General features: G+C 36.0%; 1 protein-coding gene across 1 annotated transcript; it reads right to left on the bottom strand.

The window, feature by feature from the left end:
* Nucleotides 1–35,765: 35,765 nt before the first annotated feature.
* LOC142338157 (uncharacterized) lies at nucleotides 35,766–39,446 on the bottom strand. Its single transcript, XM_075387794.1, has 3 exons — nucleotides 37,953–39,446; nucleotides 37,087–37,379; nucleotides 35,766–36,645 (listed from the first exon to the last, which is right to left on the bottom strand). Exons 1-3 carry the CDS (start codon nucleotides 39,444–39,446, stop codon nucleotides 35,766–35,768), a joined length of 2,667 nt encoding a protein of 888 aa, XP_075243909.1.
* Between the last annotated feature and the right edge of the window lie 16,554 nt (nucleotides 39,447–56,000).

Genomic DNA, 56,000 nt, shown 5'->3' with positions numbered 1-56,000 from the left:
GGAAATTACGGTCAAGAAAAGTTTCTAAAGCTTTAAACGAACCAGAACGTGCGTAAAGGTATTTTTAGTTTTTCACTACTAATATCAGCCGTAACATAAACAGATTCAAGCTTTTTGTCTGAAATATGTTGGCCTCAAAATCCAGTTTAGCTGTTTTTCCAAGGATACCATTAGATTCTGCTCATTCGCCCGAAAAACAGCTGCTGGGTAGTACAAATGACTTTATGCCAGTGCATAAATGATGAGTCTGAAATGTTTTTATGGAATGGATTTTCTAATAGTGTAAATTATTTTAACTCTTTAAACCGTTTTTCGTAGTAATTGTTTAACGTCCTCTTGAATTGTTAAACTTCTGTCTATAGGACCCCTAAGTATGTTACTTCAGTTTTCTCGTCTATTGGAATTGAATTTATGATTGTCTGTCCAATAAAGTCTTTTCGTTTGCTCGCACCGAGTATCATGACTTCAGTTTTTGTGGTATTTTCTTTGAATTGATGTTCTTAAAATTTTGAATAAGCTTGTTGGCATTTTGTTCTCATTCGGCCTTGCTTGTGTCAATAGAGGTATCAAAATTGAAAATGACAGTATTGCCATCTTGATGTATATTTTCTATTTCATTGTCATTTCTTGTTGCCATATCATTAATATACAGATTTAATAAGAGCCGGCCGATTACTGCTCCTTGTGTTACACCTCCATGAAGTTTTTATGTAGGATTTATTTTTGATGAATTCCGTGCAAAGCGATTGGGAATCGATTGCTGAGTATTTTTTTAAAAAACAAAATTGTGTTTTGCTTCGACTTCCAATTTTCCCGTCATTTTCTGCTGCTTCAAAAAGATTTCTGAAAAATTTGATGAAAATGACGTCATTAGAAATACTGATTGGTTTTTTTAATATCTATGAACCTTTCATAGTCTTTATAATTCAAGAATCTATCTTAATCGACGACCATCATTTGTCTTGGATTCAACTAACCATTTGTCAGTTAAAAACGTTTGTCAATTCTGAGAGAAAACATTTTAGGTGAAGCATTTTGTGATAGCGCTGCCGTAAAGTTTGATGTGAAAACCTGTAGCAGGAAGTCCAAGCTGCTCTGAATGTACATTTTGGCCAAATTATTGTTCTAGGCAGTGTTTAAGATCAGCTAGAGTATAGTTTTTTGTCCTAAATTTTTTTTGGATTGCATTTTTTTAGCTTCTACACAAAGCCCTCACATTACTTAAAGTAGAAAGAGGATCACTTTTTACAAAGCTATCACAAATTAGAGTGTCGTTTTCAAGTGAGCAGTCAGTGATGATGTAATTAATAAGGATTTCGGTTTTGTTCGTCCGGATTAAACGAGTAGGAAAGTTTTGTTCTTGACATGCAAGTCATACGGAATTATTACTGTTTCGAGTTTAGATCTTTCGATATTATCTAAATAGTTAATTCTAAAATCACCCAGAAATAGTATCTTTCCGTTTTATAATTGCATTACCTATGTTATTTGCTAGTTGGTCTAAAATTGCCTTGCTAAAGTGTTTATTGGTATTATTAAAAACATGTCAATATACAGAAGCACAAGTTGGTAATTTGAATGAGACCTCATAAACTCACAAATTTATCCGTAAAAATATTTAAATCCTTGCAAATATTTAGAGAAGAAATCTTTAGCACAAGTATATTAAATTAACCACCTGTTTTAGTGTTTATTCCGACCGAGCAATTACGTTCAGTTTAAAAACAACAGTATCGTTCTTTGTCAGGATTGGAGTTTTTTAATCGTCATTTTTACTGAGCCAGGTTTCTGTAAAAACGAAATTGCAGTTTGAGTCAAGATCGTTGATATATTGGATATACCATTAGAATTGTTCAATACAATGATGACACTCCTGTTTTCATTTCGCCACAGAAATTGATTGTGAGGAATTGCAAAAATTAACACAAATTTGATTGAACTATTTTTGAGTTTCAAATCCACAGACTCAATTGGTATGCAAATAAAACAGTGTATTTTGTGTTTCCGTAAAACAAACATAGAATAAAAATTGCAATATTATTTAGCAGCGTTAGCGCTAGTACACCTAAAAACAAAGGTTTTTTTTCCAATTAAGTAATACTAAGTCACATTCTCAAATCTTTTCTAGTTTTTTGTAGAATTGTCGTTAATCTGACTGCCGCTCTAGTAAAACAGTTAAACTGGACTATATGAAACTCGCTTATACTGTATAAAAAAACAAACTTAATTCCTCGTCTGACTTGAACCGAAAGCACATGATATCTCCCACTATAACCCCTAATTGATTTAAAATTGTGTTTGCGCAAAATTGAAACATTTATGCCTCCAATTTTGAAAACTTGAAAACTTTGAATAGTGGTATCAAATTTCAAAGAAGAACAGAGAAGTTTTTTATATCGCGAAGTCCCCAATAGCTCCATTTTAGGAACATTTTTTCTTGCAAAAGTCCTTTTTTCTGTACTGCCCTTACTGCGCATTTGAAATCAATTAATAAAAGCTTTTGAAACATTAAGTAAATATAAAAGAAATTTTGAAAGATCCACGCCAAACTCTTAAGGCAAAAAAGCATGATCTGAAATTTTTGTCTTTGACTTCAGTTGTGTTTTTAATTTTTACTGATTACATCATTTGCTGTTCTTTGAAAATATTTCTGGTTTTTGAGATTCTTGGTTAAACTATCTTTCTATCTTACATTTTTTATTGCAGAGGAAATCCAGTTTTCTTTCTTAAATTTACCATAAGGTACTAAGCCGAAGAGGAGAGCTTTAAATACATAGAAATGCTTTTTTAAACCACTTATTTGTTAATTTGATCAAAAATATCACCTACTACAGGTACCAAAACTTTGCCCGTTTTTGAACTATTATAAGTGTGAAATTCAATTAAAAAAGAACAGCAGCAAAGTCATTTTACTTTTACAATTTGTCTATTTTTGAGTTTTTGGTGGCTGGTATTGGAAAAACCATTGATCCTACGTTGAAACTCCAAAAACAGAAGTCATATACGAACAATCGATTTGAAAAACTGGTTCTCGACATCCAAAATTCTACTCAAACACTTTTTTTTCATCTGACTTAAAATCAAAGAGAGAAATTTCATGTTTTACATTTACTCGTTTCTTGCTCATTATAATCTTGAGGTGTGACTGCTTTTAGGGCTTCGAATTCTCTGCTCATTGTTCCGACCCCACTTGTGGAGGGAGGAACTATATACTGAAATGGTTTTTTTGTTCAGACAATTTGGGCCCATCGATAAATTCATCGCAGAGTTATGTCAGTGATATCATTAAAAAGCTCGTCAAGCGTAGAGTTCGGAATTGAAAGGATTTCTTTGAATTTCTTTATTTTGGATGAGTTATCGAGGTTTAAACTTTTGTGTGAACACGTAATGTTTGGAATTTTGTTGACTTTCCGCGTAATTTTTGTTCAAATTAAGCCTTTTTCTATTAAATTATTAATTCAAAATTACATTTTATAATACAAATGAAACGATGTGTATAATACCAAACATTTCAAACAAAAAACATGAAGTTGAGATAATAGCGGCTTAAGTGCGTCAAAACTTTGTGTTTTTGGCAAACTGTTTGTAAAATTTTCAGTTTTTCTCCATTTTAGTCTGTTTCTGTGGCTTAGTCTAACCAAAGACAGTTCTTAATGGTTGATTATTGACTTTTTAAATAAAAGTATGAAGAATTGTTTTTGAATTTCTTCATTTTGATGAGTTATCGAGGTTCAAAGTTTTGTGTGAACACGTGATGTTTGGCATGTTTTCGTTGTTTCTTAGCGTAATTTTTTCTCAAATTAAGATTTTTTTCTATAAAAATGTTATTTTAAAATTACCTTTTATAATAGAAATGAAACAATTTGGTGTTTCTAAAAGACGGAAGGCCCTAAAAAGGCTATTGTTTGTCTCTTAGGGAAGTTTACTATCAAAAAAATCGTTTTCTTTTTCAGAGCTCTTATTTTAAAAACTAATTCATGTTTGTTTTCAAGTCACTTGAAGACTGGCCATCTTTTAAATAAGGTTTCTATTGATGTCAAAACTTACTAAAACTCAAATGATGCCCATTGAACAAATAATTTGTTTTTAAGGCATCCCTCATGTTTTATTATTGCTCCGATTATGAGTTTTCGTAATTTTTAATCAAAATATGATTTTCTTCTTTAGATTTTAGTTAAATTTTGCGACCATATCGCATGCATTCGTTGACTGAAAATGCAATAGACTTCTGTAAATTAAGTGGGCAGCTAATCGTTGTTATAACTTTCAAAATAATTTTCGAAGTTTTTTCCAATATTAACAGATGTTAAACTTCTTTAAGTGAACTGTAAGTCAGTGTCTTTATTGACGGGGCCCACTTTCCTTCTATAGCAATCTAATTTAACTTCTTAGCGTTTTTTTCTGCTACCTATTGTCTTTATGACATCGATGTTACGACTTTTCATAATTTTTAATAATTTTTTGGTTATTTTTTTACATAATTTTGGTTCCCATTGGAATCTTATCACAATATTCTGTTTTGGAAAGTTCTCATTGACTTACGGAAGACGTTCAAGTATTCATCAGTTTTTCATTCACCAATAAGTTTTAATAAACGTTCAATCATCGACATTTTTTTGAGAGAAAAACGTAAGGTTTTAATGCATTCGACGCTTTATTCTTGCACTTTACTGCTGATTTTTTTTTGTTTTTTTTTGCCTGTAGTTTTTGTCGTTCTCACAGTCATACAACATATTATGATGACTTTTTGATGATTTAAGAGGGACACAATTTACCGCCTTCAATCAAGGCATGATTTATTGTAATTTCTTATTTATTGATTTCCGTTGAAATGTATTGAATTTCATTGCTTTGATGTTAAGGCTTTTCTTAAAAGTTGCGTGGTTTTAAAATAGTTATTCATTGTTTTTTTATTCTTTATGTAATCGCAAAATTCTGAGAGGTCTCATAAGCTTCTAACTGAGGGTTGAAAGAATATAGTTACTCAATACAGTAAGTTTATATCAAATAGCCATAAAACTTACGATATTAATTCTTTTCGGACATTTTATTAAAGTTTTTAGTTTTTTTTGTCAAATTTGTTAACTTGCATCTATTTCTCATCATCGAGATGCTATTGACATTACGTCGTATTGGATAAAGTATTCTTTGGACAATATGCGTTTTAATAAAGTTTTGTTACTGGTCAATATTTGTGTTCCTTTTCTCTTCTTTAGACACATTCGCGTAATAACGGATCCCAATGATTTTGAATTGAAGCTCAAGTGGACATATTTAGTCTCTCAGTATATTTGAAACATGTTTGCCTCCAATTTCGAAAACTCGAAAACTTTGAAGAGTGGTATCAAATTTCAAAGAAGAACAGAGAAGTTTTTAATATCGCGAAGTCCTCAATAGCTCCATTTGAGGATCAATTTTTCTTGCAAAAGTCCTTTTTCTGTACTGCCCTTACTGCGCTTTTGAAATCAATTATTAAAAGCTTTTGAAACATTAAGTGAATATAAAAGAATTTTAGAAAGATCCACGCCAAACTCCTAAGGCAAAAAAGCATGATCTGAAATTAAATACTATCAAAAATTTTTGTCCTTGACTTCAGTTGTGTTTTTAATTTTTACTGATTACATCATTTGATGTTCTTTGAAATTATTTCTGGTTTTTGAGATTCTTGGTTAAACTATCTCTCTATCTTACATTTTTTATTGCAGAGGAAATCCAGTTTTTTTTCTTAAATTTACCATAACGTACTAAGACGAAGAGGAGAGCTTTAAATACATAGAAATGCTTTTTTAAAACACTTTTTTGTTGATTTCATCAACAACATCAGCTACTACAGGTACCAAAACTTTGCCCGTTTTTGAACTATTATAAATGTGGAATTCAATTAAAAAAGAACAGCAGCAAAATCAATTTACTTTTACAATTTGTCTGTTTTTGAGTTTTTGGTAGCTGGTATTGGAAAAACCATTGATCCTACGTTGAAACTCCAAAAACAGAAGTCATATACGAACAATCGATTTGAGAAACTGGTTCTCGACATCCAAAATTTTACTCATACATTTTTTTTCATCTGACTTCAAATCAAAGAGAGAAATTTCATGATTTACATTTACTCGTTTCTTGCTCATTATAATCTTGAGGTGTGACTGCTTTTAGAACTTCTAATTCTCTTCTCATTGTTCCGACCCCACTTGTGGAGTTAGGAACTATATACTGAAAGGGGTTTTCTTTGTTCAGACAATTTGGACCCATCGATAAACTCATCGTAGAGCTATGTGAGTGATATCACTAAAAAGTCATCAAGCGTAGAGTTCGGAATTGAAAGGATTTCTTTGATTTTTTTTATTTTGGATGAGTTATCGAGGTTTAAACTTTTGTGTGAACACGTGATATTTGGAATTTTGTTGACTTTCAGCGTAATTCTTGTTCAAATTAAGACTTTTTCTATTAAATTATTAATTCAAAATTACATTTTGTAATACAAATGAAACAATTTGTATAATACCAAACATTTCAAACAAAAAACATGAAGTTGAGATAACAGCGGCTTAAATGCGTCAATAATTTGTGTTTTAGCAATTTCTTTGAAAACTTTTCAGCTTTTCTCCATCTTTAGTCCGTTTCTGTGGCTTAGTCTAAATTAAAATTATTATTGCGCCAAATTGAAACATGTTTGCCTCCAATTTCGAAAACTCGAAAACTTTGAAGAGTGGTATCAAATTTCAAAGAAGAACAGAGAAGTTTTTAATATCGCGAAGTCCTCAATAGCTCCAATTGAGGAACAATTTTTCTTGCAAAAGTCCTTTTTCTGTACTGCCCTTACTGCGCTTTTGAAATCAATTATTAAAAGCTTTTGAAACATTAAGTGAATATAAAAGAAATTTAGAAAGATCCACGCCAAACTCCTAAGGCAAAAAAGCATGATCTCAAAATTAAATACTATCAAAAATTTTTGTCCTTGACTTCAGTTGTGTTTTTAATTTTTACTGATTACATCATTTGCTCTTCTTTGAAATTATTTCTGGTTTTTGAGATTCTTGGTTAAACTATCTTTCTATCTTACAGTTTTTATTGCAGAGGAAATCCAGTTTTCTTTCTTAAATTTACCATAACGTACTAAGCCGAGGAGGAGAGCTTTAAATACATAGAAATGCTTTTTTAAACCACTTATTTGTTGATTTGATCAACAACATCAGCTACTACAGGTACCAAAACTTTGCCCAATTTTGAACTATTATAAATGTGAAATTCAATTAAAAAAGAACAGCAGCAAAGTCATTTTACTTTTACAATTTGTCTGTTTTTGAGTTTTTGGTAGCTGGTATTGGAAAAACCATTGATCCTACGTTGAAACTCCAAAAACAGAAGTCATATACGAACAATCGATTTGAGAAACTGGTTCTCGACATCCAAAATTTTACTCATACATTTTTTTCATCTGACTTCAAATCAAAGAGAGAAATTTCATGATTTACATTTACTCGTTTCTTGCTCATTATAATCTTGAGGTGTGACTGCTTTTAGAACTTCTAATTCTCGTCATTGTTCCGACCCCACTTGTGGAGTTAGGAACTATATACTGAAAGGGGTTTTCTTTGTTCAGACAATTTGGACCCATCGATAAACTCATCGTAGAGCTATGTGAGTGATATCACTGAAAAGTCATCAAGCGTAGAGTTCGGAATTGAAAGGATTTCTTTGATTTTTTTTTATTTTGGATGAGTTATCGAGGTTTAAACTTTTGTGTGAACACGTGATATTTGGAATTTTGTTGACTTTCAGCGTAATTTTTGTTCAAATTAAGAGTTTTTCTATTAAATTATCAATTCAAAATTACATTTTGTAATACAAATGAAACAATTTGTATAATACCAAACATTTCAAACAAAAAACATGAATTTGAGATAACAGCGGCTTAAGTGCGTCAAAACTTTGTGTTTTTGGCAAATTGTTTGTAAACTTTTCAGTTTTTCTCCATCTTTAGTCTGTTTCTGTGGCTTAATCTAACCAAAGACAGTTTTTAATGGTTGGTTATTGACTTTTTAATAAAAGTACGAAGAATTTTTTTTGAATTTCTTCATTTTGATTGGTTATCGAGGTTCAAAGTTTTGTGTGAACATGTGATGTTTGGCATGGTTTCGTTGTTTTTTTTGGCGTAATTTTTTCTCAAATTAAGACTTTTTTCTAGAAAAATGTTATTTTAAAATTACATTTTATAATAGAAATGAAACAATTTGGTGTTCCTAACAGACGAAAGGCCCTAAAAAGGCTAGTGTTTGTCTCTTAGGGAAGTTTACTATCAAAAAAATTGTTTTCTTTTTCACAGCTCTTATTTTAAAAACTATTTGATGTTTTTTTTTCAAGTCACCTAATGACTGGCCATCTTTTAAATCAAGTTTCTATCGATGTCAAAATTTATTCAAACTCAAATGATGCCCATTGAACAAATAATTTGTTTTTAAGGCATCGCTCAAGTTTTATTATTGCTCCGACTATGAGTTTCCGTAATTTTTAATCGAATTATGATTTTCTTTTAGAGATTTTAGTAAAATTTTGCAGTCATATGGCATGCATTCGTTGACTGAAAATGCAATAGATTTTTGTAAATCAAGTGGGCAGCTAATCGTTGTTAAAACTTTCAAAATAATTTTTGAAATTTTTTTCCAACATTAACAGATGTTAAACTTGTTTAAGTGAACTGTAAGTCAGTGTCTTTGTTGACGGGGCCCACTTCCCTTCTATAGCAACCTAATTTAACTTTTTAGCCTATTTTTCTACTACCTATTGTATTTATGACATCGATGTTACGACTTTTCATAACTTTTTAAAATTTTTTGGTTATTTTTTTTTACATATTTTTGGTTCCCATTGAAATCTTATCACATTATCATGTTTTGGAAAGTTCTTATAGACTTACGGAAGACGTTCAAGTATTCATCAGGTTTTCATTCATCAATAAGTTTTGAAAAACGTTCACGTATTTTAAATGTGAAATTCAATTAAAAAAGAACAGCAGCAAAGTCATTTTACTTTTACAATTTGCCTATTTTTGAGTTTTTGGTAGCTGGTATTAGAAAAACCATTGATACTACGTCTGAAACTCCAAAACAGAAGTCATATATGAACAATCAATTTGAAAAACTGGTTCTCGACATCCAAAATTTTAATCAAACACTTTTTTTTCATCTGACTTATAATCAAAGAGAGAAATTTCATGTTTTACATTTACTCGTTTCTTGCTCATTATAATCTTGAGGTGTGACTGCTTTTAGAACTTCTAATTCTCTTCTCATTGTTCCGACCCCACTTGTGGAGGGAGGAACTATATACTGAAATGGGTTTTTTTGTTCAGACAATTTGGGCCCATCGATAAATTCATCGCAGAGATATGTGAGTGATATCATTAAAAAGTCATCAAGCGTAGAGTTCGGAATTGAAAGGATTTCTTTGATTTTTTTTATTTTGGATGAGTTATCGAAGTTTAAACTTTTGTGTGAACACGTGATTTTTGGAATTTTGTTGACTTTCAACGTAATTTTTGTTCAAATTAAGACTTTTTCTATTAAATTATTAATTCAAAATTACATTTTATGATACAAATGAAACAATTTTTATAATACCAAACATTTCAAACAAAAAACATGAAGTTGAGATAACAGCGGCTTAAGTGCGTCAAAACTTTGTGTTTTTGGCAAATTGTTTGTAAACTTTTCACTTTTTCTCCATCTTTAGTCTGTTTCTGTGGCTTAATCTAACCAAAGACAGATTTTAATGGTTGGTTATTGACTTTTTAATAAAAGTATGAAGAATTTTTTTTGAATTTCTTCATTTTGATTGGTTATCGAGGTTCAAAGTTATCGAGGTTTGGCATGGTTTCGTTGCTTTTTAGCGTAATTTTTTCTCAAATTAAGACTTTTTTCTAGAAAAATGTTATTTTAAAATTACATTTTATAATAGAAATGAAACAATTTGGTGTTTCTAACAGACGAAAGGCCCTAAAAAGGCTAGTGTTTGTCTCTTAGGGAAGTTTACTATCAAAAAAATTGTTTTCTTTTTCACAGCTCTTATTTTAAAAACTATTTCGTGTTTTTTTTTTCAAGTCACCTAATGACTGGCCATCTTTTAAATCAAGTTTCTATCGATGTCAAAATTTATTCAAACTCAACTGATGCCCATTGAACAAATAATTTGTTTTTAAGGCATCGCTCAAGTTTTATTATTGCTCCGACTATGAGTTTTCGTAATTTTTAATCGAAACATGATTTTCTTTTAGAGATTTTAGTAAAATTTTGCAGTCATATGGCATGCATTCGTTGACTGAAAATGCAACAGATTTTTGTAAATCAAGTGGGCAGCTAATCGTTGTTAAAACTTTCAAAATATATTTTGAAATTTTTTTCCAACATTAACAGATGTTAAACTTGTTTAAGTGAACTGTAAGTCAGTGTCTTTGTTGACGGGGCCCACTTTCCTTCTATAGCAACCTAATTTAACTTTTTAGCGTATTTTTCTTCTACCTATTGTCTTTATGACATCGATGTTACGACTTTTCATAACTTTTAAAAATTTTTTGGTTATTTTTTCACATAATTTTGGTTCCCATTGGAATCTTATCACATTATCATGTTTTGGAAAGTTCTTATTGACTTACGGAAGACATTCAAGTATTCATCAGGTTTTCATTCATCAATGAGTTTTAAAAAACGTTCACGTATTATAAATGTGAAATTCAATTAAAAAAAGAACAGCAGCGAAGTCGTTTTACTTTTACAATTTGCCTATTTTTGAGCTTTTTGTTAGCTGGTATTGGAAAAACCATTGATAATACGTTGAAACTCCAAAAACAGAAGTCATATACGAACAATCGATTTGAGAAACTGGTTCTCGACATCCAAAATTTTACTCATACATTTTTTTTCATCTGACTTATAATCAAAGAGAGAAATTTCATGTTTTACATTTACTCGTTTCTTGCTCTTTATAATCTTGAGGTGTGACTGCTTTTAGAATTTCTAATTCTCTTCTCATTGTTCCGACCCCACTTGTGCAGGGAGGAAATATATACTGAAACGTGTTATTTTTTGTTCAGACAATTTGGGTCCATCGATAAATTCATCGCAGAGATTTGTGAGTGATATCACTAAAAAGCTCGTCAAGCGTAGAGTTCGGAATTGAAAGGATTTCTTTGAATTTCTTTATTTTGGATGAGTTATCGAGGTTTTAACTTTTGTGTGAACACGTAATGTTTGGAATTTTGTTGACTTTCCGCGTAATTTTTGTTCAAATTAAGATTTTTTCTATGAAATTATTAATTCAAAATTGCATTTTTTAATACATATGAAACGATTTGTATAATACCAAACATTTCAAACAAAAAACATAAAATTGAGATAACAGCGGCTTTATTTTGTGTCAGTATTTTGTGTTTTAGCAATTTCTTTGTAAACTTTTCAGTTTTTCTCCATCTTTAGTCCGTTTCTGTGGCTTAGTCTAACCAAAGACAGTCTTTATTGGTTGGTTATTTAATTTTTATTAAAAGTATTGTGAAATTTTTTGTTTAAATCTAAGTGTTTCAAAGACGTTTGAAAATGTTTGGTTTAAAACATTTTGGTTGATTTTTGTAATTTCGTCTCATTCTTTGTTCTTTTTGCCGAATTGTTGCCTAGTCTCATTGACAAGGCTAAGTTTTCATCTGCTTTGTAGTAACAAGAAAGCAAATTATTGTAGTTAGGTTTTTATTTGATTGTATTTCGACGTTGTTACTGGGTGCTTTTAAGTTTAGATGTTGAATTTTTGCCATAAAAAATGTTTTTGTTTTTGCTCATTCTGTTTTTTGTTTTTTCTCCTCCCTTAGTCTTATTAATAGTCGATATTGTGAACGCTGTAATGAGAAGTGGCATTATTTAATTCATTTGGTAGTTTGTGCAACGATTTTTTAAATTCAAAGATCCATTTTTGATTTTCTCTTCATTTGGCTGACAGTTGAGTGAAAAATTTAGATGAGCGCGGGTCAGAACATCATGTGCGAACGGACATTAACAAGCCTTATGTTGACAGAAAAATTCAAGAAGTGCAAAGAAAACTTAGAAAAGAAGTCGCTTGGATTTTAGAGCACACATTGGACATAGCAGAACCTAAAGGTGATGTAAATGAAAATCTTTTTTACATTTATATTGGTAAAAAGCAGCAAAATTATTTTTTTAATAGAAAACGATTTTATTATATACATAATATTGATCAACGCTTCACAGAGAAGGTTTTAGGAACCACATGAAGGTCTGACAGTGATCCATTGCAAAGTTGTTGTCTGTCAGCTGATCAACAGAGCTTATGTTGAAACAAACAGAAAAAATAACCAATTAACTATTCTACAAACATCTTGGCTATTTACTTCTCCCACTGTTCAATCAAACACTTTGAAATCTAAAACTTAGGATAGTATGAAATGTTAAGAGGAGTGATAAACAATTCAACGGGTACCAAAGGGATACCCGTTGAAAAGGTAAAAAAAAGTATCAAAGGTAGTACAAAAAAGGGACGACCAGTTCAAGAACTTTTTAAGTTAAGTTGCAACTTGAAAATTTGTTTCCATTTCCAAGCTAATGAAAAATTTTCCCTGCAATTTTACGTACATAATTATATTTTCTGCTTAAATTTACAATTAAAATCTAAGTATACCCGTCAGACCAAAAAACAAACGATAGAAATTTTGTTTGAGAAGCTTTTGAGCAGTAAAACCTATAACATACATTGAAAAGTTTTATATTACCAGAAAGAGATGCAGTAGTCAACAAAAACAGAAAGAAAACAATTATAAATTTATTCTCAAGTAAGTTTTCCACAATATGAAAGAGCTTTATAGCGCAAAAATCAAATAAACAATGTGAAGGATCAAAGCAATTCAACAAACAAACAAAGCAGGGAAGCGGCTAGTTGAAAAATTTGGTAATAAAGTTTAAAGTGAGTTCATTTGAAATATATTGCAAGATGCTAAATAACGTCCACAATTTTATAGGCCCATTAAAATTTGTCTGCGCTAGAATTTATTCATGCCTTTGATTTCAAAAAATATCGATTTCACACTTAAAGGCAGAGTGCATTTGTGCTGCTAGTTATACTTTGAGACATGTTTAACGCTGTAGAAATAATTGAGTCCTCCCGCGCCAATAATTTTTCCAGTCAAAACTGATATGAATCTACAAACAATATTTGTTCAACAAAATTTTTTTCCGGTCTCATTGAAGAAGATATATTTGAAATCATTCAATATATAACTCAACCCCGAACATTCTGTATCAAATTTTGCTCACTCATAAAACCTCACTCATTGACAAAAAAAGACACGAATAGACACATTTTTTTTAGTTCAATATTTGATACACAGGGAATTGATTTGCTGGGCAATCGTCCAATGGCGAAGACCTGCTAGTTGGTGGCAGAGCAAATCAGCGCTGAATCAGTCTAGAGACATTCTGTTTGTTATCTTGGCCAGTGTTCTGTTCATATCACAATTTACACTGTCCAGCCTTGATTTTTCAGTAAAATTTTTGGCGTGAATAATCATGTTCAACTTAACTCCCGCCATCAAGGTTTGTATTATATGCGATTCGAACTCCCGCGTAAGTACTTGTAACAGTTAATTTGCGTAGCAAGTCATAACCTCTAAGATAAGTGGGCTTTGTGGTAACTGCCTACAAACTAGCTTAAATATAAAAAGTGTGTATAGAATTATAGTCATTAGCAGATATAAGCTAAAAAAGTATGACATTATTCTGCTCAGACTTAATTGCGGGGTATGAGTAATTTTCAGACTATGAACGATAAATTTAGCCTGGACAAATTCTATGACCTCAATATAATCACAATGAAGAAAAACTGCTCATACAGAAACCTAAATTATTCTGGTGATGCAATGTTTCCGAACTGAATTTTGTTTTTACTATTGAAATATACTGGTTCAGCACTGGAATGCTCTGAGACGCAAGTCCGGGGATCAACTTAGTTCATTTCGTAGAGAAAGTACATATTTTTTAACAAGCATAGGAAATTAGAAATTTTTCAATATCGATATGTTCAATAAGAAGGGACATAAAGTTCTAATCGTTTATTAATTTCAATTTACTATGAATTGACAGAAATTAACTTGACAGAAATTGACAGAAGTCAACAGAATTCAATACAGACGTTAAATTTGAGACAAAACGGAAAAAGCATCAATTTTTGCTAGCTATAATACCAAATACTGAAGTAAGCACATGGCAATCTTTTTATGAATAACAATCTATTTCCTGATGCTGTTTCTCAGTGACAAAGTTAAAAAGTTGTTTCCTGGAGTTTTGAGAGATAAAAATTTAAAAAGAAAGAAGGTTGGAGAAAATGGATTTCAGCAGCAGCGAAAAAATTATTTGGCTCCACCGAATATGATTGTGAAATGTTGTTGTTTTTTGTTTCAAAAGCTGCACAAGTGTTTCACGCATTATGACTTAAAATTTTTTGTTAAGAAAGTATTTGGATGATTCGAGTGAGTAGTTTTTCTGTAAAAATGGCCTTTCAATCTATTGTTCTAATTCGAAAAATTTCCCCAGCTTTCCATCTGAGGGTCAACACCATTCTTCTCTATCTAGTGAGACTATTTACAGTTTGCTTCATAAGCCGGTGTAAGAAACAAAAAACTTTAAATTTTATTCTACTGAGATTCTGCAAAACTACTGAACTGATATTCCTCAAAACTATGAGCAAAGATGGTGCCTAAACTTTTTGACAAAGAACATAAAGTTATTGCATATCGGTTTGAATTTATAACAAAAAACTAATTCGTTGAGAAAAAATCTTTCGACAGTAGCAAATGAGCAGTCAACACAAAGGACCTGATGAAAGCAAAAAATTGCCAGATTCATTGAAATTTTTGACAGGTTCCCGACGTTTTTTCTTGTAAGGAAATTCACCTATCTCCATAATTAACAATTTTTTTAGGCAACTAAAATCTTCGAGCGTGTCTTAACGAAGGCTTTTAGATGCACGCTAAAACCTTTTGTGTTCTCACTTGAGTCATCAATTACGCCGCGATTTTCGTTTTGATATTCCAATTCCTTTTTTTAAAAAATCATTTATTGTTTTATAATTTACACGTTGTCAGGATTTTTAAACAGAAAATTCCTTCTAATGAGAAAATAGTTCAACGAGATTTAGTACTCAATAGATGTCTAATCATTTTTTTAAATTTTTTTTTACTTTTCCATACGGTTGATTTTTTTAACACTTTAGGGAAAACTTAGATTTAAGTTAATTGCAAATTCCTTGACTGGCTTCGTGTGCAAAAAAACAGCATAAAAACGCGACACCGATGATGCGTTTTTGCTTTAGACAAACCGTTTGTGTGGTTAACTCTTAAAAAAGGTTATTATGTAAGAATGTGTGCAAAGGCAGTGAATGGTTGTAAGAGATGCAATTCATAGCGGAAATTCCAGTGAAAGCGAGAAAAATAAACTCTAAAATCTGCAAATATATGACAAAAAGAAGCACATCAAATGTTCTCTCAGTAAATTTTTGTAAGGTTTGTGTTTTCTTACCTCTTTTTTGAGATAAGGTGAATTATATTTTTTGTCACAGCTGAGGCTGATATTAAAAAAGTTGTCTAACAAAAAAAATCTAGTATTGTAAAGTCTTTATTTGCACAATGGAAGCAGATGTGTCTGATAGCCACATGAAAGCGGTACTGTACGAGCTTCAATCGAACCCTGTTAACAACCGGGATTTTTTACGCGCTTCAGCCAATGCGGTGGAGATAAAAAGTTCATCGCTAAAAACTTTACAGAATTTTTTCCTCTAAAGATTACAGATCTTACAAGAAATACCGCTTTCAACTCATTAACCGTTACAAGATATGGACGCTTCGCTATGAAAATTTTTTTACTCTCACCGCTATTCATAGCAGTTTTTACATTTTTCTCTGTAAACATCGACCATTCTATGTTTTTGCTTTTAGCGATTGGTTTTGCCCGGTTGCGGAAAAAACCCCCACGGAAAAAACCCCCCACTTCATTTTATTCATTTTAGATAGGAAATAAACCCCCACGGAAATAAACCCCCACGGAATTAAACCCCCACGGAAATAAACCCCCACTTTACTATTAAAGAACTGCACATTTAGCGCCTTTGGCCATGCCTTGCGGGCCATGGCTATGCCTCAGCGGCCCGTGGGACTTGATATGAAACTATCACAACCGAACAAACTATCAGAACCGAAATTCAATTTTAAAATGGGGGTTTATTTCCGTGGGGGTTTATTCCCGAGGGGGTTATTTTCCGTGGGGGTTTATTTCCTATCTAAAGTTAAGTGGGGGTTTATTTCCGTGGGGGTTATTTTCCGTGGGGGTTTATTTCCTATCTAAAGTTAAGTGGGGGTTTATTTCTGTGGGGGTTTATTCCCTAGACCCGGTTTTGCCATTTAGAATCCTGATGCGTCTATATGTTGAAAAAAAAGCATCAAGTAATTTAATACAGAAAAATTAACTGTAAGACAGTGCACACAAAGCATCGCATAGCGTAGTATAGCCAGATTAAAAATTGTGTACACCAAAAGTTTACTGACGCGGGGAGTTTAAGTTTAGTTTTTTGATGTTGGCTTATGAATATTTTTATTGCTTAACGATGAAAACATTGAAGAAGTTGCGTATATCACAAAAATAATTTCACCCAATTCAAATATCAGTTTTATAGAAAAGGCTCAATCTTGCAACGTCTGACTCACTTGTTTTTGTTGAAAGTATAATGTTAATTGTTTAAAGTATGGAAAGATATACGTACCTCATCCACGTGCTGATTTACATCTTGGTTATTTATGAAATGAGTGAATGCAACAAGGAGCTAACACGTGCTATTTATACTAGATTTGTCCCCAACTTTTCATATTGTTATGTGTGATATGATGACCCTTGATCTTTTAGAGAAGTAAATTATCAGAGTAAATAGCTAGTTAAGATCGGATGTCATAAGAAGTCAAGGAAGTTATAAATTAAAGGTGATCACCATGAATGTAAAAGTGCGGTAATTTGGGGTAATAAATATGGACTGAATTTCGTGTTAATCGCCACAGTTGTCAACCATTATTTCTAATTTAACTATTCGATTACAAGATTTGTCTCTGCGTTCCCATTAACCGACAGGTTATGGGCCCAGAGCTTTTCTAAGTTAAGTAATCAACCCCCATCGTAAATAGAAAAACGTTGTTGCTGCGCCTCTTTGCTACATAAGAGGATCGCTGAAATCACTGGGGGAGGAAGACAAGGAGAGACAAGCCTTGTAGTCAAGAAGTGGCCAAGTGAGACCAGAAGAAGCAAGAGTAAGAAGCTTGTGTAACTGGTTGGGGGACTTCAGTTGTGGAGTTAAAAGCTTGTGTGACTGGTTGGGGGACTTCAATTGTGGAGTTGGAAGCTTTTGTAAGTGGTTGGGGGACTTCACTTGTGAAGTGAGCAGTTTGTGAAGCTGGTTGGGGGACTTCATCTGTTGAGTCGAGAGCTTGTGTACCTGGTCGGGGGACTTCAATCGTGGAGTGCTAAGTGTGTGTAGCTAAGCAGTGGATTCTGCTTGTGAAGAAGAGTGAGTGGAGCTGTTGTGGGGAATCAAAAAGGAGCGCGGAGGTTCAATTGTATAACAGAGCTGTCGGGGAACCAGGATTGCTTAGTATAGCTGAGAACAGCTCAGCTTAAACAACTGTTTCATTTTCAATTGTGTGTGCTGTGCTTCTGTAAGATACAAGTTTGGTCGAAAGACACAAAAGTTGGTGGTAAAAGATTTCTTAATTAGGACTAGGATTAGGGTTCGAGTACATTATCCTCGGAGGGTGTTGGTATCCTCATCGTGCTTAATCGCGGCAGAAAAACCCTGGCTCAATGTCAATGTCCTGCTTTCGATTTTGTCAAGGATACTACAGAACTCGAACAGAACACCAACTTCTAGATTAATTTAGTCGACCAAACTCTTTTTGCTTAGTGTTTTTTTTTCTAACAAGTGCTACCATATTACAACAAGTGCTAGCCTGGTGCTAAAAAGCATTTTTTGGATACACAAACGTAACGACTCACCGCTTCGTCGCCCTACAACACAGCCAACAACAGGCAACAGATTCAAACACGCGTAGAAAGGAAAGGAGTTTTGATCTAAGTCCGAACAAGATTTTTTTCACAGTCTGATCCTTTTTACAAAAGAATATTTACCTAGAGCAGTACTAGCTTAGAAAAACAAAGGGCATAGTTGGGGCATCATAAGTCTTTGGTTCAGTAGGGAACAATTAAAGCTAAAGAGTTAATTTGAGACGAACGGAAATTAAACGAAAGTAAGACAGGCCTAACAATGAGCTCAAAATTAGAAAGATTGATATTCAGCGGGCGTGAAGATGATTTCTTGTATTTTGCTGAACAGTTTGAGGCTCGTATGCACTCTTTAAAACCTGGTAAAGTTCTTAGTGGAGAAGCCACCTATCTAGATTATGTGCAAGCTGTTAGAAATAATTCTTCGGAGGAGCAACGTAGGCAAGCTATAGAAAAGGGGAGGGAAGAATTAGAAGAGAAAAAGAAGACATTGTGGTACGAGTTGGTTCAGGCTTTAGACAAAACATCAGTTCTTTTTCTTAGACCACATAAGGGTGATGGCACCAGAGCTTGGGATGTACTGTGTAAACGCTTCAAAAGTTTTGAGAGACCCCAGCTACACAAATTGATAGCGCAATTAACTAGCCTTAGGAAGACTTCAAGTGAGAGTATAGTAGATTATCTCACCAGAGCAGATGATATGCAATACAACTTAACACTAGTGAATGAAGGAATTAGTGAAAAAATGTTTGTCTCAATAATTCTAAAAGGGCTCCCGAAGGAATATGAAAATTTCGCAACACTCGTGAAATACAGCAAAGACGAGAAAACTCTGGAGGAAATAAAACGAGACCTGATAAACTTCGATAATGAAAATGTAAAAACTAAAACAGAGAGCGTATTCTTTAATAAGGAAAGGAAGTGTTTCAACTGCCAGAAAATGGGACATATCGCAAAAGAATGTAGGTTTGAGAAAACGATTCCTGAACAAACCAAAGCTTCTCAAATGAAATGTTTTAAGTGTGGTGAGCACGGACATATAGCTAAATTTTGTAGAAAACAACAGAAATATGAGAAAAAGTTTGTAAGTCAAAGCAGGAGAACCAACCAGAGGGGCACGCAAAATTTAGTTGAGGAGCAGAATTTAGAAGAAGAAGAAGAAGAGATCTTTTCCTTCTTTCAAACGTCGGAAAACAACCTTGCAAATGAGCTAGTTTTAGACTCAGGTGCTACCAGTCATATGATTAGAGATGAAAGTTTATTCATAGATATAGACAAGGAGTATTCTGGTACCATCGCTAATGCAAACAGCAGTAAAAGTTCAATTAGTGGGAAAGGAACAGTTGAAATTAGGGTTTTGGATTCCAATGGTTTAGCGCGAAAAATAAGATTAAATAATGCGTTGCTTGTTCCCAACAACACAAGGAACCTGATATCAGTGTCAAAACTTAGAGCAACAGGCAATGAGGTCGTCTTTGGTGTGACTTTAGAAATACGAACTACGAACGGAACAGTTTTCCCTTTCGAGGAAAGAGATAGTTTATTTATCTGGCACAACATTGATTACGGCGAGCAGTGCAACTTGGCAAATGGAGATCCCCTTAGTTTGTGGCATAAGCGTTTGGGTCATAACAATGTTGAGGACATATACAAATTAAAAGATCACGCAGTGGGGCTAAAAGTAAACGAGCATGATTTAGCAAACTGTGAAATATGTCAGCTAAATAAATCAAAGAAACTTCCAGTACCAAGAGACTCAGGAACAAGAGCAAGTGAAGTCTTAGAAATTGTTCATACCGACATATTAGGGCCCATCACACCGGAAGCGGTTGATGGCCATAGGTATGCAATAGGGTTCGTGGATAGTTTTAGCAGATATCAGAAACTATATTTTTTGAGGACAAGGGACGAGGCCTTTGAAAAAGTTGAACAATTCTTTGCAGACATAGGACAACCAGGAACCTTAGTTTGTGACGGCGCAGGGGAATATGTGTCAAATGACATAAAACAATTATGTAGACGAAAAGGCGTTAGGCTTGAGTTCTCGGCACCGTATACACCACAAGAAAACGGAAAAGTTGAGAGGAATTGGGGGACAATCACCCCAATGGCTAGATGTCTTTTAGAGCAGTCAGGTTTAGAAAAAGAGTATTGGCCATATGCACTTAACATGGCAAGTGAGATTAAAAATTTTTGTTTCCATTCAGGTATTCAGAAGACACCTTTTGAGGCAATGTACAAGAAGAAACCTAACTTAGAATCTATCAAGGTGTTTGGTTGTTCAGCTTTCGTTCATGTTGAAAAAAATTTTCGTGTTAAGATTGATAGAACTTCTCAAAAAGGAATATTCTTAGGGTCTTCAGACAATAGTAAGACTTATCTGATAGGTATTCCAAATGACAAAGGGGTCTTTAAGGTTAGAAAATCTCGCAATGTAACTTTCAACGAAAACGAAATGTTTATTGAAGTCAAAGAAAAGAAGGAGGAGATAGTCAACAAGCATCATTCAGATGGTGAGAGAGATTTAAACCCGGTAGCTTTCCTTGGTGAAATTGTTAACAACGAATTGCTACCTAAGTCTATTGATGAAGCAATTAGGGATAAAAACTGGTACGAGGCAATGAAGTTAGAATACAACTCATTAGTGGAAAATAAAGTTTGGGAACTGGTAGAGAACAAAGGAAATAAACCCATTGGTAGCCGCTGGCACTTTGCTCTTAAGTTTGGTCCTAGTGGGGAGATAACAAGGTATAAGGCAAGATTCGTAGCAAAAGGATTTAGCCAAGTTCCAGGTCGGGATTACAACGAAACCTACTCACCAACAACACGCCTCTCAACAATTCGAGTACTGATAAGCTACGCAGTATATAAAAACACCGAGTTAAAACAAATGGATATTAAAACAGCATATTTAAACGCTGAAATCGAAGAAGAAATCTTTATGCAACAGCCCGAAGGGTTTGAAAAGTTTGACAAGCAAGGAAATCCATTAATTTGTAAGCTGAGGAAAAGTTTATATGGATTGAAACAGTCCGGTAGAAATTGGTACTTAACAATCAAAACTTTTCTCAACCAATTAGGTTTCACGCCGGCTATTCAAGATGAGTGTCTTTTCATAAAGAAAGGAGAAAATGGTATAGAAGGATTAGTGTGTCTTTGGGTAGATGATATGGTGATATTAGGATTGCAGGAAGACTTTTGTGAAAACTTTAAAAATAAAGTTAGTGAGCAATTTCAAATTAGCAGTTATGGAGATCTTAGCTGGTTCTTAAATATAAAAATTGAGCGAACACAAAACGAAATTATGCTAAGCCAAGAAGCATATGTAGAAAAATTAATAGAGAAGTTTAACATGAGCGAATCAAAGACACTAGAAACACCTTTAGATGTTAGCCTGAAACTATCAAAATTAGATTCACCAGAAATAGGCAGCAATGAGCATAAAGAAATGCAATCATGTGATTATAGGGGTATAGTGGGATGTTTGAACTATTTGGCATTAACAAGTAGACCAGATAATGCGCACGCAGCCAATTTATTGAGTTCGTTTGTTGAAAATCCTGGAAGGCGACATTGGAATGCGGCAAAAGGGTGTTTACGTTACCTAAAAGGTACAAAATCAGAGAAGATGGTTTTTAGAAAAAGTGAGAAACTGGAGTTAACAGGATTTTCAGACTCAGATTGGGCAGGCAACATAGACAATAGAAAAAGTACAAGTGGTTTTTGTTTTAAACTTAATAATAGTTCAGGTGCAATCAGTTGGGCTAGCAAGTTACAAAAGTGTGTATCTACTTCAACAGCTGAGGCTGAGCTTAACGCCGTAGTAGAGGCCAGTAAAGAAGCAGTACATTTAGTTAACCTATTACGAGAATTAGATTTAGAAATCCAGCAGCCAGTAAACGTCTTTGTAGACAACCAAGCTTGTATTGCTCTAAGTAAAAATTCGATGAATCACGGAAAGACAAAGCACTTTTCATTAAAAGTGCACTTCGTTCGGAATTTAGTCGAAAGTCGACTATTAGAGCTAAACTACTTACCTACCGATCGCATGCCGGCAGACACACTTACAAAAGCATTGGGGAGGACCAAAGTATCACTTTTTCGTGATGTCCTTCTCGGGACAAACACTTAACATGATAGGAGGAGTGTTGAAAGTATAATGTTAATTGTTTAAAGTATGGAAAGATATACGTACCTCATCCACGTGCTGATTTACATCTTGGTTATTTATGAAATGAGTGAATGCAACAAGGAGCTAACACGTGCTATTTATACTAGATTTGTCCCCAACTTTTCATATTGTTATGTGTGATATGATGACCCTTGATCTTTTAGAGAAGTAAATTATCAGAGTAAATAGCTAGTTAAGATCGGATGTCATAAGAAGTCAAGGAAGTTATAAATTAAAGGTGATCACCATGAATGTAAAAGTGCGGTAATTTGGGGTAATAAATATGGACTGAATTTCGTGTTAATCGCCACAGTTGTCAACCATTATTTCTAATTTAACTATTCGATTACAAGATTTGTCTCTGCGTTCCCATTAACCGACAGTTTTGTTCAAAATGGAAGCCAATTTGAATAACTAATTTTCCCAGACAAGCAAGCTATCATCGGTATGTTTCTAATTTTGTTCATCAATCCAAAATTTCCAAAACGTCAATAGTTTGTTGATATCCATCTTTTGATGTCATGCAAAATTCATTCCCAAAAATTGCAGCATGTACCGGTGGCTTGTAAGATTTTAGGTTACCTTACACAATTCTTGTACACAAAAATACAATTATCACCCACAAATATTCTAGACATTGGAAGAGAATGTTACAGGAATAAGTATTTTTTTGCTCAAGATTCTTTTCCGCAAAACCTCAAATTCTTCAGTTTATATAATTAAATTCTGCTGTTATTGGGTGAGTTTTTTAGTTATTTTTTCAACTCCCCTCTCATTGGCTCATTTGTTAACAATTTGCCGAAGAAGAGATCTTCTCTCTTTTTCGACGTGTGACAAATATCGAGAACGCTCTATATTTCTATTATAAAATATGATTTCATGTCTGTAATAACGCTAACTAATCTATAGCATCTGCTTTAGGCGATTCATTAATGAATTCGGTTAATCAAGTAGTCCCACTGGTGAGACGACAGATGAGCATCAGAGTAATTGATCTCAAATTCAGCTTTGCAGTTACTTCAGAGAATTAACTAATACAATTTCCCTCAAATCGGTTTTCTGCATGTAAAATAACGAGACAACCCAGTTCGAAACTGCTCTTGCGGTTTATTCAATTTAGATGACAGTCGCTCAGCTATAACCTGACAAAGGTTTTGACTCTCTTTTGTCATGATGCCAATTACGCCACAAATTTGCTCTAAATGCCGAGATCTTTCTCTATGCTCTCAAATTACCGCATCTTTCTGCGCATACCGCATACGACTACGCATAACTTACTAAAGTCCCCCCCCCCCCCTAAAAACGCCTGGCTTTAATGTGTTTTTGAGTTATAAGTCCATTTTTTCACAGACAAGTGCATGCTGAATGTCAAATTTTTTGCCGCACCCGTCACACTTTGTTAGAAAATTCAGGAACGTTAAACAGGAATTCTTGCTAAGAGAGACAGGAGTGATTCGTCTCAAACTTTAGCTATTAACTAGCGAGAATTTTAGTCCCCAGTGAGGCCTCTAAGCAGCGATTTCCTTCAAAAATCACAGTTCCACTTTTACGAGAAAATTTGAGCTTTATCGGCGTACTTTTAATTGACAATCAGATAAATTTTAAACTTAATAACCATTTTCTGTTCAAGTTCAGTGATGTCTTGTCCATCTTTTGAACTCAAACTTGGCACAATCTGCTGCATGATGAGCATAAAAATTTTTCTTAACTTTTCCCTCTTAATCCATTTTGCACGTCTTTTTAATAAAAATGAAGCAGAGTGACAACATAAAATAGCATGGAAATTGGATCACCTTGCTTTGTACCTTCTTCGCTTTATTAAAAAACCATTGCTTTTACTTACAGTCAGTTTCGGTGTTTGCCGAAAGCTGCCAGACGCACAGCAACCTTTTTATTGAGTTCAAAGCGTCTGTAGCGTTTGATTTGTTCGAAATGAATCGACAGTTTGTAATTAAGGAGAAATCCTACCTTCAGATTTTTAAAAATTCAATGATAAAATTTATTTATGATTAAATTAATTGACTTAGTCATCTGTGACATAGTAACCAGTTCAACCATCTAAAGATCACTGTTTTACAACCAACTGCTTCTTGCAATAGATTAACATCTCCTTGGACTTTGATCATTGGAGAACACAATTATGATACATGGATGATTGATTGAAACCTTTTGAAAATCCATCTGAGCAATCTTGCTTGTTTTGGTAAACTAATACGTTAAACTCTCTAACAACCTTCTAACGGCTGCTCTCCTATCAAAGTCATGGAAAACTTTACACCGCCCAGTTCATTTCAGCGGTTTAAAATATGTCCGGATATTTTGTTTTTGCAGTTAACTTATGTGACCTGTATTATCTGCTATACTGTAGATTACCGTTGCATTACTTGTTGCTCAATTACTACTGAAACAACTAATTTTTCAACTTTGCTGTGTAATAAACTTGTTTCTCCCTGAAAAAAAACAAAATAAGATACACTCAAATTTTGCTAGAGTTTTTGTTAACTACTCAAGTTATAAATCGAAATTTGAAATTCTAATTCCAAAAAGCTGTAGCCCTATAACTTGTCTATAGTTAGGCAAAGATTTATTTTCCTTGCAAGTCCCGTTCATAAAAGGGAAATCAGAGTACAACTCAATTTTGAACAATCCGATAATTCAGTAATCAGTTAAGTTATTTAATAATTCAGTAATTCAATAAATCAATAATTCAGTAATCAAATTAAATTAAAACTGTACAGTTGTTGAATTAGTAGGCTCAACCACCACATCACTGACCCTGTTTTCCATCGCCTAAACATTAACCCTAAACTAAACATCGCCCAAACTAAACATCGCCTTTTCGAGGTAGCACTGGGGCGAGCTTCACTACTGAACTCTTGTACACTCCGTTGTTCGTTCGAACTATTGCGGATCGAATCACACAGTCAGACCCAACGATGGTCTCCGCAACTCGGCCTGCATTATAATATCCACACTTATCGCTGTCTCCGATCAGCCAAATGAGATCGCCTACTTTAAGGCTTTCGTTCGTCTTAGATCGCCATTTTTGCCGATTATTCAGAGTTGGCAGATATTCTTTACGAAATTTGTCCCAAATGAGATTTGCATGGGCTTGTGTTTGTCGGAAGAGTTTTTGATGATCGACAAAATCTTCTGCGCATGGGAGATATGGTAAGCAAACGTTCTTGTTGTCAAGCAAGAAGTTATTGGAGGCCGGTGCTTCTAGATCATTATCGTCTGAACTGACTAGAGTTCTTATTATAAGTCAAAGGTCTTGCGTTCAATGTCTGCTCAACAACACATCGTTGTTGCAAGAAGATCTTCTGTGACTGATTGGTTCTCCAACACTTCTCGCATTGCTTTCTTGCAGCTTCTCACCAACCGTTCCCATACTCCTCCAAAGTGAGGTGCTGTGGGTGGGTTGCTTCTTCGTTGGATCAGATGTTCTTGGATCCTTTCTTTGTTCCTTGCAGCAATTTACTCTGCAAACTCTCTTTCAGCTCCAACAAAGTTTGTCCCGTTGTCACTGATGATTTTACACGGTTTGCCTTTTCGTGCAAAAATTCTCATAGTTAAAATGAGACAACTATCTGCGTCCACCTTGGGGACCACTTTTATATGTACCGCTCTCATAGTTTCAAATGTGAAGAGAAAGCACCATCGCTTCTCGTTCTCTTGCCCAATCTTCACAATAAAAATGCCAAAGTAGTCAACTCAACATATGTAAAGGCTGTTGAAGCATCTAACCGCCCTTCGGGTAGATCGGCAATTACTGGTGCTATCGTTTGTGCCCTTCCTTTTCTGCTGGTAACGCACTTGTTCTTGATTGATCTCAAGGAGTTTCATATACCTAGAATCCATATCTTCCGCTGAATAATGTTTATTACATGCTCATTGGCTTCGAGTTGATCGTCCTTGTGCTCGTTTTGCAAGAATAATTCAACCGCATGACGTTTCCAATGCAGCAAAATTGGATGTTTTGCATTGAAATTCAATTGAATTTTGCCTATTCTGCCTTTGGCGCGAGTAGGTCCTTCTTCATCCAGGAAGGGTGAGAATTGTAGAATTCTTTTGCTTTTTGGAAACTTCATCTCTTCACTAACCTGTTCTTGCTGTAGTAAATTGAAGATGATTGTTTATGATTTTTCTCTTTCTTCAATGCTGATTACAAGTGTGGCTGGTTTGTATTTGCTCAATGCTTGCTGTACGTATACCACTGTAATCACTAGTATGTTAAAAATACTGAATCGTTCCCACTGAATAACAGCTTTCTTCTTTTCAGCCTGTATCATGAAGACTGATGAGTGTATATTCTCTTCATCGGAGGCAAATAATTGGTTCACTATCTCTGGCCATTCGCTTTCTGGTCGCTTCGACCAGGCAGACCCAGTGGGCCACTCACTTCTCCTAAGATCCTCAGTGTTGATTGCTCTGGTGCCAATGTCCGCTGGGTTGTTGATACCGCTCACATGTTTCCTCTGTGAAACATCAGTTGTATCCAATTTTTCAGCTACCCGATTGGCCACAGATACTTGTTATTTACGATAGGAACTGTATATTCACTGCAATACTGTAGTTGAATCTGCGCAAAAACTAAAACTATTTACCCCTACCACGTGTTCCTTGACTATATGTTCCGTCAACCTCACTGCCATGACTGCCGCTCGCAATTCCAACTGTGGTATTGAAAAATGCCTCATCGGTGCAACTCTGCACTTTGCAATAACAAATGCTAAGTCAGCTGAGTATTCTTTTAGTTGTGAACGCAGATAGGCTACTGCCCGTATCGTGTCTTCAGATGTTGCAAACACATGAAGTTCGGTTTTATCCCTCTCTCCGTTGAAGTATCTTCTATCAATGCTTGTCTCAGCTACAAATGGAAATTGTTGTTTCCATCTCAGGAATTCTTCTTTTTCACCAGGCTTCACTTCGCTGTCCCAAAGTTGTCCTTTTTTAGTCTGAATGCTTTTATGAAGTCGTCTCATGTGAACAATGAACGGAGCAAATAATTCGATCTGGTCGAATACTGAAGATAAAAGTGACAGAATCTTCCTCTGGGTTATTGGTGCTTCAACCTCTTTGTTCATACCTCTGCACACTTGAAGACTATCATCAGTAACAGCCTTGTAGTCCTAGCACTGAAGATTATTCCTAGCCTTCATTATTGGGTTCCACTTCGACTTGCTTAGTGTTGCTGATTGACTTGAAGTCTTCTGGGATTGCTTTGATCACTGCATCGTTGTCGCTTATCCACTTCTTCAATTCATGTCCATGTTGGGAGAAAAGACGTTGTGGTTGCTTGAAGACTTCAATAGCTTCTTCACTGGTTTCTACAGGTTTGATGAAATCGTCCATCTAGAAGTTGTTGTGTATTACTTTTGCTGCAATTGGATACTCTTCTTCATTGTCTAGTCCCACTTGCTTGAGGGAATAGATTGCACATGTTAGAGAACTGTTAGCTCCAAATATATGGCGATGATATATTCGTACATCTCAACAAATTCGTTAGTTCTTGGACGCCATAAGAAGCTCAAGCAACTTTTATCTTGTTCGGGAACTTACACCTGCAGAAATATCGGTTGGATGTTAGCTGTCAGGGCTATTGGTCCTTCGCGGAATCTGAAAATTGTTACAATTAATCCGTGTATCAGATCAGGGCCTGCTAGTAGTTGGTAATTTTAGGCATACTTCCTTGTACTTGACGCAGCATTGCAAACATGTCTTACTTTGCCATGCTTGTTCGGGTTTAGCACTGGATGGTGTGGCAAATACCATTTTTTCCCGAAGGTGCTTTCCAGTTTGGACTCGTCCAACATCTTTACGAGTCCCTTTTCTACATCTGTATCTATTGTCTGTTGATCCAAACTCTTATGGTTTGGGTCCCTTTGGAATCTTTGCTCCAGTGAGTAAAGCTGATCAAAGGCTGAGCTTTAGTTGTTCAGTAGGTTTGGCTCTAGTTCACTCCCAGCATTCCAACTTCGTAACGCTCGCCTGTGAATTTCATCGTACTCTCCAGCATATTTTTGCCTGAAGTTCTTTCTTTGTCTGACTGACAACGCTGGTTTTGGAAGCATGGTTTCCCACTGACCACCCATCCTAGTTCTGTTAGAACGGCAAAAGGTTCGCTTCGTGCTCCTGTCTTATAGTCCAATGGGCTTTGCAGCTCATAAGCAGCTTGACCAAGGATGATGTCAACTTCCATCAACTTGAAGATTTTGTTGGGTAAAACACTCAACTGATTGAAAATTTGCTTCAGCTTATTGTAGTTGTAGTTTGTGTTTCCCAAGGAGATTGATGGGTGTGCACACGCTTCGATTGAATGTAGCTTTGAATGTAGTCCCTTATTCTGAGAGGAACTTTTTTGTCTTCGGATCCTTTGTTCCGGGTATGCCAGCCATGCTGAGCGTCACATCGGTGCCTGGCACACTTATCTTGCACACTTTGATCGATGAATGAAACCGTTGATCCACTATCGAGAAAAGCATATGTATTCAGCCTGTTGCCACCGCTCAGCATTGAGACGGGAACTAGTCGAAGATCGTAACTGTAGAAGCTGTAGAAAGCCCGTAACGTCGTTACTCTGGTTGATTGTTGCTGCACCTACGTTGACTGCGTGATTGCCCTTGTCCTTTTGATTTTTTGAGTTAGGCAATTGGTTGTGCATCTTGATGCATCCATTTATACCGCACGCATTGACTTTACAATTTTTGATTGCATGCCCTTTGCCTAGTCATCCTTAACAAAACCGTTGCCTCCTCACTGCTGCGTATCGACCATTCACACTCATGTTCCTAAATAGTGGAGAGTCCCAAATTGTTTGAGTGCCATCAGCTAGCGGACGGTGATCACTTTGCATTTGCTTCATATCTTTCAAGTTCGAACTAGCTCAGAATTTTTATGTTTCTGGGATCCGTTTGTCTTTATTTCGGCTTATTTGGTCTTCTTCTTTTCGGTCTCCCTTGAAAGCTGAAAATTCCTTGTGTACGAATGCTATACCAGATAGCCATTTATCCAAACTTAATCAGAATAGGCCAATCTTTATCTTTATTATCTACATAGAACCACCACCTCTCTTTGAGAACTTGAGGTAGTTTATCTACTGCCATATACAGTGTCAAGTTTGATTGCAGATCACCTATCTGCTTGTACTCTTTGACCATATTCACAAAGTTCGAAACAATAACTGAGAAACTGATCACATTGGTTGGGTAGTGAGGTTTCACCTTACTTGCTTCGAACAGACTCTCCAGCTGTGCATCAATGATCACCTGAGGCCTTTCAAACCTGCTCTCCAGAATGCTCCATGCAACACCATAGAACTCTCCAGAATAGAACTTTCCAGAGATTGCTGACCTTGCATTGCCCACCAGTAGAGTCTTCAGATGGCTCATCTTCTCTGAGTCTGGTATTGGTCGTTGATCCACTGTAGCATTGAACATACTAGACCACTCCGGTCACTTGAGAGGGTTTCCGGCGGTGTTGTTCATTTTCAGCTTTTGTAGATTACTGCTACCTGAATAAAACCTGTTGTATCGTGGACCACCTCTGGTGGAAATGTCTCTGTCTTCAATACTTGAGGAACGGTCTCGTGAACTGCGGTATCGTGGGAAGTAACTATCCCTGTTCACTTCAGGGGTTTCTTCGATCTGGTGTTAGAAGGCGGTCATTTTTACTGGCCCAGTCTGAGACATCTCTCTTCATTGGGGTCCAGTTGAAGGGTGATTTGTCTCGAGCACTAGTTGATTGGGAACGGACATCATCATTCTCTAATGCTGGTCTCTTCTCTTTGCGCTCTAGCTCACGCCCTTCCTTCAGTAGTTGATGATTGGTTTCCAGTTCCGTCATTTGCATTTCCAGCTCTAGCTTCCTCCGCTAGAATTGTGCCTGTTTTGGTCGCATCTTGGTTTCGAATTCCATATCAAATTTCTTCATCTGTTCTTCCCGCTTTTGCCTGGCTGAAGATGTTTCTCAGACATTCTACGTCTCTTGCCCGCTTGCTGTTGCTCCACTCTGCACTGTTTGAGCAACTGCATTGTCTGTTGGGTAGTTTTTGTTACTCTCGTTATCGTTCATTGCTTCAGTTGTATTGCTTTGCTCTGCATTCATTGTTCACTGCACTCATGGTCGGTTGCATGCCTTTGCTTATATATGCAAGCCATTTATAGTTCAAATTTGCTTTGCACTTCCTTGTTTCTTTCAGATGTTCCTCAACGAAATTTGTTGGGTAGGGTGCACGCTTGTTTCAAAGCAGCAGTTGCTTGGGTATTTCTTCCTCTAGAAGGCGAACAGTCTGTTGGTAGAGGACCTTTAGTTTGTTGCGTCGATCTGAATTTTAGATTTTTTGTAGCCAAGCCATCTTTTAGTGTTAACTTCTTCCACTTAAGCTTGGAACTCTTTGTTTTACGTTTGAGCTGTCGATTGATGCTGTTCTCTGCTTATTGTACCTGAATTTTCTGGTTGCTGTTTGCTTTTGCTTTGCTGATATCCTTTGAGCAGGGTTCGCACTTGAATTTCTTCATTGAATTGCACTCTTCTAATTTACTCACTGGTTTGTTGCTGTTGCTTTGTTTGATTCTCTTTGGTGGGTGCCGTTCTTTGTGGGGGGGGGGGGGGGGAATGCCTTCGGCACTCTCGTCATCAGATTTGTCTTCCACTGATCGGGTCGGTGGAACAAATGTAACGGCTGTTCTTCTATCAAAGTCAATGAAAACTTTAATTCGCCAATCAGACTGGAAATCAGTTTGCCTTCCACTGACCGGGTCGGCGGAACAAATGTAACGGCTGTTCTTCAATCAAAGTCAAGAAAAACTTTACTTCGCCACGTTCGTTTCAGCGTTTTCAAATCTGGCCGAATATTTTGTTTTTGCAGTTGATTTTTCTGAACTGTATTATGCGCTATGTTGTAAATTACTGTTGCTCAATTACTCCTGATAAGTAAATTTTCAGCTTTGCTGTGTAATAAACTTGTTTCTCTTAAAATATTTCAAGTTGAAACAATCAAATTTTGCTAAAATTTTTTTTAATAACTCAAGTTGTAAATATAGATAGGAAATTCTAACGGTAACAAATTGTAGTCCAATAACTTGGCTATACTTATGCAAAGCTGTAATTTACTAGCAAGTGTCGTTCAAAAAAAAGGAAACCAGACTATAACTAAATTTTGAACAATCCGATAATGCAATAATCAATTTCATTTCTCAATAGGCTTCAATATCCACCAACATCAAAAATATGCCAGGCTTCGGTAAAACCAGTAAGAGAAACTGTCTTTATGCTCAGCACAAAGTTTTTAACACTACGGAAATTTGTTGTTGATCACTCTTACGTAAGAGTGATCAACAACAAATCAGCGGTTGAATTTGACATGTAAACCCACGCGACTAGCAGAAGGTGCTTGAAAAACTACCAAAAATCAAATGAAATTCGCTATTTTTGTTATATTGAAATGACATTCAATGAGTATTGAAGAAGTTTTTTGGAGCGGTAAATTACTCGTTATCGTGTCTTGTTTTTGTAGATAATATTAGTGATTGTACAGTTTTAACTTAACTTTGACTTATGGAAAGACAATTAATTTGATATTCTCAATCTTTCCTTCTTAGGAACAAAATTCCTAAGTGTGAAAAACTTTGTGCTGAGCAAAAAGACTGGTTTCTCTTACTGGTTTTACCGAACCCTGGCACATTTTTGATTTTGGTGGATATTGAAGCCTATTGAGAAATGAAATTGATTATTGCATTATCGGATTGTTCAAAATTTAGTTATTGTCTGGTTTCCTTTTTTTTGAACGAGACTTGCTAGTAAATTACAGCATAAAGAGAAACTGTCTTTATGCTCAGCACAAAGTTTTCCACACTTAGGAATTTTGTTCCTAAGAAGGAAAGATTGAGAATATCAAATTAATTCTCTTTCCATAAGTCGAAGTTAAGTTAAAACTGTACAATCACTAATATTATCTACAAAAACAAGACACGATAACAAGTAATTTACCGCTCCAAAAAAGTCCTTCAATATTCATTGAATATCAATTCAATATAACAAAAATACCGAATTTCAATTGATTTTTGGTAGTTTTTCAAGCACCTGCTGCTAGTCACGTGGTTTTACATGTCAAATTCAACCGCTGATTTGTTGTTGATCACTCTTTCGTAAGATTCGCTGTATACACTGACTTTGGGGTTAGGAATACTTTTTACCCCCCCACTCTCTAAATTGGTGCCCCCACTCTCTACTTGCCCCCACTCTCTAAATTGGTAACAAAATCGCAAAATTCATCGAATCTGGCATACCAAGTTCCGTATCTCTTTCTCCGTTTGATCTCAATTTGTGTGATTGTGAACACGTGAATATATGGCAATATTGGCATAGTTTGAGCTTGAGTTTCACTTCATCTATGATGACTACGTACTGATAATAGTTACTGTATATAAATGTTGAACAAAGTGAATAAATCCATACGGCTTCGATGGAATGTAGCATTACATTTTGCTTGTCATGCTATTCTAACTTCATTGCTTGAAATGGCCTTGAGGCGCTATTTAATTTGGTGGTTGAATTAGTAAAAGCTGCAGTAGACGTTCTACGGCTCGCAGTTTGCATAACTGATGTGTTTTTTACGCGAAACTTAGACTTAGCTTCCGTTTATATCCCGCATTCATATCTCCATATCTATATTGATCCATGACACCGCAAATTACACACGACTTGCATGCGGATGCTTTTGTCCTTGTGGAAATCAGCTACGTTCAATTGCGGTAATCAGGCTACATCCTTTGTAGCCTGAATTCCAAAAAAATCAATTTTCCTAAATTTTTTTTTGGATTTGCGTTACGTTTAAAAACAGTAACTAGTTATCAAATGCGATAAATCATTTCCACAATTTGGTAACAAAATTGAACATTATGAAAATCCGCATTATTTGTTAATAAAATCCACGATATTGCAGCTAACTACACACTTAATTTCACTTAAATGTAATTGGCTTATATTGTTTGTAACACCGTTTAATAAATTTGAGTTTCAAAATTGTAAGCTCAACAAAACTCTTTTTATGAGCGCTGCTCGAAAGAAAAGCATTGCTCTGCTTTTTCAGAAACGTTTCGCCAAATAAATCCTCTAAATTTCTGGTTGAGCGCTAAACTTTACAAATACGAATAAACGAAATAGTCTATTCATCAAATCATACAAGGAACTAGCTGATTGAGGACGGCTGACAATCTTGCAAGAATCATGCGACACTATGCATCTTCAAGGAAGATCCTTCAAAATAACCGTCCGAAAGGGAAGACGCATGTAAGAAGACCGGCCACTTTTTGCAAAGACTCTTGCAAGATAGCCGTCTTGCATGAATGGTCGTAAACGTACCTTAGCTGATGCTAGAAGCTGACGCTTCTTTTTGCTTCTTTGAAGACAAGAGAATAAAGAATTTTTGGCGTGAGAATTTATTTTCAACGCTCCATCGTTCGTTGACTTTACTTAGGTTGAGATTATGAAATTTACGCTTCTTGTAAGATTCTTGGAAGGTATTTGTCCAGATTTAACACCTTGCAAAATATATTTCCGAGGCATGAGTCTTGCAGGATTATCCAGGATAGGCGTCATATTAATCGAAACAATGCTAACTGACAACTTTTGGCCCAAATATACTTCAGCGTTAATTGGATACAAAATTTTCATGTTTTTGCAAAAAAAATCTTTTAATTAACCGGAACATAAACTAAAAACTCAGAACATCAAAGATTTTCTATATAGGTAATTGTCTCTTCAGTTCACAGAGCACACCGGTTTCATTTTTGCTTTGAGAAACGATCTTGATGTTTCTTTGGGATCTACATTTGGAAATTTCCTGCTTCACACTAGAAAGTTTCCATAAAGGAGGAAACTCTATGAAATTTAGTTTAACTTGAAAAAGTGTTTTTCGCAACGTAATCGGTTTCTAAGTACCAGTTAAGGCCTTTATACAAGAATTTTGATTAAAACTTGTCGTGAAAAAAGTATATTCATTTTCTGCCAAAACTCCAGAGTAGCTCAACACTGGAACACAATTGGTTACATTGGAAAGCACAGTATTAACAGAGTGGAACCCTAATTTAGCTACCTGAATGAGATTTGCAGATTACGTCAAGAGTAGAGCTCTAGCTTGAACAGCGGAAGATCGGATCAATTACTTTGCGCAAACTCTTCCTTGTGAATAAACCGCAGATCAAATAAATTTAAAAGTGTTTGAAAAAGTATAATTGTTACGGCTGATATTAGTAGTGAAAAACTAAAAATATCTTTACGCACGTTCTGGTTCGTTTAAAGCTTTAGAAAGTTTTCTTGACTGTAATTTCCTTAGGATTTTCTGCAAAACTTTAAGAAAATAACTTGAATTTCTTAACTCTAAAAGTCATACAACTTGACTCCAATTACACTAATGCTCGCTCTGTTAGTAATATGTTCATCAGATGACATTTACGAGTGGCAATTAAACATTACATAAGTGACATTTACAGTTAAAGGGAGTATTCTGTTCAGGAATTCAATCTGTTTACATAGCAAATTATTAGGTAAATATGAAATTAACCATATTAAGACAATGATTATGTAGAGAAGTTGAAACGTTAAACATGGCAATATGGCGTGATAATAGAAGGTTCATCAAAAACTAACATAAAACATTTCTGACACAACATTTGACATTAAACGATCTTTAAAACAGGAAAACTTAGTGTATTATTCAAATATTAACAAAAGGTTGGTCATAACTGAAATGGAAAGTATGAATTCGCCCACATATCAAAAGCTGTCATAATTTTGGCATTGCTCGTGACATTTAGAAAGCGTATTGATACAATGCAACTAATTGATCATATAATTATATGGCAAAACTAGTTGGAATTTGAAAAAGGGAAAATCTGCCGTTCAGGGTAAAGTTGCAAAGTCGATGAACGAAATGAGCATCGAGACTAACACCAATGGTTAGAGTATCAAGTGAAAAGTTTGCCCAACCCTCACTTTCAGGGTCCTAATTTCAAGTCCCTAGGAGCTAGAGCACTTCAAAATACAGCACTTTTTCAAGGTCACCCGACTATCGGAAACAAAAGTTGTGACCTTGAGATGAAAACTATTGAAAATGAAAGCAACGCATAAGGGAATGAGAGTACATATGAGAAATAGACACCAGTGACCTTGAAGGTCTTGCACCAAGGTTAAATATTCTTTTTTCCAACATTTTAGTATGTTTTTACATTATTTCTAATATTAAAATGCAACATTGATCGAACTTGACCCAATTCCGTAGCTCTAAAAGATGAGAATTGCCTGTAGAGGGCAGAGCTATATAATCATCATAAAACGATATAATAACTTGATATGAAAAATTTAAAATATTAGTTTTGACCGCAACATAGCCGGCCCAGTTTTTGGTCACAAATCCAAAAATAACATCACTTGCGGTCACTATTTACAGTGATCAACTTCACAATAAGTCTTTTGTAGCTACCCGTTGCAGTCTTTACTAGCGCTGATCAGACTATTTGGTCGTCACTCTTATGAACTTCTTGAGTTCTTCCTAACGGGAAGTTGAATGGATGCACATTCTTATCGACTAAACAAACCAGGTCACCAGTTTTTGGCTCGATAAGTTCTTCCTTGGCCCACTTCGTCCTATGCTGTAGGCTTGGCAAATACTCAGACATCCAACGGTTCCATACGGCAACTAGGATGCTATGTTGATCTCTGAACAGCTTTCTGTAACTCGCAGTAGTTCCAGAAAACAACGCATTTGGCCAATTATTGCTAATTTGACCTATAAGAAAGTGGTTTGGTGTCAGTGGCTGTAAATCGGTGACATATCCACTAACATCCGTAAGTGGTCGGTTGTGCATTAACTGCTCAACTACACAGAGTACTGTGCGAAGTCTGTCTTCAGTTAAGCTCTGATTGCCGAGAACATTGTACAAAGCTTTCTTGCAAGATTTCTTAAGACGTTCCCATACACCACCAAGGTGAGGAGCTGCAGGCGAGTTGAAGGTCCACTTGATGCTCTCCTCTGCCAGTCTACTTGCTATTTCGTCTTTCCTGAGCTCCTGGAAGGCTTCCTTGAACTCTGTAGCCACTCCAACAAAATTTGTTCCATTGTCAGAGATTATTGACTGAGGTTGACCTCTTCTTGCAATGAACCTATGAACAGCACCAATGCAAGCTTCAGTGTCCAAGCTGTCAACCAGTTCCAGATGAACAGCTCTAACACTCAAGCAGTTAAAGAGACACACCCATTTCTTCATTGTACGTCTGAACATCTTTACTTCAAACGGTCCGAAATAATCGACACCGGTATTTGTGAATGGTCGGACACTATTCGTCACTCGGTGTGTCGGTAAATCACTCATCTGTGGAGTTTTACCGCTAGTAAACAGTCGACATGTTACACAATTGTGTTTCACTGCTCTCAGCGCGCTTCTTAATCCAAATACCCAAAATTTCTTCTGTACTTCGTTCCGAATATACTCCACCCCTTCGTGATGAAAAATTTTGTGCTGATAGCTCAGAAACAATTCGACTGCTCTATGTTTGCTAGGCAAAATAACTGGGTGTTTTGTCTCGAATGGTAAATTAGTTCTCCTCAGTCGTCCTTTTGCTCTCAGGACACCGTTAGAATCAATGAATGGAGATAAGGAAACAATTTTGCTGTTTGAAGAAACTGTTTTCTCGGATTTCAAGTCATCAATTTCTTTAGAATAGACTTCCAGCTGAACTAATTTCCAAATCAGTTAAGCAGCTTCTTCCAGTAGTGAATGCACTTCAGAGTTCTTTCTGGCAAGCGATAAAATCCAAGCAATTGTTCGCCTTAATCGGTTGTATTGGCTGTATAGTTTCCAATCGACTACACCAATTACTTCGTTTGCCACGTAAACTTGAACATTCATATCCTGCTCGGCTGGAAGCTGATTATCTTCGTTTAACAAGATCGGTTGTAGTAGCCAATCTGGACCCTTGATCCAATTACTGTTGGCTATGTCATCGAAGCTGAGACCTCTTGTTCCAAGGTCGGCTGGAATCTTAGCACCTTCCACGTGGTGCCATTCGTCCACAGTTGAAGTGTCGAGTATTTCTGCTACTCTGTTTGCAACAAAACCAAGCTGTTTCGTTGCTCGATCTTATCCACTGTATAACTGTTGTAGAATCAGACCACATAAAAACTTTATGGAAATGAATTGAGTGTTCCTTCATGATTGTGTCTTTCAGTCGATTCCCGGTTAATGCTGCCATGAGCTCAAGTTTTGGAATTGTATGATGCTTTACAGGTGAAACTCTGGCTTTTCCTTTTCCTATGATAAAGGATACTTTACGCTCTGATTGATCGTTTTCTGTTACAAGATATGCTACCGCACAAAATGCGTCCTGTGAAGCATCACCGAAAACGTGCAACTCATTTCGAATGTTTTCGTTCGACGTTTCATACCATCTGCTGACTTCAAACACTTCACCGGCATTCAATTCTCCGACCCAATCCGAGAATTGATCACTGAGGTTCTCGTCGATAAATGAGTCCCATTGTTGTCCTCTTGTCTGCCATATGCCTTTCAGGATTATTCTTCCACGGAAAACAAATGGAGCTAGAAATCCCAAAGATCAAAAACGCTAGAGACAATTGATAGCACTTTTCGCTGGGTCCAATAGTTTTCAGGCTGAAACTGTAAACCTCTGCATACTTTCAACGTGTCGGTGTTGTTCCATTCCAATCCAAGAATCGTCAGGGCCTTGTCATGTACTTCATCTTCATCAAAGTTAGTAGCCCACTTAGTTAGTTTGAAACCACCTTTTGCTAAAAGAGCAATTAATTCTGCTTTGACGTCATCAGCTTCTTTCCGACTCTGCGGCGAGACAAGTAGATCATCCATATAGAAGTTATGGCATGCTATGTAACTAGCTCGATCTGAATTTTCAGCATTGTCCGTTGCACATCTTTGTAGCGCAAAGTTTGCACAAGTTGGAGACGATTTAGCGCCAAATATATGTCTATTGCACTGATACGTTACTAATTGATCATTTTCATCTGACCATAGAAACCGTAGAAACTTTCGATTTTCCGGTCTGACTTCAACTTGAAGAAACATTTCTTCAATGTCGGCACTCAAAGCATATCGGTTCTCTCGGAATCGTGCCAAGATTCCCATCAGACTGGCTAGCAAATCCGGACCTGCTAAAAGCATGTCGTTGAGACTTGTCCCGCGGAATTTGCTGGCTGCGTTACATTCTCTTCTCACTTTGTCGGGTTTGTGAGGATTCAAAACTGGGTGATGTGGTACATACCAGACTTGTTGATTGATTGTTGCTGCCAAGTCGCTGCTAAAAAGAATTGAGATATATCCTTTAGTACTAAGATCTGATTTAATTGTTTCTGTATATTTCACTTTAAGTAGTTCGTCTGTCTGTAATGGACGCTGCAACACACGAAGTTGTCCCAATGCTGATGAAAATTTGTTGGATAAAGCTGCTTGTTCACTGTTCCATAATAAACCAACTTCATATCGTTCGCCGTTGAATTTGATCGTTGAATTTAGAATCTCGGTGGCTAGTTTTTCTTCTTTTGTTCTCTTGTCGGCAACTTTAAGTGTTCCGTAGGACTCCATATCCCACCACTTCTTGACAACTTCAGCAAGTTTCATGTCGTCATCGTTGGCTACATGACACGCTGCGCTGAGTTTTAGCTGATTAATTGGAACTGGACCACTGACTGTCCATCCAAGTGGTATCTTAATAGCCCACGGTTTGTTCTCACCGCCATTTTTGTATTCGACGGGTCGAATCAGTTCATAAGCATTCTGGACTAGAATGATCGCAAATTTCTTCAAATCGGTCTGCTTGAAACCCACACACTTCAAGTAGGGATACTTTTCTTTCATCTCCTGGACATTGTAAACGCTTGTTCCAATTTCCAAGTTCTTTTGACTGTGAATTGTGAGAAGCTTGCTTTTGTCCTGCATGCAGTTAGCCGGCCCAATTGTAGCCTGAACCGCTCTGCATGTTGTAATTTGTGTGCCGTGAATTCCAGTAACATTTAACGACACTGGTTCTCCACGTAATTCAAGCTTTTCTAACAAGCCTTCATCCCCCCACGTCTGAGTGAACCCCGTGTCACACACAGCAAGAGTATCTTCGAATTGTCCTTCATCTCCGAAGATTCTGACTTGTGCTATTTGCATTAAACTTATTATTGACTCCACATTGCTGGTTAAATTAGTCACTTCTGTCTTGTTAATGGGTTTCAAGTTTTTGGACCTTCTCTTGTAGTGAAGCAACTTGTTGTGGGTTTTCTCACAGCCATCAACGCCACAATTTTTTTTCCTTGGACAGTCTTTTGCTGCATGGTTATCAGCAAGACAACAAAAACATAGCTTCTTTTCTTTAACGACATTGTATCGTCATCTATTTTCATGTTCTTGAACTTATCGCAGTTCCAGACCCTATGATTGGAACTTTCGATAGGACATTTGTTTTCGGTCCGAGTTTTATTGTCATTTGAACTGAAGGTTGACTCGCTGGGCTTTGGATTTTTCTTGAAATCAGGATTCTTACCGAACTTTGTCGTTTGTGTTTCGAATTTTGACGATGTAGGCGCACAATGAACTAATCGCTCATGAACTTGCGCTTCTTCTTGCAACCAGTTATTAAACTCGACCAAGTTTGGTTTTCGTCTTGCTTTGGTTGGGGCCTCTATAAAGGCAAACCATCGACGCTTTGTATCTAACGGCAACTAATCTCAAGGTTACTAGAAGAAAACAAGTCGTTCGAGTACCCAAATTGCTGTAGAATGTTCACAAACGTTGATACCGTATCAGCAAACTCTATCAAGGATGATACGTCGCTAAATCTAACCCGTGGGAAGTTCTGAATTTTGGCAAGTTGTGAAGAGACAATGTGATGAGGCTGGCCAAACTTTCTTCGCAGTGTGTTCCAAGCCTGATCGTACATTGTTCCAGAGTAGCCCATTCCATTGACAGCTCGTTTTGCTTTTTCAACAAGCAGTGTCTTCAAATGGCTCATTTTTTTGTCTCGACTACTACTGCTGCTGTGTATTGTAGACAGAAACATTCCACTCCATTTAGGCCAATCCAATGGATTAACATCAAATTCGCGCAGTTTTAATTTTGGCAAACTTCTGCTACTATTGTTGGTTGGTGTTGAAAAGATATCATTACCGTTGTCCCTTGGAAACAACAATGAATTTGAATAGGCGTTTCTATCAGGTGAAAATCGTCTATCTCTGCTTCCCAGATGTGTACTTTGAATTCTTGTTTGCTGCTCAAATGGATTTTCGATATCTTCTCCTGAACTGTACTGCTGTCGATACTTTGTTGAACGACTCGAATAACTATCTGTCTTTAAAAAAGAAGTTGATGGACGCTCCAATTCTGGTGGTTGAACTTTGAGGTTTTCTTGGTACTCGTCGTATTCCACGTGAAGTTCTTTCGGGGAAAATTTGTCATCAGACTCAGTTTCACTTGATTGTTTAGATTTGTCAGAAGTCTCTCCAGAAGAACTTTCTAATTCGGCATCCATCAAGCGAAGTTGAGGTTTATCCTCAACTTGTCTCATCTGTTCTTCGTGCTCTCTTTGCTTTCTTCCAAACTCCATTTGAAGTTTTTTGTACTCAATGTTGGCCTTCTTTTTGGCCTTATCCTGTCTTACTTCAACTTTCTGGAGCTTTAGCAATCTCTTCTCCTCCTCTCTTGCAAGCTTGTTATCCAATGAGTAATTACCAGATTTACCCACTTGACTTGTGTTTTGAGTCGGACTGTCGCTTTTCTCTTTCTGTGAGCCACTGCTCACAAGGTTTACGCCATTGTCCTGAGGAGTACTGTCCGTTAGAACTGCTGCATTTGGAGCATCTTCTGCCAATGTGGTGAATGTGGAGACTGAAACTTCTCCAAACGAAACCATTTTGTTTTCTGATGCTGCTGCTTTTAGATCGAAAAGATTCAAATTGTAGCATTTGTGATCCGTTAGACGACTTCTGTAGTCAATACATTTCTCTGTTACCTCAGAGCAACCACTCCCACCGTGTTTGGCCTCTACTTTACTCAGCTGATTGAGTAACTTGTCTTCTTCTTCGAAGTATGCGTCAACTTCAGATCTAACTCGAGCAAGACGATAGTTTCCTTTCAACAATCGTAACAATTCTTCTCTTTTTCTTCTGAGTTGGTCATACTTCTGATTCAAATTAACCAAGTCCAAAGAGTGCTCTTGGCGGCCACGTCTGAATGAAATGATGATTTTTTGTTGGGAAGCTGCTTGTTGTTCTGATGAAGAAGGCATCGTCTTCTTGGCAACCTTCTGAGATTTTGTCGACTTCTTGAACATTTTGATAATAAATAACAACAAATATTATCATTTTAAATGTCCGGGGAGAATACGGAGCATTAATATTACGGCTGATATTAGTAGTGAAAAACTAAGAATATCTTTACGCACGTTCTGGTTCGTTTAAAGCTTTAGAAACTTTTCTTGACTGTAATTTCCTTCAATCTGTTTACATAGCAAATTATTAAGTAAATATGAAATTAACCATATTAAGACAATGATTATGTAGAGAAGTTGAAACGTTAAACATAGCAATATGGCGTGATAATAGAAGGTTCATCAAAAACTAACATAAAACATTTCTGACACAACATTTGACATCTAAACCATCTTTAAAACAGGAAAACTTAGTGTATTATTCAAATATTAAATAAAGTTTGTTCATAACTGAAATGGAAAGTATGACTTCGCCCACATATCAAAAGCTGTCATAATTTTGGCATTGCTCGTGACATTTAGAAAACGTATTGACACAACGCAACTAATTGATCATATAATTATATGGCAAAAACTAGTTGGAATTTGAAAAAGGGAAAATCTGCCGTTCAGGGTAAAGTTGCAAAGTCGATGAACGAAATGAGAATCGAGACTAGCACCGATGGTTAGAGTATCAAGTGAAAAGTATGCCCAACCCCCCCTTTCAGGGTCATAAATTCAAGTCCCTAGGAGCTAGAGCACTTCAAAAGTACAGCACTTTTTCAAGGTCAACCGACTATCGGAAACAAAAGTTGTGACCTTGAGATGAAAACTATTGAAAATGAAAGCAACGCATAAGGGAATGAGAGTACATATGAGAAATATACACCAGTGACCTTGAAGGTCTTGCACCAAGGTTAAATATTATTTTTTCCAACATTTTAGTATGTTTTTACATTATTTCTAATATTAAAATGCAACATTGATCGAACTTGACCCAATTCCGTCGCTCTAATAGATGAGAATTGCCTGTAGAGGGCAGAGCTATATACTCATCATAAAACGATCTAATAATTTGATATGAAAAATTTAAGATATTAGTTTTGACCGCAACAATAATTGAAAGAAATCTTGAAAGAAATAGAAACAGAATTTCTCTCATTTAAAATAATTCGGTGAAAAGGTCACGTTCGGGACGTTCTAACCAGTACCAGAACACTCAATATGCCAAATTAACCATTCTAATTTCAACTGATTGAGGAAATTTATTTGACCAATTTTAAAAAGATGAGCCTTAAAATGGGCACAGAACTCTTTGATATACTTTTAAAGGTCAACTGCAAAAACGAAACAGTGCAAAGCAGTTTATCAACACAAATACAAAGTGGTGAAAATGCAAAAAAGTTTTTTTGTGAGATTTGCCAAGCACGCAAACTTACTTATGCGCAGCAAAAATACAAAGACAATATTCGACTTATCCTCACCAGCGTCAAGGAGTCTTTCCAGAACAGCTAAACTCTTGTTTGTAATTAAAAGCTGAATTTTTTGACTTATTATTATCCAAAAACCGGTCCCTCAAATGAACAAAGTCACTCTAGAAACTCCAATAAATCGGGTACAAAATCAATTTAGAAAAAATAATAATCATAATTTCCCCTTGGTCTCTCATGTAGTTAAAAGATCATAATAGATAATATGCTTTATGTGTAAAAACTCTTGCTCATATGCGTTTTAATATGCTGAGCAACCTATAAAATTAAGTTTTCGGGATAAAATACTTGGGTAATTTGGCATTGCGCCTTTTCCTGAAAATGTGATGAACAGATACAAAATAGTATGGAAGTTATTAAGAATCCCTTACCAAATGTTGAATTTTTTCCTGCGCGATGGATTTGTTTCAGCTTGTATATTTTTGAGGCGGTCCAACATGAAACGAAATAATGCTCACAGATGCAGAATATAAACAAAGCCCTTAGAAATAAATGAATAAATATCAAACAAAAGTTATCACGTGGTTATTTGAAAACGGTTGTTGTGTCTTTTCAAACGCAGCGATGTAGATTTGAGCTGCTTTATTATGTAATAAAAAGTGGAAAATATGGAGCAATAGTTGGCGTAAAATTATTGTTTGTGATCTTTTTGATAAAGAAGTGGGGGTGATTAATTGTGGAAAAAGAACTCAGAATTAGATTTGGCGGTCTAGTCTTTTAAATTCAATTAGATGACCCACAATTAAAAAAGTAACGCGGTGAGCAAACTATCGCAATACATAAGGGGCTCTTTTTGTTCATGCAGCGGTCGCTTGATTATACCCCAGCTCGCAGGGGAGGGGTTAAGTTTATTCCTTATTTTTTGTTAAATTTGTAAAGGATATTAATACTAGTAAGTTAGTATTGGTTATAACAAAAGATTAAAGGTGTGTAAGAATGAGAAATAAATAAATTTGGGTATTACTGCAGCATAAAATGAATGGATGGGGGGGGGGGGTTGAGTCAACGTTTGCAGGCCAAGCATAAAAAGTGGATTTTAATTTAAAAGCGGAAAGATTTATTTGCTTTCACGTGTTTTTTTCCACATAATTCAGCTTGGTATTATACACCGGGGAGTTCAATTTTTCAACTTTATAACAAATTTATAACAATATTCCTTTGTAAAATTCATGCGCTGCTTGAGCGGAAAATTGTGTTTTGATTTCTCTTGCCTTCTTTTCGTTTTCCATTAATAATTGATGAAAATTTACAGCCAACTTGACTGGAAACAGGCAAATTTTCCAGGACTTGAAGGGAGACGTCAAAAATGGGAAAAGGAGCAAATTTTGCAGTTTTACAAAACAAAAATAGTTTAAGAAGGCTACCAAAGCGCCTTGTACCATTTTACAATTCGGCTTGTTTTAGATAAAGCAGCACGCATAATTAAATATGCATTTGCTTATAAACTATATGTAAATAAGTGACGTGACGGCTTCTCAATTACAGGAAAAGTTGCAGCTGAAAACAAATAAACAAACAAACAAAAAACGATATCAATTATTCATTACATATACTACATGGACAACTTTGACCTTCACAAAAAAAGACCTTCAAAAAGGGAAAAAATGTTTACAAATTCCTTTTATTTTGTGATCAAAACGTGCAAGCTTTCAATTTTTCCCTCGACTTTAAAGACCTTTCATTTTCTGGATGACAATGTTTATTTTTGTATGCTCTCCCGATATTTTTTGTTGTTTTCAGTGTACTCAGAATTTTGATGACAAACAGAATTGCTAACTTTTGCCAGTAAAGGCTTTCTGTTTTCCATTTATTACCACTTGCGCGTTTGTCTGTGAACAAAGTACAAAGAATACTCACTACAAATTGATAATTTGGACTGCAAATGCAAAAACTAGAAATGAGGCTTTCGAAGTTCATTTTTTACCAGCTAAGACAAGTTGTTCGAGCTGCAGATGTGATATGATAATAATAAAAATAATGAATTCAAACCAAACCTGATTTACACCATCTCGATTTTGCCCCACTTATGGGAGGTTCAGTTTTGATTTCGGTTTTCTAATTGATGCCATCCGAAAGGATAGCTATAGTATCTGAAATTAGATATTGCTTGCGCCTCAAAGAACTTAGTCACTTCCTTTTGTAATGTGTTGGGATTCTTCGGCGGCATTTTTTTGGGAACATATGCCGTGAAAGTTTGTAGGAGAATGGAAGCGCATTGCTATATTTTGCCACACGAACAACAAAACTTTCCTAGCAGCGCTTCTGTTTCATCTCTCGAACGTAAATCATAATTTTACCACTGAATCTTGTACTGCAGTCGTGTGATATGATCTTCAAAGTATTCTGTTTAAAAGGAAGAGATATGACAGGATCGGTTTGTACCCATTAGATGGAAGACCATGGTTAATCAGATTTAAGACAAGTGTGATTCTGAGAGATTCAATTTTCTACAGATCGATCTAACACATTATCTTTGAAGCTTCTCCAAACGTTGTTGTCTAATTTTACTGGGGAGCCAAATGTTTGATCCCTAGTAAAGAACTGAAAGTTCATAGTTTGACAAAGCACACTTGAACTTCACTTTTGTTTCAGCAGTAAAAATTTGTCGAATGTGAACTAGCGTTTGAAGAATTTTTTTTCACAATTATGTCAACGTGAAAATACCAACAAAGGTTTTGCAGAAATTTATGGGATCTCGTATTGACCTGGTCTGTTTAATCTGTTCTTTTGGTGCTTGAAAAGTCAGTTCTTGGTCAACGCTGTTTTGCAGAGAGAATTTCATAAACTGGAACGGCGTGAAACAAAATCTAAATAATTTCATTCACTCCATTATCAAAATCAGTTTAAGGAATTGGTTGATGGGTTTCTAAGCCAATTTTTTTGCTCCGTCCGCAAATAAAAAACGTTCATACGAGATAGTTTCTGGCAATCAATTTTTATCAACCGAAAACAGGAAGACTGCGCAAACTGACACTTGTGGTCCGCCAATTTTTACATTCAGATAATTTGACGTAAAATGTGGAAAAAATACTCGTTGTTGCGTGTCTAGAAGTTTTGATTTCAAGAACAGGAGGAATTTTTCATCAAAGCTATTTTGAGAAATTTTATGGATAGTAATTTTGAAGTTAATAGTGTCGAACGCTTTGGCTATATCGAGGAAAACAGATATTTGTTTTTAGCCTCTAGCTCGTAAAATAGTTTGTAACAATAAACAAAGGAATTGAGTTATGGTCGATCGACCAATGCGCAAACCATGCTGTCCGTCGCATAGTTGGCTTTGGAATCAACTGCTTGAAACGTTTATAAACCAATCTTTCAAACACTAATGACCAGGAAAAAGCATCGTATTATAACAACCAGAGAAACAATTGTGGCTTGAAACACATTAACATATGAAAACGAATTTTGCAATAGAATTCTACATGATAACTCGTTTAGAAATTTTTAAGAAATTCCGATAGTTTCACTTTGAAGCTGTCTTTTAGAATTTCATACAAACCCTCTGAAAAAAAAACTTTGGAATTTTAATCGTCCAAGAATCACAAAACTGTAATGTGTGCTAACCCAATAAAATATGGAGAAATTTTTGTTCATACGCATCTTTACGATTCAACGTACGTGAAATTTAAACATATTTTTTTCGAAAATGAAGTAAATTACGTTTGTAACCAGTCGGTTAAAATTTTAAAGTCAGGTTTAATATATACATTTTGTTTCTCATGAAAAAAATATTTGAATTTGAATTGAGTGTTTCCGCTTTCTGCTGTGCTTGAAGATAACTTTTGAAGTAGCTAATGTTTTTTGTTATTGGTACAAATTTATATTGTTGAAGCAGATGCTTTTTAAACATTTTTAAAAATTTGTTTTGGGCTTTTACTTTCCGCTTTTGAAGAGTAACTTCAGTCACTTTCAGAATGCTTTTGTGTTGTTCAGAACGGTTGCTTGTTTTCAATATGATCGGCTCTTCTGCTTTTTTTCAGTACCCCTAACCCCGGGAGAAAGTTAACTGTACCAAATGTTTTTACTGAAGCAACTCCACTTCCTAACTTCGAAACACCCATTTGATTTCAATTACATATTTCTTTAACAGACTTCAAACAAACAGATTTCATTAAAAGATCTCTAGACCTTGCTTTAGTTGCTTTGACAACGCCCTATTTGGAGTTCTAGATTCTGAATAATTGATTAAGACCAACGAAAACATCGTTTCGACCAATATATAAATTAAATTATAATTAACTTGGTTATCATAACTATGGTAATTAATTCAACAGATCAGCATTTCAATAATTCTAAATTCAACTGTCCATTTCAAATTTGCACGCGTGAAATGTTCGTTTATATTCTCCCCACTTTGGTCAGGTAAGAATAAAAATTCGTGATTGAAGGAATTAACAAAATGTGAATGCAGCTGTGATTTCAATTAGATGTCTTTGAGAAAATTCGTTTCCTTCGGTGCTTTCGAAGTTTCTCTTCTGCATGTATGAGGACAAAAACTGGTAAAATTATCTGAAGTCCCCACTCATGTGGTGACATTTAAACACAGAAGGGCTCCCCTCTCATGAAGTGAGTCAAATATCACTTGAGATTAGTGAGTTCTTGAACCGGACTTTGTTGACCTTCTGATTGGGCATAGCGGCACAATTGGATGCGACAGTCCCCATCACATCTGGCTCATAATCGCGAATCTCTTGCAATCAGCATTGTAGCTGAGCCACGCATGGCACTTATTGATACCGCTTTAGCGAGGCGACTGAAGGCTACTGATAGGCCTGAGGGCTGGAAACCTCTGTTATCAGATAAAAGAGCTATTCTTTTCAATGATTTCCTTGTTGTTTCGGATAGTGCGCCAAAAGTTTCTAACGCCAAAGGTATGAAGCGGATGTCCATATCGCTGCACTTCTGGTAATAATGCCATATCTTTCTGTCTTCTGCTAGGGTTAGAGCAAAACCACATGTCCTCGCCGCATCTGAGATAAGACTGGCTTGCAGTGGGGACGTAATGGTGACGTCTAAGGCTGCGGGTTGTCCTGCTACAAAACTGGGCAAATACACGTCGCCTGGTCTTGAATTATTTTCCGGCAGATGTTTTTGCTCACATATAGGGGAAAGATTGGCCGACGAACAAGCTGTTATTATTGTGTCTCGTACTCTGTCATGACGAGAGATAATATCGCCACGTCGGTGACATGAAACGGCGTGATCTCCAAATATGTCCAAAATAGCTGACTTACAATATGGACATCTCCTATCCGAATCATAGAGTGGAACTCCTAAATGGTATTTCAGAGCAGCTCGGAAGTCGTTAGGTTGAAGGTGTAGGCCAAGAGCAGAAATAAGTGCTGCTTTAACCAAGCTCCTGATTGAGGTAGGGATAGAGATAACAGTCTAGCCTTTTCTCTGGTGGAGGTTTGACCTTCAAGAAGGTTGCTTAGAGCGGTATTGTCAAATTGTTCTTGAATTTTCTGTTGCGTCAATTGAGGAATCCCCAAAGCGCTAAACTCCTCCACTAGGTCTGTGAAACTAATTTCGTGAGTTGGGTTCACAGCAGTAATTTGTTCTACTATGTTTGCTGACTGGCAAAAGGAACCCACATAAGCTGCTTTGAATTGGTTCAGAGAACGTCGACCTCCAGCTCCTCGCTTGAATTATCGCTGATTACAGAACCCAACATATTTTCAAAAGTTTTTCGTTGGAGATGGTCAAATTTTTCAAGTGCTATGTTACTCTCAGTGGACGGTGTGCTGCATCTCAACGAATACACCAATTTAGGTGCACCCAGACAGCTACGCAAAATTGCAAGAGCGCACTGAGGGTCCTCTATATAGCCTGGATTGTCTAGCACTTTCTCGAGTTTTTCAACCCGTTTTTCTAAACAAGACGCAACAAAAGTGGGTTTTCCGATTGCTGCGCCCAAGATTTCGATTCCTGATTGGCTGTTTCTCTTTATCTTGCTATCAACAGCATTAAAACACGAGGTGGACCACAACTCGCACTTGTCTCTTCTGAGTTCAAGGCAACACTTGTTGCCATGAGTTGCTAAAAATTCTAATGATTCACATAGCTCCTCTTCCGTACCTGCTATAATTCCATCATCAAGGTACCAAGAATTCTGCATAAGATTTGGTAACTTATCGTCAAGTTCTTTGATAATGGGCCAAAGTCCTAAAGAAAATAGTAGGGGCCCCAGCGGGTCTCCTTGTTGGACTCCTGATTCACTTTGAATAAGAGTTGCATTAAAAAAGAGTTTGCTATGCTGAAAATAGCAAAAAGGGCTAAAGAGGGAACAAATTTTCGCGCTGCATCTAACACATTGCTTCTCGTAATGGAATTGAAAGCAGTTTTGACGTCGATTTGAAGTAGGCCCGCTTTTTCGTTGTTCAATAACTTTTGAAACGTTTGTTTTGTTGCATGTACAATGCTTTCAGCACCGCATTTAACTGCCACACCAAGTTGTCTAAATGAAAAAAGTTCAACAGCCTCAGAACTGGCCTCTTGAGCAATACATTTGGCTATGAGACGTCGAAGAATTTCTCCCACAGCGATTGGCCGTACACGTCTTTTTGTCTTTTTCAGCGCTGTAAGCAAAGTAGAGCAAAAAGTTGGTGCAACAAAACTGGGGAGCTGCCCTGTGCTAGCCAAATTTACTAATTTTGTGATGTTTGTAGTCGATTTTTTGGATTGATCGGAGACTCCGCACATTACGGCATGTAGAAGGTGCTCAGGGTACATATTGGATGGACCGGCTGCTGTGAAGTTTGAGAAAGATTGCAATTGTTTAAACACAGACGCTTCGTCAAACTGATAAGCATAACTACTGTAATCATCAGTTTCCCTCGGTGGCACTTCTTCTGCTGGATGCAAGTTCATCAACTCTTTCAGCGTTTCTTTATTATCAGGGGCCACTCCATCCGAAGACAAGATTTTTGCTGCACGTCCAAGTGGGCCTTGAAGGCAGAGAGATTTTGCACGTGCTGCAAGCGTTTCCATTGAGCCATGACTTTTTTCACTTGGCTTGTTTCATTGAGGCTGCTTCGAACCATAGCCCAGCATAGTTGCCATTCTCCCAACGCTCAAATCTAGTTAACATGAGCCGTTCCTGCTGCTGTTTGTGTTTCTTCCCCCCTCTGTCGCTAGAGCACAGAACGCACTTGCTAATTGCAAAGAGTCTCTTCCAATTTTCTGGGGAATTTGGTTGAGAAACACAGCCCTCAATGATAGGTGGTAACAATTCAGACCATCTTAGCCGCAACTTGACAGGAATAAAACGGAGTGTAGATATATTTTTCTTGCAAATCGTTTCAAGGTCTGGGAGGGCGTTTAGGTCAAAATTTGCTGTGTTTTGAGAGGTGCTACTTTCGGCCATTTCTTCGCTGTTTGTGGCAGAGACTACCTCGTCAATGCGGGCTGCAATATCATGAGGAATTTTCTTACATGTTGACAATTGACTACTAAATTGAGAGTATGCCCAAATTGATGTACAGCATACCCATTCGTCAAAGTTTGGGCCCCAGTCTACGTATCGTATTTGTGTTTTGTTTGATTGATGGTCAAGTGCAACTACTTTATATAAGTCGTCTTTTTTATCAGGGTAGAAGAGGGTTGTATTTGCAAAAACTTGAAAACGCAAATCAAAATCATCAATCGTTAAATTTTGTATTTGTTGTGTCAGACCTGACGAAGTATTGGTCTCATTCAAAATGATTGACTTTTGTTTTTCCTGTCTAGATTCTGCTTTTTCCCGGAGATTGAAGGCATGTCAACAATATCCGAAATCAAGGAATTTTCATTGCTATTAACCGTCTTTTTCTTTCTTGTCATGTTTATGAAAAACCATGTGTTTTTTCTTCTTAATGTTTATGTATTTCCTAACATGTTTATTTTTTCCAATGTGTTCGGTTTTCAATGTTGTTAACGATAAGAAGAAAAGCTTCTTAGAGAAATCTCAATTGGGTTCTTTTTTCTCTGTTTTTCTTCTGTTACGTTAAAGATAAGAAGAAACTTCTTACCAAAAACGCATTTTGTTTCCGTTAATTTTGTAGACCAGGAAACTGCTGTGAAATTGATCAAGCCAGAATAAACGATTCGGTCAACCACCGAAAAAAAAGGAGAGGGGGAGGAATTGGTTTGATCTCACCAGTTTATTTCGTCCGTTCGTACCCCCAATGATCCACCAGTGTTGATCCCCAGTGTTGATCCACACTTTCAATTGACTGCAGTTTTTCTGATTTCTACAGAGCGTAACAATTTTCAAGGTTGTCAACAATTCTTTAACAAGAGTTTTTTCATTAACAAAAAAATCTTTATCTATAAAATTTTTCTTGATGTTGATGACACAAAAGTATGGTAACTAATCAGTTTGAGTTAAACCACCACATCACCGTATGGGTTGAACCTTTTGAACTATAAAGGACAATTTAAAACAACATTGATAAAGAAAATTATTCATATAGACGCACAATTTTGCCGAGGTTAAATAAAAACATTTTTGACTGAGAAAAAAACGAATCTGCACGCTAGCTTATGACACTAAAAATCAAGCACAAAACTTGTCTGAAACAGATCTTATTTTCACCAGTGGTGATTTCGGGACACGGTCACCGCCAATACTCATATTAAAGTGCTACTAGCTAAACAGACTCAAGGCCACCATCATCATGTACTCTCTTACATTGTAGATAATTTGTATAGGTTGTACGATGTAACTCATGTTTTGCCAAAACACATATTGTAACCCAAACCTTATTTATGACACCGTTCCGTAAATTTCTGTTCATGTCATTCATAGCAAATATAGCATCAATGACGGAAAATCGCTACTCAGTAATCATCTATGCGTGTTCCCACTGTTGTGTAATGGATAAAATGTTGTGAGTGAAGCGCTCGTAGGAAAAAGAAGAGCCAACAGCCTGCATGTATGAAACAGATATGCTAAAGCAGACATTTTTCATATCAATATTAGGTTTTATGACCGCAGAAATCAGACTTTCTAGCCCGGCTCCTATTGGCTAATATGACATATCTGAAGAAAATATGCACCGTAACCATACACCGGTAGGACTTCACAAATATTGAGAGATTGGAAACGCTCATCGATGAAAAAAATCTATTCGCTCGCGCCAAGTTTAAATATTCCACAATAGGTGAGACAAGGTTTTATATTCTTTGCAAGTTCAATTTTTCAAGGACAGTGCTGCAAGTTTGTAAAAAAATTACAATGGAGCTTTGCGGTTAACCTGCACATCTAGATGACCTTTGTAGGTGTACTTTATAGTTTAAGAGCTCAGCCTTGTTAAATATTGGGGCGTTTACCAATACGGATGAAAATTTGATTGTTACAAGGTTTTTGCACGTTTTTGATAAAAACCTTTAAACAGTTGACTGCCGTGAACCAGTTTGGTTCTGACGACCAATTTGAACCTGGCCGAGGAATTTTGGCAAAACTGTGTAAAGCGGAAATTATCACTGAAAAGTTGGAAAACCCACCAAAATATTCGTATGAAATTTTGCGGTGAATGCGTAGACAGAACGATTCAACGCAATCACGGCAAAATTATGTAAGAAATGGTGAACAGACAAAACAGTCCCAGACAAAACAGTCCCAGACAAAACAGTCCCAAATAGCAAAATGTTCCCAGACAAAACAGTCCCCGACAAAATAGTCCCAGAAACCAGACAAAACAGTCCCAGACAAAATAGTCCCAAGGCCATTATAATAGCTCTCACACGTATGATTTAACAAGCGGATAATTTAATCCCATGTTCGGTTGTGATAGTTTCATATCAAGTCCTTCATACCACGGGCCGCTGAGGCATGGCCATGGCCATTAAGTATGTTAAAACATACGGGTAATAGCGACTGCTAATTTGTTGTCCGATTATTGAACGAACATTTCAAAGTACATTGGGTATAATGGCATTGGGTACATTTTATTTGGGACTATTTTGTCTGGGACTGTTTTGTCTGGTTTCTTGGGACTATTTTGTCTGGGACTGTTTTGTCTGGGAATATTTTGCAATTTGGGACTGTTTTGTCTGGGACTGTTTTGTCTGGGACTGTTTTGTCCGGACACGGTAAGAAATATGCTGTGAATTGTGTTAATTGCAAGTCTAATTGTGTTAATTGTAAACGTAGATCTACATAAAGTTTGCGTTTCTACGCGTTGTTCTAGCATTGCTCCAACACTTAGGCCTCTGTCAGTGAGACTCAAACCACTGACCTCTGCATACTTATCGCTTCTTCTGCCACTGTTCCACGATACTCTTGATTTTGTTAAAAACGTATAATCTTTATAAATTGCACTGTATTTTTACATATTTTAGCGTTTCTTAGAATAGTTGTATATGATTTGGTCTTTTATATGCGTAAAGATTACAAAATATTGCATTTCTAAGCGTAGATCTTAAAAAATTTTTGCATTTTATCCGCAGACCTTACATAATGTCGAGTTTCTAAGCCTAGCTATTACATAATTGTGGCATTTATCAGCGTAGATCTCATAGAATTTTAGTTTCTATGAGTAGATCTTACAATTTACTCGCGTTTCCAATTGTAGATCGTACATAAATTCGAGTTTCTATTCGTAGATTTCTCGTAATTTTTTTTTACTTATAAAGGTAGAGTTTACATTATTATGCCGTTTCTAAGCGTAGATTTTTCATGAAATGCCTATTATGATAATTCTGTAAATAGTTTAATAGCTAACGTGACATCGCAAAACTTACTTTTTTCTCACAAGCCAAAATATTTGGTTCTCCCATGCCATATGTAGGTGGATGTGAATGACTCAATAAATTTTAACTACTTCTAAACTTCGTTATCTGCTAAAGGGACAAAGATAACTTCTTTCTAGACAAACTATGACAAAAAATTTTCCCTGATTTGGACTTTTTTTACACTGGGAATCACTCATTACATTTTTGGTTGGATTTCGTTTACTCCCCATAAAAACGCAAACTTTGGAAAAAAATATTTGCAAAAAGTGCAAATTTCCATATGATGAATAACTTCTTTCTCATCAAGCTACGACAAAAAAGCTTTTTTCTCATCAAGCTTTTTTCCCAAAACGCCCTCTGAAGATCTAAATTTTTCCTGCACATGCTTCGACAAAAATCCTTTTTGATTGAAATTCTATATACCCTCGAGATCTTCCGTACAATGTTTGATTGGATTTGAATAACTAGTCAACCCAATAAAATAACTATTGTTAAATTTCGATATTTGAGGAACTCGCGCATAAAATTTACGGATGAAAAACTAACTTTTTTTCTACACCAGCTACGACAATAACATTTTATGATATAGGCTCTTACAAAATTGGGGTTGCCCCAAACCAGTTTTGCTGGGATCTGATTAATTCTTTGACACGATTACAGTTCTAAAAAATATAGCGCACTATCAAAATAACGTATGCAAACTCAACTTTTTGTCCTGAACAGGGCACAGCAAAAAATTTAGTCGATTGAGACCATATATACGTTATACGCTAATTCAATGAAGATGAGCGCTAGGGTAATAATTGTTGAACTTTGTAACCCGAACGCTAAATTCAATTCTCAGATATATTAGCTCAACTCTTAAAAGTAATAGGTTTAAAATATGTAAGCTAAAAGCTAAATTAAACGCTAAAGTGAAAAAGATCAAAGTTGAAAACAATCATAGAAAAGATCTACGCTTAGAAATGCCAAATTTATTTAACATTTACGCTTAGAAACGCAAGAAAACGCTAATTACAACACAAAATTTTTTAGGATCAAGGTTTAGAAACAGCAATACTTTCTTTTCGACGCCTCAAGCGTAGATCTTACACATGTACAACGCTTTCAAGGGCAATCTTATTTAATTATTGTTTTTCTAAGCGTTGTCTAGTCGGCCAGGGGAACAAGTTTGATAAAGTACAATTTTTTTCGATCGGAGGATGTACTTTAATTTTCTTTCAAATCTGAAAATAAAATTTGCACTAGGTCTAGCAGACAAAGTAAAAGTTTATAACAGATAATTTAGTTAATCAACATTGAGGTACTGCAAGAAAAATAAATTTAAATATGCGCTTCAAAAATCCACAAATAACAGAAGAAACAGGAAGGCGTTTGATAAAAAATTGATTATATAAAAAAACTGCGTCGATTTGTAAAACTCTTGACTGATAAAAGCCATAGTTTTGTAGGAAACTGTTTTTATAACCAATTTAAGGGATTTCTAAGTTTAATTAAGAGTATCGTTTCATGATATCATAGGTCAAAGTGAAGCATTCTATGCTTTAAAGCAACTGAGTTGTCATAAGAGAACTTTTAAAACCATCCATTTTTAAGCTAGAAATTAGAAGCAGATATTTGAGGGCGAATACATTTAAGAAGCGTATAAAGTTTTATTTGAATTCAAGGAATAAGCATTCATTTGCCTGTAAAGATAAAGAACGCCAGCATGTGAACGAATGTAAAATAATTGTTCACACTATGTTCAATAGAAGAACTTGCAGTGTTTCACGGTTTCCTGATTATTGTATGCATATGGTTGTTTGTCTCTTTTTGGTGCCGAGTACAAATTAGAGAGGGACGGAAAAACTGATGAGTCCAATTCATTTCTACGCTGTTCGTCAGCTGAACAAATTTTTTTTATTCAAACCAAGGTTGAGAAGCCAGACGGAAGTGACCACTGATCAGACCCAGGTGCAACGCACACGGTGTGTTTCCAGACCAAACTCACAGGGTCTGGGATTTGGTTCGAGCTCACAATAGCATGATCAGAGGTCACTTCGATTTCGGAATGGTCTGATCAGAGTTCACGCCCCCATGGTTATGATCTGATCAGAGGTCAATTACGTCTGGGATGGTCTGATCAGAGGTGGATTCAAGCGCAGAAGTCTGATCAGAAAATATTGCGAGACCAATTGTGTCTGATCAGAGACCACTTCGAGCGCATTTTTTTCGGTTTTCTGTATTTTTTTTATTGAAAGATGTTGCTACTGCCCAGAGGCAGTCAAAAAGCAG

The sequence above is a fragment of the Convolutriloba macropyga genome, chromosome 4 (genome assembly GCF_964194025.1).
Source record: "Convolutriloba macropyga chromosome 4, txConMacr16.3, whole genome shotgun sequence".
Taxonomy (NCBI): domain Eukaryota; kingdom Metazoa; phylum Xenacoelomorpha; order Acoela; family Convolutidae; genus Convolutriloba; species Convolutriloba macropyga.
Note: the sequence above shows the minus strand (reverse complement) of the source record. Positions and strands in the feature narration are given on the sequence as shown.

Excerpts from the sequence above, each read along its gene's own strand:
- LOC142338157 (XM_075387794.1), bottom strand. The coding sequence starts at position 39,446 with ATGCAAATAGCACAAGTCAGAATCTTCGGAGATGAAGGACAATTCGAA. Across the intron at positions 37,380-37,952 it reads ACAACACCGACACGTTGAAA|CTTGGTTTTGTTGCAAACAG; the intron begins GTATGCAGAGGT and ends GCAACGAAACAG. Across the intron at positions 36,646-37,086 it reads AGCCAATACAACCGATTAAG|CGGTAAAACTCCACAGATGA; the intron begins GCGAACAATTGC and ends ACTGTTTACTAG.